The sequence below is a fragment of the Saccopteryx leptura genome, chromosome 4, assembly GCF_036850995.1.
Source record: "Saccopteryx leptura isolate mSacLep1 chromosome 4, mSacLep1_pri_phased_curated, whole genome shotgun sequence".
In the NCBI taxonomy this organism is placed as follows: domain Eukaryota; kingdom Metazoa; phylum Chordata; class Mammalia; order Chiroptera; family Emballonuridae; genus Saccopteryx; species Saccopteryx leptura.
The window spans coordinates 21,154,249-21,226,337 of NC_089506.1; the positions used below are offsets into that span (position 1 = coordinate 21,154,249).

The window sequence follows — 72,089 nt, forward strand, 5'->3', positions numbered from 1 at the left end:
CAGGACCTATTTCTTTCCTCGCATTGTACTTGGTGTTGATTGTCTGGCGTAGCCCCCTCCTCTAACTCCTCCCTAAAATACCCGGGCACATCTTGATCGCTGTTAAGAACCTTGGCTCTTGGTTTGAATTTAGGCTCCATCTCTTATTAGCTGCACAGCTTTGAATAAGTTGCTAAATGCATTTCCTCATTAGTAAAATGTAGATAATAGTACCTATCTCAAAAATGTATTAAGCCAATTAAAGGAGATTTATACTAGTGTGTGGAACATAGTAGCTAGTTGTGTGATAGAGTGCCCAACTGCAAGTGACAATGTTGTGCAGACAAGGGTGTATGGCCTTCGGAAGAGCCCTTGGGAAGTGCTGTCACACATGCCAGCAGAGGCAGCTGCCACCACATCACTGCCTTCAGCCGGTCAAAGGCCTCTTCCCTGTTACTTGCTGGCCTCACTTCTTAAATAATCCTTCACAGAACAGAATCTTTTTTTTTTTTTTTAGAGAGAGAGAGACAGACAGACAGACAGGGATAGACAAGAAGGGAAAAAGATGAGAAGCCTCAACTCATAGTTGTGGTACCTTAGTTGTTCATTGATTGCTTTCTCATATGTGCCTTGATGAGAGGTGGGGGTGGGGTGGGGGGCTCCAGCTGAGCCAGAGACTCCTTGCTCAAGACAGGGACCTTGGGCTCAAGCCAGCGATGTAGGGTATTCGATCCTGGGTCCTCTGTGTCCCAAGCTGACGCTCTATTACCATCTGGTCAGGCCACATAACATAGCATAATCTTTATGCAGCCTGCAGGGACTTCACTGCCTGCCACCCAACACTAGCAGGCAGAAATCATTCCTGGGGAGACATCGTATAGAGTTCTTTTGCCCCTGTCTGGCGTGCACAGTTGGGTCAGAACAGTGACTTGATGATACTCCCCCTCTCTTCCCTTCTTTTCCACTCATGTCTTTCTTCTGCAGCCATAATATCTGATGTCCTGCATGAACCTTGGGAGCTTAGCTCTTATTTTTGGTCAAGTAAACTACAGGTGTTGGTCACACTCTTAACCCACACATACATAAATTTGTGGAAGGCCTTGTTTCTGGTATTTAACTCATCTGCTTCCTGAGAACTGATGACTCACTTTCCTCCCAGTATTGACTAATTTCTGGACTTGCTGTGGCCGTTGCAGATACTGAGCAATCAGCCAACCACTTCTATTTTTATTGCCATTCTATCACAAGAACAGGCTATAATAAAAAGAAAATATCCAAGTAGGTCATGTTTTCTGACTGCCTTGGTATTGGTGAAAAATACTTGATTTTTCATGTGTTCTAAAATTACACAAGTTTGTTTTATTTCAACATATAGAAATATATTTTGTTTAACAACGATTCTATCTATTTTGGTGGGTAAAACACGTTTTAATCATTTCCATTTTCATCCCATTGGCGAGAGAAGGATCTTGTCCTAGAGTTATGGGAATGGCACACATGACATCTGACACTGGGCAGATGAGCTTCCCAGCAGCTCATCATACACACTCACAACCCAGGGGAGAACATGCGTGCCATGCAGGGCCACGTGGGAAGGGAGTGACGAGAGGCTGTGGGAGGCAGGCTCTGTACTATCAGGAGAGCGAAGGGACATCGGGCTTTCCCAGAGGACAGTGAACGGCTTTGTTGAATAATTCCACTGGCCAGCGGGGATCTGAAACTCACTGCTCCAGGATAAGTAGGACCTGCCTGTGGTTTCCTGGATACGGGGGCTTATTTGGCTCGGAACTTTATCCACAGGTGCAGATAGGGAGGGGAAATTGCCCTTAGGACATTCAGGGGCCTCCCGATTTCACCACGTGTCAAGGCAGCACTTAATATTGGGCCTCAATTTCTGGCCTTCCACCAGACATGCCAACATTGTGAACCTTTTCTTCTCTTGGTGTATGAAACCAGAGCAAATGAATTTTCCACAGGTGACTATCATTTGCTATAAGACTTTTTTGCCCTATAAAATATACAAGGCTGGGTCATGGTAATACAGGTTTGACAAAAGTAGGTTTACAGTTGTGAGTATGTGAAACACAGAGTTTCTTCTAGTATTAGTATTATTATTATTATATTATTTTCCATACAAACAACTGTAAACCAATTTTTGTCCCACCCTGTATTGTGAAGCAGCAGCAATTATTTAGTGTCTTAAGGCAATAAGACACCTTATTTCCTTTCTTGACATAGTCCTTAGAGCTAATTTTCAGTCATTAAGAGGGAAGATAAGTTTACCTATTTCCCAATTTAGATACTCTCTCAAAACAAAAGAAAGTTTGTAATTTTCTTAGGTGCTATGTGCCAATGTTTCACAACCTCTTTCCCACTAATTGTTAAAAAACAATTTTTTCTTACCTATTTCATGGCATATTTATATTATTTATATTTATGTTTTTGGAAACATTATAAAACCTTAGTTGCCCTATACTTTGCAAAAGTAATTATCTAAAAAATAAGAATAAAGAGGGCCATCTTCTCTCTTCTCCAACTTCTCCCTTCTCCCTTAGGAGAATGGTTACATAGCACTCACCCATACAATGGCGTACTAGGCAGCAGCTGGGAAAAAAAGGTAGATCTGTATGCAACATTATAAAAAACATCAAGAAAATCAAAAGGCTAAACTAGTATAGCAATTGCGACAGTGTTTAGGTAAGAGTACGCTCTTATTCCAATATTTGTTAGTGAGTGAATATCTGTAGTAGGTATGATTAAAATAAACTAGTACATAGTTCAAAAAGGTGAGGACGTTTACATGAAAACTTGCAGGGCCTACTTGCTGACACTCAAAGCCATTTCCAGCAGTGGGATTAAGCCGGTTCACACTGGTTCGGCAGAACCGATGCCTAATTTTTTGTTGAGCTTGGAGAACCGGTTGTTAAAATGGCACTTGTAATCAGGGTTCTCTCTAAGGTGGGCACCTGAGCAGCCACCCAATGCGGAAATCACAAATTTGTATTCCTTACTCTTTTTTAATGTTCATCTGTGCAACAATGTATTCTAAGTGCCCATAGTAATGTTCATTCCGTCCATAGGTAAAAAAAATTGCAAGTGGGGACGCCAATCAAGAAGCAATACGGAAATATCTTAAATAGTAGTTATATATTTTTTTATCTGGTATTAATATTTTTTCATTAATATTTTAAAACTCTTACGACATAATCTAGTTTTGTGTACCTCTTTCATTGTTCTTATTTAAGTATTAAATGCATGAAATAATAAACTACCTTTCGGTATATCGTTTCTTTATACTTCAAACGGTCATTAGGACAGAGAACTGGTTGTTAAATTATTTGACTCCCACCACTGGTCATTTCTTTTTTTTTATTTTTTATTTTTATAGAGACAGAGAGAGAGTCAGAGAGAGGGATACATAGGGACAGACAGACAGGAACGGTGAGAGATGAGAAGCATCAATCATTAGTTTTTCGTTGTGACACCTTAGTTGTTCACTGATTGCTTTCTCATATGTGCCTTGACCGTGGGCCTTCAGCAGACCGAGTGACCCCTTGCTCGAGCCAGCAACCTTGGGTCCAAGCTGGTGAGCTTTGCTCAAACCATATGAGCCCGCGCTCAAGCTGGCGACTTCGGGGTCTCGTACCTGGGTCCTCTGCATCCCCGTCCGACGCTCTATCCACTGCACCACCGCCTGGTCAGGCCACTGGTCATTTCTGAAATTGAACCATGTACCAGCGTTCTTCTGGGAGCAGATCTTGGATCATCATCATCAGAATCACTCACATTGGTCCAATCTAAGAGATCCAGGCTCAGTTAGGGCCAAGAATCAGTATTTCAGAAAGCAGCTCATTGATTCTCAAATCTGCTGCAGTTGGTGAATCACTAGGCTAAATAATGAAATACGTGCCTTTTGAAGAAAAGGAAGGTGCTATGGTTTGAATGTTTGTGTTTCCCTAAAATTCATATGCTGAAATCTCAACCCCCAAGGCGGTAGGCGGTAGTATTAGGTGGGGTCTCTGGGAGAGGTCATTAGGTCAGAAGGTGGGAGCCCTCATGAATTGGTTGGTGCCTTTATACAAGAGGCCCCGGAGAGCTTGCTTGCCCCTTGGCCGTGTGAGGTTATGATGAGCAGACAGCTATCAGCGAGGAAGCAGGCCTTTACCAGACACACAATCTTCCAGCAGCATATGAACTTGGACTTCCCAGACTCCAGAACTGTCGGGAATAACTGCTTGTTGTTCACAACCCACCTAGTTTATGGTATTTGTTGTACCAGCCCAAACAGATTATGACAGAAGGTAAAAGACTCCTCCTCTTGCCAGCATGGGCCATTGAATCACCATTTCATTCTAGGTGTGAGAGCAGATGTTTCCATTCTTCCTTCACCCATCACCCTCTTCTCACCAACACAAGTACAAGAATTTCATGATGAAAGGAGATGCGCCTTTGATTGTACTTTATGGATTTTTTACTGTTAAAAGGGATTTTATTCACTTATTTTTATTTACTTACTTAAATCTGAGGCATACTAAATGGAAACACCTAAGTCTCCGTGTTCTAACTCCATTTTCTGTGGACTTCCAACTTACTGTCTCCTTGGCCTCAGATACAGTCCCAACCTGCTGACTGCATGGGGGCCTCCGGATAGCATGACGCTCTCCTCCACCATCGTGGGTTTGATGTTCATCTCTCCACTATGTGCAGCGAGGCATGTTTTGAAGTTCATGAAGAGCCATTCTGCTTGAAGACTCTGAACTAGTTGTAGTTCAGCTCCTCCCAGTTTTTGAGAAAACCCAGACTCCTTGGTGGTGGGGCTGAGAGTGTGATTTCATGGGGGAGGAGTGGGGCCCTCAGTCCCCTGGGCTGCTGGAGCTTCCTCCTTTTTTCCACGCCTAGTGGAGCAGAAGGAGGCGGATCTGTCCTCCCCAGTCCTACAGCGTTGGAAATCATTTCTGGTGGAAATTCTGCTTTTTTTCCCCATCTCTTCCTTTCAACAGCAGCCTTGGGTTGGGACACTCTGCACCGTCTGTCCTGTTCACTGTGTAGCCCTCACTCTGCAAGGCTGGGCCGAGGGGTCCTGCTATAGGACCTGTAACTGTTTCCACCACAGGCTGGCTGGTCATTTCTGCTCCTGCAATCCACGCGTGTGCCATCCTCCTGCTGACGGGCTGCAAGCATGCTCTGGAAGCCAGCACCCGCCCCAACGTCATCAAGACCCCTCAGGACTCCGTGAAGACCCCTGAGGGCGCCGTAGAAGTCCCTGCCACAGACATGCTGGCTCCATTTCCTGCTGGATGCATGAGGGCTACTCCTGCCAGTGCTGTATTTATGTGCCAAGTCTGTAGTCTCGGTCGCCTCTGTGTCCGTGGCACCTGCTGCTGTGCCTGTCATTACCACTGCTGCCCTTTATCTGGCACTGCAGTGTTGTGATTGGGAGTGTGTGTTGCCACAAACACCTCAGGGACCATGACCCACGCCTGAATGCTGACTTGACGGCAATCCCCTTCTCCTTGGAGCCCATGGCCACTGGGTTGGGCCTCGCGCACAGGTATGTCTGTGTGTCCTGGTGCTCCTGGTGAGTAAACAAGATTTCCCATGAGCAAAAAGATTTCTTGCATCTGAAGGGGACACAGCTGAGGGAAAAGCTTCTCTAGTGGGAAGCTCCGGGCGGGGCTGCTGTTTCTCATGACTACAAATGGCTGTCTTTACACACTTCTAGGGAGGCTGCTTGGTTAGCTCCAACGTTTTTGCGGGCCTGTGGTTTATTCCTGGGTGTCCTAGCCACACATCTGGCGTACTTCTCACAGCATGCAGCTGTCTGGGCCAGCAGCAGAGTATCAGGTATTGTGAGGCTGGGGCTGGTGGATAGGAAGCTCAAGGTCACTATTCACACACGGTGTATGTACACCAATCACTTCTTTTGTGCTGTTGCTGCAGTTTCCCCTGCAGGTGGTAAACCTCCTCACTGCCCGCTGCTTTTCTCCGTGTGACAAGGTAACATAGAGTCACCGCTCATGGCTGCCCTTCTATCAAGACAGCTCTGTGTGGCTCCTCCACACCTTCCTCATCACGCCTGGCAGGCTGCCCCCTCCCCAGGCCTGGCTGGCAGGTGGCCGAGCTGCGGACTGCACAGGCCCCCCTGTGCTCTGGAGTATCCGGGCAGGGACAGCTAGGATGGGGCCAAGGGCTCATGGCCCACCACCCAAGCCCACTGCTGCCGTCTGGCGATGAGCCTGACGTGTGGGTCCATACCACGCCCCTCCGAGGGCACCAAGACCCGGCGATGCGCTCGATAGGGGCCTCCCTGGCCAGCCTCGCTGCTCACCACCGCCTCCTCGGGAGTCCCGGTCCTCAAGCGCCTGCCTTCCTCCTGAGCCGGCACCCAAACCACCCCGCGGCTCTACCGCCCTTTGTGACCTAGCGCGTCACTCCGCCCTTTGTCCTTGTCACCTGGCACCCGCCCCCTCAAGGTAAGGCCATCGTTCAGGCCCGACTCCCCTACAGGGCCACCCCGCCCAGACCCGGGAAAGGAAGGAGAGCATACATAGACCCTGCCACCTTGGGGAACGGCCCACCTCTGGGCAGGAGTGGCGGGCGGTGGGCCTGCCGCTGCGGTTAATTACAAAATTGAAGACTGCATATGTGGGCCCTAACTGCTTGGTTTTCCACTAGAAAATTATCAAAAGGCAGGGAAGTGTGTGTTCAGAAATTACAGCCTCCGTGAGCCGGAAGGTACAACCAAGCCCCTCATCATACACAGAGCTGGAGATCCTTCGCCCGGAGTTTGCAGAACCCAGGCGGCCACTGTTGGGTAAGATAGTTTTGGGACTCCTTGTAAGCTACCTACCTAGTGTCCTTCAACTCACACCGTCTCTGCAGTTACAAACTTTCTATGCATACAAGTGGCTCTGTGTTTTTTCAGATATACACAAAACAAGTTTGGTTTATCCTATAAACAATTCCAAAACATTCTTTGAAGCAAGTTGTTTATGTAAACTAATATAGATGAAAGTTTAGTAAACTCTGCTATTGCTGGTTACATTTGAGTGATTATTTGGTTATATTTATTAACCTAGCCCCTTCTCTGTTCTGTGTTTGCAATTTGGTTTCATAGGGAAGTTGATGAGATGAATTAAGTAGAGACATAAGAATATGGGAGCTATCTTCCTGGGTTAGATCCCTGACCCACCCAACTCCATGTTCTCTTATTGACAGAAATATCAAAGGCTGGATCATGAGAAATGGTCCCTGTTTTTCTTGACTAAGTTCAGTAGAGTCTGCCTTTCCTTACTAGTATTTTAAGGTAGCCATCATTTTTGAACTTGTTCAAAGTTTGTGATAATTAGCGTTCCATGCTAGATGAGTCCTTCATGTTGTTTACTTAATTTATTTCATTTAGGTTTGAGAAAATATCCCTTCATCTAGCTATTTCAGAATTGGAAAAGCGATCTTTCTCACTGGTCCCAGGCCCTAAACCATCCCAGTTGGAAGTGTGCTCTGGGTACCGAGTAAGATGGTCTGTGATACATGTCAGCCTGATGTGTTCCACACTTTCTTACTCCTATGTGTTATCTTAACTTTCTCAACCACGCATCTGATTGCTTATGCTACCATTATTTCCTTGTCCTGACTCTACAATCTATACAATTTTATCTCTTGGTTATGAACTCTTCCACCTCCCACAATCATTGTCTTTCCTTTTTGGCAATGAACATGAGGACCATCTTGGGACTCTTGGGACACATTATCTGGCGTAAGCTAGTCACAGGTGTCTTTCTACCTAACATGCTTGATGTGCTTTACCAGCTCAAAAGCCCTCACCACCAAACTAACTTACTTCAGGTTTTCAAGTGAAATGATACAAGTGGCCCTGGTCAGTTGACTCAATGGATAGAATGTTGGCCCAGTAGGTGGACGTCCAGGTTCGATTTCTGGTCAAGGCACACAGGAGAAGCAACCGTCTGCTTCTCTCCTCCTCCTCCTCCTCTCTGTTCTCTCCCTCTTCCCCTCCCACAGCCAGTGGCTCCATGGGTTCTAGCTTAGGCCCCAAGTGCTAAGGGGTAGCTTGATGGATTCAAACGTCAGCCCAAGACAGGGGTTGCTGGGTGGATCCCGGTCGGGGTGTATGCAGGAATCTGTCTATCTTCCCTCCTCTGGCTGAAAGAAAGAAAGAAAGAAAGAAAGAAAGAAAGAAAGAAAGAAAGAAAGAAAGGGAAAGAAAGAAAAAGAAAACAAAGAAAATCCGTTTGATTCTCCAAAACTTGACCCCAACTAAATTCTTGCCTGCCACCACCCTGGTCCAAGCCACCTGCGCTATTCAACAGCCTCCCAACTCACCTCTGCTTTTGTCATCACATCCCTTCATTCTGTTGTAAGCAAAACGACCAGAGTAATCACTTTAAAACATACACACAGTGTGTTCTGTGAAACACAGCATTTACTTCTGATTTTAACTCAGAAAAAAATCTGAAGTCTTGACCGTGCCCAGAAGTCAGTACTTGCTCTAGCTCGCCTTGCAGCCTTTCTGACCGAGTCTGCTGCTGCTCTCCCCGTTCTCACTCCTCTCCGGGCACAACGGCCCCACTGGGTCCTTGGTCCTTTCTGTTCTCCTGGCCTGGGATGCTCTCTGCTCTTCTTCAGATATCCTCAAGGCCACCTTCCTCTCTTTCTTTTGACTTTTGTGCAGAGGACATCCCCTCTGTGTTGACTTGTCTGTTCTCCCTATCTCTCTTTCCTGTTATTTATTTTTAGCACTTGTCCCAAATATACTGTATGTTTTATTTATCTTATTGTTTGCCTCTCCTAGAGAATTTTAGGTAATAAAGCACTTTATTCACTGTTGGATTTTTAGTGCCTAGAATACATAATAGGTCCTCAATTTAAAAAAAAATGTTGAATGAAAGTATAAGGGGCTTTGGTGATATACATAGAAACGTGTGTTTTGATGTTCAGTTTCTGCTTGTGACGGTCATGGTCACTTGGGCCACAGCTAGAGGGGAAGTCTGGAATTGTGGATGTGGAATAAAATTTCTAACGTGGCTTCCTTCAATAGGATCTAACAAAATGATGATTATATTTAAGAAAGATAAGTAGAAGTAAAGTTGTAATATCAGCTTACTTGAAAAGGAATCACTAGCCCCAGAGGACAGCACCGACTGAATTTATTTCCTTTGCGAAGTTCCTGTATGCACTGACAATCTGGTAACCTCCCCTTGTGCACCAAATACTGTATAGAGTAGGACCCACCACTGTGCCCTTTGCACATGGTTTTGTTTCCTTTGTACATTCCCAAGATTATACACTTGGTTGGGCTGTACCTGGTTTAAAGGATAAAGCAATGCAATTACTTGGCTCATTTGCAGCTCCTGAATTATTAGTTAAATTATAAAGAGTTAAGTTATAAGGATTCAAGATCGCAATTCATAAACTATTGAGTGACGTGGATAAAGTGAATACTTGTATAATTTTTTTTTAAGTGAGAGGAGGGGAGATAGTGAGATAGACTCCTGCATATGCCCTGACTGGGATCCACTTGGCAAGCCCTCTCTGGGGCTGATGCTCGGGCCAACCAAGCTATCCTCGGAATATGTAAAGTGTAAGAGAAAAAGAGGAGTCGAGGGTGACTCTAAGATTTTTTGACCCAAATCTCAAATCTTTAAAGATTTTCTGATTTAGCAAGCATTTCTAAAGAACAATAGTAATAAGAATGTAGATTCTATCCAAATTATTATTGCTTTATAATTTTAAAATTATTAAAGCTTCATTTGCTGTTAGACTGTTATATTTCTTTGTTTTCTTGATTTATATATGCTTATAAGTATATTTTACTGACTATAACTATCTTTCCATCTGTTGCCAATTGCAAAATGACTTCTCTTACCTAAAGCATGTCGAAACCTTATTTCATGAGGAGAGATGCAGATGGCTTGGGCCAGGGTGATGGTGGGGGCGACAGGAAGTAGGGGGGTGTGGAGAAAAGAGTGAGAAGGGGTCAGATATATTTTGAAGGCAGAATCTGAAGGATTTTCTGGTAGACCAGATGGGAAGTATGAGAAAGAGAGGGATGAAAAAAAATCACCCTAGAGTGTTAATGGTAATATATTTAGCCACTAATAAAAATGAAGAATATTAGGTGATATTGTTAATTTGTGTGTGACTCATTGAACAATGATTATCTGGTGTCTTCTCAGTGTCCTAGGTGCTAGAGACACATCAGTGAACAGGACAGGCTTACACTCTAGAGGGCAGAGAATGTATACACACACATAAATAAATAAATATATAATGTCAGACAACAATAAGTACTAAGGGTGGGGACACAAGGAGGATAGAGAATGTCAGAGGAATGCATATATAGTTAATTCTCAAAATTCTTTAGTCTAAGGGATTTGTTCCTAAGTCTATTTCTTTTTAACAACTTGACACTGAGAAATGCATTCGTTTTATCAATTTGATTACTAATAAAATACAAAATGAGTTATATACTTAGAGCTTCTAGATTCTTCAATGTTAGAAAAAGAAGAATTAAGAATGGTGCCCTTGGTCAGGGGAGTACCCTTTGATCATTTTGACAATGTTCGCCACAGGAATAAGAGAAAATGTTTTAATAATGAGGAGTAAACTGTACTTGGCTAGACAGCAGTCATTGCAGGCCATTGGGTTTAGACATCTACTCAGCATCACCTCTATTTAACCTACTCAGGTTGTCCTCATTAGGGCTTTTCACTTAGAACACCATTATAGCACTCATATACTGTATTTTTAGCATCTTATATAAACTTCCCCACAAATGCCCAGGTTATATAACCTGCCCTCAGCCCCCCACAGCTTTCCTCCAGCTTCTCACAGGTTTATAGTAGGGGTGAGGAGGTATATAGGAGGGGAGTCCCTGTCCAGTGACTGAAAACGATCACGTCCCAGAGACTGAACAGCCCTGGGTGCGCACAACAAAGTGTGCGTCCTGATGTCCTGCTCTGCCATTCCCAGCCTTCACCTTCTGCTGTTACACTCTCATCAGGTGTCATGTTGCTGTGTGCTGGAGTCTGGGAGACTCTCTGCCTCCTCTCTTTGTGTTCAAACAAACCCCCAGGGCTTGGCTCCAAGGGCAGAAGCAGCTGATAGTTCCAGTTCCCTCATTTTACAGATGACAAAGGTCGCTCAGCGAGGCCAAGTGGCTTCCTCGCAGGAAGAGGGGCACCGACCCAATCAGCCCCAGGTCTCTGCAGGAGAACTTCTATTACTAACCCAGCAGCTGCTCTGATCTCATTGTTCTCACGCAGATAACATAAAGGGGGTGAGAGGTGGTCTCCAAAGCCCCTTCCATCTGTGCATTATGTGTAGATATGCTACTCAGTATGCACTGATTGTATTATACTTTAGAGCTTACTGTTTTCAAAGCAGACTAGACTCTTACCAACTGAAATGAATCTGGAAGAGGACAGAATTTTGCTTGCTCTTTAAAGCTTCAATTCAGTCTTTTTTTTTTTAATTTTAATTTATTAATTTTAATGTGGTGACAGTGATAAATCAGGGTACATATGTTCAGAGAAAACATCTCCAGATTATTTTGACATTTGATTACGTTGCATACCCCTCACCCAAAGTCAAATTGTCTTCCGTCACCTTCTATCTGGTTTTCTTTGTGCCCCTCCCCTCCCCCCACCCCCCTCTCTCCTTCCTCCCCCCCTCCTCGTTACCATCACATTCTTGTCCGTGTCTCTGAGTCTCATTTTTAGGTCTTTTTAAATGATAGGGATGTGAAGAAACAAGCAGTAAATTCACCCACAGGGGAAAAAATAGTTCAAACACACATCTTCAGCTTGTTGGTGTTCAAGGAAAGCACTCTGCTACGTTGCTCTTCCGTAGAAGTTTACCTAACGCGGGAAAAGTCTCCTTGGGCTGAGGCTGGGGGAGGGGCGAAGGGGGGGACAGGACTACGCAGGCAACGATGGTGATAAGCATTTTCCAAATTAGGAAACAGATACGCTTTTCTCTTACTCTCTTACATAACTGATCTATTTTAGAAGACAACGCTAAAATTAACCGTGGAGTGAAATACAAACCTCATGATTTTACTACTTTGTTAGAAAAGACACAAGCAAGTAATGCTCAGAGGAAAACAGTGGAGAGTGCTTCACCCCATCCTCTTCCTCCCGCCTGGGGGCTGTTCCACCGGCTTCTGCCTTCTTCAGGGCAGCCTGCTAGGTGAGTCAGAGACCAAAGTCTGACTTTTAGAAAAGGATCCCAGAGATATACTCATTTTTCTCCCCTCTGACTTTAAAAAGCAGTTGCATCAGAGTGCATGCCCTCTTTTGGTGGCACATAATGACAGGAGAGTGAGCTGCCATCAAACCAGTGATTGTTTTGCCCCAGACTTCCGGATTCAGAGGGAAACCGTGCAGCTCACAAAGGCCACAGAGGCAGTACAGCCTCTTACATAAATAAGTTACATAAATGAGAACCAGTTATGTAAATGTATAAACCAGCAAACATGAATTATAACCATTCACAAACACCAACGAGAACAGGGCAAGATTCCTCCTACAGTCCCATTTTCCCCCCTGTCCCATTATCATAATTGTAGCATTTTATTTCACACCAGAATCAGATGGGGTTGTCACATTAGGAAAAGAAACTCCAAAGGACAATACTTCACATAATTTTTTGAACCCTACATTGGGAAATTCCACAGTAAACCCTGACTTAAACTATATTTGATAAGAAATATATACATGTTCATCAGTTTATACTTGTGGTACAATTTACCATTGAACACACTGAGTATTTACTATTGCACATTTAGCAAATTGCTATGAAGGACAGGAATGCATTGCAAAAGTCAGTGTCCTTGTGTAGACGGATACTTGCTGTACCACTTATGACTTCAAGTCTCAAATGAGTATGTAGGCTTCTGACTAAAGTCATTCTTCTGCTTATTGAAGGTCGTCATTTAGGGAGTTAGAATTAGATTCAAGGTTATGTTCATGAATTAATCCCAATATTCCCCACCTCAAATGATTAGGAGTTGCTCCTTGGGTCTTAGCTCTAATGCTTTGTGTTTGACGTGAATGATAAACTTGTTTGCCTCTGCATCCTGTTGGAAAAGAGTCTCAGCTTTTCCTCGTTTAGCTTTTCACTTGTTCCTTTTGGGGAAACATCTACATCTTCTCTGAAGTTACATGATTTCTCATTGTGTAGTAAAAACACATATAATTCAAAGCAATTTTGAGCCCAACTGCCTGTTCTGTATAAAGAGGAATGTTAAACATTAGCCAGTTTCAGACATAATATGCTCAGGTTAACATTCCATCTTAGCTTATTTTGAAAATCTCATGTAAAATATTTCTAAGATCTAACATAGTAACATAATAGTGGAATCAGAGTTAGGTGATCTTAACACTTCTTTATAATATTAACTGTGTGATTTTGAGCAAATAACTGTCCCTCTCTAGGCCATTGTTTCTTACCATTTGAAAAAGAAAAGTTCTAAGTCACTTCCAGCATTTACAATCTAGTACCCTATAATCAACTCTATAAATATTTCAGCCTAGATCAGGGGTCGGAAACCTTTTTGGCTGAGAGAGCCATCTACGCCACATATTTTAAAATGTAATTCCGTGACAGCCATACAACGACGCGTGTACTTTACGCATTATCCAATAAAAATTTGGTTTCTCCCGGAGGACAGCTGTGATTGGCTCCAGCCACCTGCAACCATGAACATAAGTGGTAGGAAATGAATGGATTGTAATACATGAGAATGTTTTATATTTTTGTTATTATTTTTTTTATTAAAGATTTGTCTGCGCGCCAGATGCAGCCATCAAAAGAGCCACATCTGGCTCCCGACCCCTGGCCTAGATCTTTAGATTTGCTGCCATATAAGTTTAAAAATATATATATAATCTATTATAAAATTTTTTTTTCTGTCAACAAAACTACCGACCCTGATGGGATTGTAGTGACATGGTGATAGCCATGTGAAAGGCATTCATCCTGGTGTTCTCTCTTTAAAAACCCCAAATATAGGCCTTAGCTGGCTGCAGAGCAGCGAATGAGACGGAGAGTACAGCCTTCGGGAACTTGTGGGTTTCCTCTCCGTAAGTGGTGGTGAGTTTTAAATAAGAAAGGCAGCAGTAACTCGGCACCAGGGAAAAGTGCCCTCCTCAAGGAGTCTCCTCAAGGAGTCACCTCAAGAACGTGGTGACTAAGTTACCTTATTTCTAGACTTTAGGAGTCACAAAGTCATCAGACTGCCCATGCGCATTCCTTGGCCCTCTGCCGCTACATGTTCATCTGTAACTTGGGCATAAACAAATCAAAACGCAGCCTTGCACCTGATCACCGGGACATCACACTGAGAGGCTCCACGGGCCAGGAAGAGGGCGCCGGTCCCCACTCGGATGCGCGTGTTTGTCAGGGGAGGGATGGCGATTTGGGGCTCAGTCCCACGAGGCCTACCGCCCGCCAGAAAAAGACCCAGGAAGCAGGCATTAGGAGGAGGCCAGCTTTGGCTGGTGGGGGCACCGGCGGGGAGGCGAAGGGTTCGGAGGTCCGGGGTTCCTGGAGCTTTGTTCAGTTACAAGCCAGGCCCTTTTTCAGGGAGAAACCAATTAGATCCCCGTTGGGGGGTCATCTGACCTCGCGTCCCTCGCCAGGAGGGGCTTCGGGAAGGGCGGGGCCAGCCAGCGCTCCTGGGGGACGCGGCCCCGGGCGGTGCGGGGGAGTCCCGGGAGCAAGAGCGAGGCCGGGCCCCGCCCCGCGCTCCCCAGGCCCCGCCCCCGGGGCTTCCCGGGCGCGCGCCGCCCCGCCGTGTCCGCGCGCCACGCCCCCCTGCTCGCGGGCCGCGTGCGGAGCCGCGCGCCCCGGAGGCTCCGGGACCGTGGCGGCGGTTGGCGGCGGCGGAGCAGCCCTCCGCGGGGCATGTCTTTTCCGGCCGTGGCGAGGAGCTCCTCGAGGGGGAACCGGGAGATGGCCCCCAGGCCGCGGAGCCGGGGCCGACTCTGGGAAGTGGGCGGCGGCAGCAGGGACCGGCTGGAGTGCGCTGCCGCCGAGTCGGAGCGCTGGGAGTTGCTGCTCCGCCGCGGCGAGCTGCTGGCGCTGGGCGGCCACCTGAAGGGAGCGCTGGAGGCGTACGCGACGGCACTGCGCCGCGGCGCCCCGGTCAGGCCCGAGTGCCTGGGCACCCTGGTGGACTGCCTGGTGCTCAACTACCGGCTCCGCCACGGGCTGGGCTGGGGCGCCGCCCGGGCAGCGGGCGCGGACCCCGGCGCCGGCGGGCTGCTCAGCTGCCTGGGCTGCCGGGGCTTCCTGAGCGAGCCGGTGACCGTCCCCTGTGGCCACAGCTACTGCCGCCGCTGCCTGCGGAGAGAACTCCGCGCCCGCTGCCGCCTCTGCCGGGACCGGCTGCCGCCCGCCGCCGCTGCCACTGATGCTGAGGGCACGCCGCCGCCTCTGGCCGCCGCCATCGCCGCCTCGGGATTCAGAACCAGCGTCGTCCTCAACCACCTGGCCGAGAAGTGGTTCCCGGGCCAGCTGGAGCGAGCCCGTGCGGCCGGCCGGCTCGGGGAGCTGCTGCACCAGGGGCGCTACGGGGAGGCCCTGGCCGCCGCCGGCGAGGCGCTGCGAGCAGGTGACGGCGCGGGATGCGGCGCGGCCCGGCCGACCCCACCCTCCCGGCCCCGACGGGCTGGCGACCCGGAGCGTGGCTGCGCCCCCGGGAGGCGCCCGTGCCTCCCCGGGGGCCCCCGACTCCCCGCGTGTAGGGTCTCGGGGTCCTGGAGGGTGTGGGAGGGGGCGGCGCCCTGGGGTGCTTCGGTCACAATGGGGATCGCCCTCGGAGCCGCTTGTGACGCGGCGTGGGGAGGGGCACGCGGGCGCGGGGTTCCCTCGGCTGCGGCCTGGCGGCCGGGCGTGCGCGTCCCGAGAGAAGCGGGGGCCCGGCCAGGCCGCCCGGGATCGGGGGCAGTTGGGCGAGCCGGAGCGGCGGCTCTTTTCCTGCCGCGCTCTTTCCGGGAATTGGCCGCTCGGCCCGGCCGGGTCCGCCGCGGGGAAGCGACCGCCGGGGCGGGGAAAGGATCCCCAGCTGAGGCTGGGCGGGCAGCGTTTACCGTGGTCTCCCACAAAAGTTACCGGGGCAATTGGAAGCCGCGGGAGGGCAGAATTGCATAAGCTGGGGGAGGGGGGCGTTGTGTAACGGGTGACGTCCGGTGGGCGTGGCGGGAGCTCGGCGCCCGCACCCTGCATCTGGGGGCCCCGCCGGCTGCCCTGAGTGTTCGAGTGTTACCTGAAAATGCCTGCGGGATTGGTTCCTCTGGAGGGTTTCAACCTGTCTGTTTCAAATCAGACTTATTTCACAAACATCTGTGCTTACTTTTGAATATACCTAGTTCACGGTCAAGATACAGAGGTAGTCTCATCGAGTCCTTTGCCACGCTTCAGTTTGCTTTTCCACTCTTGATCGAGCTGTGGGGAATGGCCTTTAGATCTTTTGTCTTTTTCTTCAAGAGCAGTTTAGGCTTCCTAACCTAGATTAGCACTTTTCTTAAGGTGGTTGTGGGCTGTGGAAAGAAAGGGATGTTGCCTGGTTTATCTATGTAAAATGTCGAGTTGTTTTGTAAATCGATGGTTCTATACTAGGGAGGTTTTACACGACCCCCACCTCACCCCAAGGGGACATTATATCTATCCGGAGCAATATCTGGAGACATTTTTGGTTGCCACCCCTTACGGGATTAGTGCTGGTACATCTAGCTAGGGGTGCTGCTGAAACACCCTATATTGCACAGGACAGCCTCCCACACAATTGTTGGGCCCAAAATGTCAAGAGTGTCACTGTTAAAACCTTGTGTTAAATTAGCCTATTTCAAGCTTGGCATCTACATTTGCATGAAATAATACTTGGGAGAATAATTCCCAAAGAAAATAGACATCTAAGATATAAACTGATGTTAGGTATTAGATAAGTTTATAAACTATGAAACTTAAAGTATTTTGTTACTTTTTTTTACCCTAAGTGCTTGTCATTTTGAACTACATAGTAACAATACATCAAGTTATTTAATACCTTTAGCGTTCAAAGCACAAATCTGCTACATTTTCATATACTTTCACTATATTTTTAAATTGGGAGTAGGCAGTTATAAAATAGAATAGAATGGCAGATCCAGAACAAAAGAGAACTATTAGGTATACAAAATTCTGATACAGCTAATGCCACCTCTGGATGAATGGAGAGTGAGCGAGGAAGTACAGACCACCTAGACGATCCTGATTTTAAAAACAAAGAAGCAGAAGCTAGGGTAGTGAAATGCCTTGTCCACAGTCAAACCGCTAGCTGATTGTGGAGACAGTAACACTGTATCCTGCAGTTCTAAATGCTGGACCACAGCTCATCCTGCCTTTTTAGCTCATCCAATGAAAACGTGTAACATAAATTCCAAGGAAGATTTTTTTTTTCTTTTTGTCACTAGCATAAAATAAAGGATATAACTTACTGACAGCAAGCAGTATTATGATTTTGTGATTTGACCTCTTAAAATCAGGTCCTAATCCATGGAAGAACAGTGATCACATTTACTAAGGTCTAGCTCAATTTTCTGTAACTAATACTCTTTTAATTAAGGAAGATCATGGACCTTAGATTGAAGGTATTTTTTAACAGAAAAGGAATGAAAGACCTACTTTTACTTGTTTTCAATTTACAGAGACTGTACATGGGAATTTTGTTCATTTAACTATTTAATCCCACTTTTGCATGACTAAAACCCAAGTCTCTTGATTCATCTCATTTCTAGATCTTTTTTTTAAGAGAGACTCAGAGAGAGAGAGAGACAGACAGACAGACAGACAGGAAAGGGGAGAGATGAGAAGCATGAGTTCATAGTGCAGCAACCTTGGGCTTCAAGTTAGCGACCTTTGGGCTCAAGCCAGTGACCATGGGGTCATGTCCATGATCCCACTCTCAAGCTTGTGACCCCGCACTCAAGCTGGTGAGCCCATGCTCAAGCCAGCAAGCTTGGGGTTTCAAACCTGAGTCCTCAGCGTCTCAGGCCAGTGCTCTACCACTGTGCCACCTCCTGGTGAGGCTTTAGATCTTTCAAAAATTAATAATTTTATACTTAAAAATATGTCTGAACGACACTAATGAGGATAACATTTTTTATCCTTTGAATTTTTAGTGGTAAAATACAGATTTGTGTTTACAGTTTATGGGCATAAATCAAAATAGTAGAGTTATAAATCTACTTGTATTGTTAGACTTCAACTTTTCTGGGAGTTGGCTGGTTAGCTAGATAGGCATTTGGAATGTATTTATGTAATTGTACTGTTGTAATTACTAATGATACTGTTGTTGCTGACAATGAAAAAAGAACTTCACTATAATTTCTTCATGTAACTCTTATAATGAAACAAGTAAATACTATTAACTAGAAAAATAATTAGTCCAGTTAGCCCACACACATTCAAATTTATGTCTACAGAAAGGAGAGTTTGAAAACCTTTGCCAGAATTAGAAGTTTCCCATTGATATTACATAAGTTTCTGTTGAATTGAAGTATATTTAGATAACAATCCATTGATCTTTTGATATTAACTCTCAGATGTTTCATAACTTTCTGTCTTTTTAGTATTCAAGGATATTATGTAAAAGTCCTGTCTGCAGTGAATCTTTACTTGAGTCTACTGAAATGATGCTACTTTGCTCTGCTGTTTCCCTTTTAGTTTTAATCAATTTTTACAGCCTTGCCTCTTCCCTTTGTATACCCCTCTTTTCCCAAAGAAGGAAACAGAACAATATCATTTATAGTTTGAACTTAAAAAATAAATAAAGGTCATAATGGGGAGAACATTTTATCTAAAATACTTGAAGAGGGAGATTTTTGTCTTTACAGAGTCCTTGACTATTACCAAGTATTTTTAAATTTCTTACAGCATTTGATCTTAAAGAATCCTGTGGAGTAGTAGTGTCCTCAGAAGGAAATTAAGGCATCTCAAGCTAGAGATACAGTATGGCCTAGTGGTTAAAGCTCCACATGGTGGGAGCTGCCTGCTTAGGTTTGAATCCACAGCGCAGCCCTCCACTTCCTGCCTGACCGTGGCCCGTGTTCCGACGCCCCGTTTGGTTTCCCTGTCAGTATGGCCTAGTGGTTAAGGCTCCACATGGTGGGAGCTGACTGCTTAGGTTTGAATCCACAGCGCAGCCCTCCACTTCCTGCCTGACCACGGCCAGTGTTCCGACGCCCCCGTTTGGTTTCCCTGTCGGAACAGTGAGAATAGTACCTGCCTGACCGCGGCCCGTGTTCCGACGCCCCTGTTTGGTTTCCCTGTCGGAACAGTGAGAATAGTACCTGCCTCACAGGCAGGAACCAGTAAGACTAGTCACTTAGGTCTGTTGTGAGAATTGAGTCAAAACCTGTAAAGTTCTTTGAATGGTGCCTGACAGAGTAAATACCCAGTAAATAGTAATTAAAATACAGTATTTTTTACAAATGTAAAAGTTGTGCTATCGCTCCAAGATAATTTAGCTAAAACTGAAATCTAAATCTTGTGATGTCAAGTCCTGTTTTGTTTGTTTGTTTGTTTGTTTTTCTCTACCACGTTAATAATAATACCAGAGTGAGAGTTAAATCCTGGTTCTGGCTTGTATGTTAGTGGAAATATTTTAGCCTACATCGATAAAATATAGATACTGCAAGACTTCAGTTATACAAAGACTAGTCAAATTATGGGTAAAGACTAAATACACTTAAAGAAAATGTCAAGGGCCCTGGCCAGGTAGGTCAGTTGGAATGCTGACCCGATACGCCAAGGTTGTGGGTTCCATCCCCAGTCAGGGCTCACACAAGAATCAACCAGTGAATGTATGGATAAGTGGAATAACAAACTGATTTATTCTCTCTCTCTCTCTAAAATAAACGTAAAAATTTAAAAATGTGTTTAAAAAATATGAAGGGTTTTTGATATTTTTAATCAGTGAGGTTAATGTGAAGAGATTTAAATTTAATTAGTAAACAGGCATGTTATAACTTACTTTACAAAGGACTTGAAACATTATATCAAGAGCTAATATCATTTTTCTATCAATTTTTGAAATATTTTGTAATGTTAACAACCATTCATTGAGCATTTGTGAATTACCCGGTGTCTTAACTGTTTACATGCATTCTCTAATTTAATCCTCACAACAGTCTTAAGTTGTGGGTATCACTAGCATTTTATAGGTGAGGAGACTGAGGATTAGTGTGAGGTAAATTTCCTAAGTGAATCTGAACCCAAATTTGCTGAATCCAGTAGTTATAATCTTAATTAGTATCCAAACTACTATTCTTAGGTCTTATTAATCAATAACTAATAACTTGTCAGTTGGCAGCTTTTAGTTTAACTGTGATAATTGTCCTTTATACTGAACTTAATAAAGTAAAAGAAGCAAAGAAATTTAGTATTTTGGTTAGCCATTGAAATTTGCAGAATAGCTCAACATATAAATTAAAGGACACTCAGGAGAATGAGAAAAGGGATATGAACAGAATTTGTGTACAATCTAAAGAGACAATAAATATATAGTAGTTTTAAAGGCCAAACTTACTGAAGAAATGCACATTAAAGTAATGGTGCTGTTTTTCATTTGTATTTTTCTAGGAAACAGAAAACACAGCCCAACTAAAATAAAGATTTTTTTTTTTATAAAAGGAGAGTTAAAATGTATTGAAAATTTATATATAAATATATACATATATATGTATATATATAAAACTTTCTACACAGCCACTCAGCTTTATAAAATAGTAATCAGATATGTAAAGGCATGTAGATAGATGTTCATTATACAAATATTAACAAAATTGGAAGTAAAACTTGCAGAGTAGGAAATTTTTAAGATTGTGTATATAATAGAATACTTGGCAACCATAAAAAACCATGTGGACTTAATTACATTGACAAAAAAGGTTATAAACTATATATTTCATAAAACTACATGAAATATCTATACACAAAGAAAGTACATGTTATTTCTTTGGGGTGGGAAAATATTTTTAATTCTTAATTTTCTATATTTTTCAAATTTTATAAGTAAACAATAACTTCTATAAATAACTGGAAAAAGAAGGTTTTTTAAAAATGGACTAAGGAAACAACCTATTACTAATCCCACATGTTCCTGAGGGTTAGAGAAGGGAGGAGTCACAACTGGAGGGGTCTCTAGCCTCAGCCCAGGAGAGAGATGCCTCGGGCGGCTTAGGAGTAGATCCTCATGTACAGCAGAAATTTATTTCAAATTTTTTATTTGCCTAATGACGCAGTATTACTGGATCCAAGAGAAGAGAACATGAGAGCATGAATTGAGCTTAAGATGACTAATTTTAATAAATTTCCCCTAGTTTAGTAAACACTTAGGAAAGCTGGATCTTGAGGATACAAAGACAGGAAATAATGGAGGAAGCACAAAAATAGATTTTAAAATTAAGGCTCTGTACACACAGTGAAGGGATGCAATCATAATAGCAAACACTGCTGTGCTACAGTGTCCCTGTTCTAAGCTATGCTTTGGCTATTCAAAGGGCCTCAATGTGTGCATTTGCCTCCTTTTTTTTTTTTTAGAGTTAAGAAGGGATGTCCCTAATTTTTAAAAAAAGCACTGAGAGTTTGAACTCACTAGATATATATTTTTTCCTAACAGGGTCCATCCAGTGTAGTTGTTCCACTAATATTTGAAGTTCTCAGTAAAAACTACCTATGAAGAATTGGGGAGCAAGAGCTGACTCTCTTGTCATCTCTTAGGGAGTCTAAACAGTCAGTGTTTTTGTGTTGAGGGGAGAGGGGACAGTCTTATTTTGTTCGGTCACAGTAGAGCAGTTTGATAGATTGGCTGGGTGTTCTCCAAGACAGGTCTTCTCAGTCACTTCCTTCAGTGCTGTCCTCAAGAAGCCGTATAAAGGTGACCACTGAGCAGTGAGGCATTGGTGAAAGGGTGTGATATTTAATAGCTCTGAATGTGCACTGCATCAAGTATGAGGCGATGGGGACTCGCTGTACCAGAAACAAATGGGAGGTTTTTAAAAAGCCCAGTAGGGATCCAGGAGTGGAGTGGGCTGCTTGCTGCAACAGAGAAATCCTGCGCTCTGGCTTGCTGGAGTGGAGGCTGGTCTCAAGGGTGCTATTGGAGGCACCCCAGCTGTGGGCGGAACACTGCCCGTCCTGGGCCGCAGCCCTGTCTTACAGCTCCTGGGTTTGGATGCTGATTCATTTACTACTAACTCTTGAACTATTTTGTCACATGCTGCTCTCCACTTTCTGAACTCCAGTTGTGCTCGTCAAATCAGGATTACATGATGCTGTTTCACAATAAAATGTTCTAATTAGATAATAAGCTCCTAAAAGACAAGGATAAAGTACAATCTTTTGACTACCTACCGGATCTAGCTTTGTGCTAGGACTTTTCATTCTTGATTGATTAGTTATATTGAGCTTTCAGTTTCTATGTGTTTTTGTTCAGAGATAATGATTTCCAATTATACTGCTTTAAGAAACTAAAGAAAATATTCTAGACATGTTTTTTACTTAGGAAGTAAGAAATATTTTTATGAAATAGTAATTTCATTCTTCCTTGAAGTTTTTCATTGGTTTAAATTTGAGGGAACAATATTATTCCAGTCTCAAGCACCAGCGATTGAAGAAGTCTTGTGTACTGTAATTGTTCAGTGGAGAGTTATCTGTAGAAAAACATTCCTTTAAAAACTAGAGTAAACCATGGAACTAGTGAGGAGTTTTATAATTTATTTTTATTGTAGCATTATAGATCTGTATGCCCTTCTTAAAACAAATGCTTTATTTTATATGCATACATTTTTGAAAGCTTCAAAGATTAATAGCCGTAAAAGAGTTAAGTTAGGCCCTGGCCGGTTGGCTCAGCGGTAGAGCGTCGGCCTAGTGTGCGGAGGACCCGGGTTCGATTCCCGGCCAGGGCACATAGGAGAAGCGCCCATTTGCTTCTCCACCCCTCCGCCGCGCTTTCCTCTCTGTCTCTCTCTTCCCCTCCCGCAGCCAAGGCTCCATTGGAGCAAAGATGGCCCGGGCGCTGGGGATGGCTCTGTGGCCTCTGCCTCAGGCGCTAGAGTGGCTCTGGTCGCAATATGGCGACGCCCAGGATGGGCAGAGCATCGCCCCCTGGTGGGCAGAGCGTCGCCCCATGGTGGGCGTGCTGGGTGGATCCCGGTCGGGCGCATGCGGGAGTCTGTCTGACTGTCTCTCCCTGTTTCCAGCTTCAGAAAAATGAAAAAAAAAAGAGTCAAGTTAGTGTAATCTGTGTGTACTGAAAATTATTATTTTGCTTAGATTTCCATTTTAAAATGTATGTACCTATAGTAATTGATTAATATATTGGGTGAATCAGCTAGCTGTCTGAAATTCTGATTGCCATTGGATGCTAATTTGGTTTCTCAGGTAGAGACATAGAGGATGGTGAAATTAGCAGGAGACATAGAGGATAGTGAAATTAATATCAAAGTTTTTTCCCTCAGGAATATTTGAAATTAACAGTATTGGCGTGGCGCAATACCATTTTTGCTAATGGCAGGGATTAAAATATTGACCTCTTTAGAAAGCTGAATCTTGTCAGATCATTTTCTCCCAAATCTGGATTATTATATACCTCATAAGATTGAGCCCTGGTCAGTCTTTGTTATTATAGAAATTCCGTATGCAGTCGGGATACAAATTGTTGTTTATAAATAAGGATTTAGAAACTAGGGTATAAAAAAATTAAGTTTTATAAAAATAAATCTTCTAAACATCTAAGACATGTCTTTTAAATCTGTATAGAACGCCATATTTTAAGAAAACATTATCTTAGAGGTGATTTTTTTTTTAAACTTTTTTTTTTAAATTTTTTTTATTTATTTATTCATTTTAGAGAGGAGAGGGAGAGACAAAGAGAGAGAGAGAGAGAGAGAGAGAGAAGGGGTGAGGAAGAGCTGGAAGCATCAACTCCCATATGTGCCTTGACCAGGCAAACCCAGAGTTTTGAACCGGCGACCTCAGCATTTCTAGGTCGATGCTTTATCCACTGTGCCACCACAGGTCAGGCTTAGAGGTGATTATTTATATTATAAAAATATTTCCAGTGTTCTTAAGAACCATAATTTCCTCCAATAAAATAGTCTCTACTTGTAATGATTTCATACAACTTCTAGATAAAATTTAACATGCGAGTAGATTGCACCATGCTGTGTTTGGTTTACAACCTTTGGTATGGTGGTTATTGACTGGCATTACTAGGTCAGTTGTTAAATCTAGTAGGATGTGTTTTGTGGATTGTACAATGATCTTTTACAAACAATCAACCTTTATATTTATTTCAGAGCCCAGCAACTTGACTCTAAAAATGTACAGAGCTGAATCGTATGCTGGTCTCCAGGAGTTTAAAGCAGCCATAGAGGATTTGAATGCAGTTCTCTTTCAACTGCCAAGTTGGCCTGAGGTAAAATTGCTGCTTTACATTCTGCATACATTTTAGAGTTTCAATGTAGGGAACATGCATTCAATTATGGTTATGAGTTTTAACAGGATGGTTTGGTTGACTCTTTAAGGAAAAATAAAGTTCTCAAAATCTAAGGTCAGTACTTTGGATAAATATCGTCTGACAGTTTTTTAAATTATAAGAAATCGTTGTTTCCTAACTAAAGAACAACCTGAATTCAAGGCAAAGGAAAAAAAATAGATATTTTAATATACAGTATTTCCTCAAAGAGATACAATTGGCCGTATTGTGAAGATGGATACAAACTGGTCATAGTGCACAGTCCCGGAGGCTGGAAAATGAGTGGGGCATTATGATGGGAAGCAAATGATTAGGGGTAATTTAATATAGCAGATGGGGCAAAGGAGGTTGCCTTGCCACATAGTTTAGAAAGGCTTGAGGCATGTATATAATAAGTTAACTAATTTTTCCTTTTGATCAAATTGCCACGGCAACAGTCCATATCCATATGTTCTTTAAGCTAGAAGTTTCTCTTTGTTGTGGCGTTTCCCTCCATTCAGAAAGACAGTATAATAAGGATGGTCCAAAAATTATAAATTAATAGAAAAAAATATGCAGAAGCCCATGCTGATATGACTGGTTAGTTCAGGGCACATATCTATTAAAAATAAGAGGAAAAATGATCTGTATGGACAACTTTAAAACTGTTAAAAAGAAAGAAAGAGAGAGAGAGAGAAAAGGAAGGGAGGAAGGGAGGGAGGGAGGGAGGGAGAGAAGGAGGGAGGGAGGAAGGGAGGGAAAGGGAAAGGAAGAAAGAAAGAGGGAAGGGAAGAAAGGAAGAAAAAAAGAAAGGAAGGAAGGAAGAAAAAGAAAGAAAGAAAGAAGAAAGGAAGAAAGAAAAGGAAGGAAGGGGAAGGGAGGAAGGAAAAAAGGGGAAGGGAGGAAAGAAGGGAGGAAGGAAAGAGAAAGGAAGGGAGGAAGGAAGGGGAAGGGAGGAAGGAAAGAGAAAGGAAGGGAGGAAGGAAGAAAGGAAGAAAGAAAGAAAGGAAGAAAGAAAGGGAAAAGAAAAGAAAGAAAGAACCCTCTGGATTTAGCACTGAAGTTCTATAATTAGAAAAGTGGTTTTGAAGTCATTTTCTCATCCTCAGTTCTTGTGTAAGTAAGTGCCTCTCCAGGGCAGTGTGTGAGCATTCTGTAAAATGCTCTGAGCTCCTCAGTCATTCAGAGTTTCAAAATGAGCACTTCTGAGCAAACCTTTTTTTTTCTCCTTCACTTGACATTGATTTTTTTTAAAAAAAAAAACAATCCTATCAGTCAAAGTTGTGTGTGTGTGTGTGTGTGTGTGTGTGTGTGTGTGTGTGCGCTTCCATTGCAGGTCTACTTCAGGAAAGGAAAAGTACTCCACGATGCCGGTTTTCTAGGCGATGCCTTACAGCTCTTCCTGCAGTGCTTAGCCCTGGATGAAGAGTTTGCACCCGCAAAGCTAGAAGTGGAAAAGGTAACCAGTTTACCCACTTGAATAGTTTAAAGCGGGGCTAAGACTCAGTTCTTTTGAAAAAATGCCAATTAGAAAACTGGAGTAAGAGCATAAGGAATCTGTAAAAATCAAATTTAGTAGCAATTTGACAAGTGGTTTTTAGGTTTATATGCTTAGTGTATTGAGTTCTTACTAAAATCAGAACATTTCATTCACAGATATTTAAATGCATTATTTTTTGCATTGTTAAATTTAGGTGTTCCCTAATAGTCTGCTTAATCCAAGCCAGACTAATTATCCTTAATTAAACATTGTTGTAATGATGTTTCTGCTCAGGAATTTTTATTGGCCTGCTAAAGTTGGCCTTTCATTTCAGGTCTAAACTTCGTGTACTTTCTGTGGGTGCCAGTAGTATTGCCCCAGTCAAATTTTTTTTCTGATTTTTCCCAGTAGTCTTTATAACACTTTTCAAAGTTTGTTCTGTAGTGTGTAGTAGGTGTTAATTAAAAGAAAAAGGGAGGGGGTTCTCTGATCAGATGACTTTGGGAAACATTGGGTTAAACCAAGTTAAGCAGATTTCTTCAAAACTTCTCAGAGTTTTGCTAAACTAGCATGACAGCATTCAGCTTTTGTCAAACTTATTCAGAAAACATCTGGAAAGACTAGTGTCTTTGAAAATTTGGGGGTAAAACCTACCCTAAACTCAGTTTTAATGCCCTGTCATGATTCTCTCCTTAGTGTCCTCAAAGTGCACCACATGATTGAATCCCCTTTGCCCTGTTTCTTAAAGTGTGGCTTTCTGTCAGGATCAGCTTGGGTGCATGGTCAACAAAAATTCTTGGGCCCTCCACAGACCTCTGGAATTAGAATCTCTGCAGTTAGGACCGAGTTTAAGAAGCACCCTGAAGTATGAGAATTTTTAAATTTTTCTCATGTCCCAGATACGTATGAATCAGGGTAACAATGGTATATCCTCTGTGAGGTTCGTTTGCATATACATTCTATATGCATATACAGTGAACAAAAATTCGTTTACTGGTGTGTGTTTTTTTGACTATTCTGTATTTGTTAGTGGTACCTCCTGGTAAGGTTGCAGAGTTTTTAAGGGCTTATAATTTTGCATTTTCCTTGCTGTTGGATATTTTTATATATCTGTAAATATTTGTTGGTTAAGAAGGTCATTCGAATGTAAAATAACTGATGCATTGAAATACTTCTTTTTCCCTAATATGCTTCTTGTAAACTGTGGTAATTTACATATAATGAAATGTATGGATTTTATAGTTCAGTGAGGTTTGAGAAATTATAAATTAATTTAACAGCACCCTAATCAAGATATAGACTATCTCCATAACCCTAGAAAATTCCCTCATCTCCTTTCCAGAAAATTCCCGATCTCTCTGCACCCAGAGGCGACTACTGTTCAGATTTCTATCACCACAGAGTAGTTTTGCCTGTTCTAGAACTTCATAAACATGGGTTCATACCATGTGTACTTCTGTGTGTCTGGCTTCTTTCCCTCAACATAATATTTTTGAGCGACATCCAGTGATTTAAAAACTTTATCATTCACTAAGTATTTCATTGTATGAACATACCACAGTTAGTGATATTCATGGTTAGTGATTTTTATCTGGATTGTTTCTAGTTGTTGCTATAACATTCTTGTAGAAGTCATTCTGTGGGGTTGTGTTTTTATATCTCTGGCAAACACTTGGGAGTGTAGTGGCTGGGTTCTAGGGTAGGTGTGTGTTTAATACATTTTTTCAGATCAAGGGAAATGTGAAAACATACACAGATTTTTAATGTTTGTTCATTAAGCGGGGTATTGCTTGAACAACTACCAGAGATACACACTTTTATTTACATTGTATATATTTTCTTTTATGTACACTGTAGTGATCATGAATAATTCTGATTTTTGTGTCTTTGATAGAACAGCTAAGAAACTGAACCTCCAAATTTAGACTATAAGAGATGTGCTGCTATACTTCCAAATAGAGCTTATTTGACAACCAACAGAATTTGAATCTCTCTCCTTTCCTTCTAGCCAGATTCTTCCCTTAACCTACCCTGTTTGAGAGTTTTAGATGTATTCCTAATAGAAGTCCCTAGGAATTCTGACAGGCAGCGGCCTCCCAGGTTACCTCCCAGCTGTTACGGGGCAGCTGGCATTTGGTGCTCCCAACCAGAGCTGGCATGGTGACTGCCCAGCAGTTAAGTTGTTCAGTGAGAAGCTGAGTACAGTGTAAAAAATAAAATTCAGTGTGAATACATGGAATTTTAGAGTTCCATAGTTAGGGGTCCAAGTTCTTTAGTTCACATAAACACCCTAAGTCCAGCCTTCGAATATATACATTGGGGGTGAATATGAACTATTTTGACAGGATAGGACTTGCCAATCTTCAGAGGTAAATATTTTCTAGTTCTCTGAAGATCTCCTCTTTTTACAGTTTTTTCATTAAAATATCAGCCTGGTAATTTACATATAATGAAATGTATGGATTTTATAGTTCAGTGAGATTTGAGAAATGATAAATTAATTTGACAGCACCCTAATCAAGATCTAGACTATCTCCGTAACCCTAGAAAATGCCTGCTCAGGCTGTCAGTTGAACCACTCCCATGCCTGCCTTTTGAATCATTTCTTTGAGATGCTTTGACCACATTGAGGCACATGTTGGTTTTATAAGACTTTTAAATCTGTTTGGCAGTTCTGCTTATTAATCTGTTCCTCCTCTGCTCATTTTACATAATGTCTGCTACCAGTTTTCTAAAAGTTTTTAAATATCAGGTACCTCTATATTAAATTATATTTATAGTTTTAATTATCTTTATCATACTTCTATTACAGATTTTATTTGATTTATTATCACCTGAAAACTTAAAAGAAGGCCTGAAGGATTCTTCCTGGAGTTCATTACCGTGTACTAAAAACAAACCTTTTGGTTTTCCGTCGGTACCGGCCGAGTCCCACTGTGCCAGTGAGCTCAGCCCGGAGCAGGTAAGGGCGGACAAAAGATTATCATGGGTTCAGTGTGTCTGTGTCTGTACAAGTTAAGATCTTCACTTCCCTAATTTCAACTACTAGAATCTCTTTAGGTACTTTTAAGCTATTATATTTAATAGGATTTTTGTCTTTAACCTTTTATTTTAGACTAAAAACTTTTATGTAAAAGACTTGTTCATTAATCACATTTTAGGTCACCCAAATGTTAGAGAACTTTTAGTCTCTTGGAAAATAGAGAACATTATGCTTATTTTTGTTTCTTTGGGGTAGAAACAACTATATTAATATAACTGCTTAAACCTCATTTTAATGTAAGTTGCTGGGTGTCTAGGACTATGTAAGTACTGGCAAAAATCATTTACTTGCCAAGGTTTTAGAATTAAAAGTTGATGCTGTTAAATGAACAGTAAAATAAACATTACAAGATGTTGAAATATCGTTTCGGTTTGATTTTTGGTGAGAGCGAGAAAAGATAGTAAAGAAATACAGATGCCCTGTTACTGTATTTTTATAGAACGCAGAAATACCAGAGGTCCCGTCAGAGCCTGTCAAAGGAAGCTTAAACCGTGCTCAGTCAGCACAGGCTATAAATTCCACAGAAATGCCTGCCCGAGAGGATTGCTTAAAAAGAGTGTCCTCGGAACCTTTACTCTCTGTTCAAGAAAAAGGTGCTCTTCTGAAGAGAAAGTTGTCTCTTTTAGAACAGGATGTGCTTGTCGATGAAGATGGAAGAAATAAGCTTAAAAAGCAAGGAGGTAAACATTTAATGACTCTCATATAAAATATTTATTTATTTAGAATAACTTGTAAACTTTTTTCCCAAAATAACACTCTTTGTTTAAATAGAAACTTCCAGTGAAGTCTGTACGTTTGCAGTAACTTATGGCGACATCCCAGAAGAATTAATAGATGTTTCGGATTTTGAGTGCTCTCTCTGCATGAGGTAAGTATGTAAAACTTTATAAAAGATGAATATTTTATACTAATGTAAATAAAATACGGGTAGATGAAGGTAATCTACTCTGTAATAATGGACAATGTAATGAACAGAGAGTACTGTACTGAAAATCAAAAGATAGGAATTTTACTCCTAGGTTAACTGTTGATACCTTGGACAAGTAACTTTAATGTATGAACCTCGTTTTCCTTATTTAGAAAGTGGGGTCATTATTTGCATAGCCTCTATCATAGTGACTTATATAAAAAGTACCTGGAAAATTGTAAAGTACTATAAAAACTGTACATATTATTATTAAAACTTAGATATATCCATGATTTTAGATCTGAGCAAGAATTCTAATTATGTATTGTATACATGTGACTCTCGTTTATATATCTTAACCATAAAATCCCATTAAAAGTATCATTGGATAAGGATTTTCATTATGTAATGCTTAGAATTCTAAAAGACTGACAGTTTGGAGGGAATGCTTTCTGCTCACACAAGTTGTGTGGAGTCGAAGGAGCGGTGCACGCAGAGTCCCGAGACCTGGCCCGGCCCCACGAGGCCGACAGTAACTAGCGGTGTTCCTCAGCGAGTCTCTAACTCGGAGCCTAGGTCTTCGTTTATGAGCTGAGGGGATTAGACTGGACCATTTCTGAAGTACCTGTACACTTACAATCCTTATAGGAAATTCAGAGGTCTTTCAGGAAATAGTTATAATGTAAGTAAAATTAATTTTTCCCATGTTATTTGAGTATTGCATTTGGTATTAAGCCTATATTTCTTTAGGACTTAACTGTAATATTTATTGGATTATTCCTTTTAATGAATTTCATATAGTGAGCCTTTTATAAGCTTATTAAGAAAACCAGCTTTAAAGAGATAAGAAAATAAGAAAGCTACTTTGAAATTATTAATGATCTATTTTACATTATTTATTTTGCATTTAGTCTTTGAACTCGGGCATGTATTTTATGTTTACTGCATGTCTCAGTTTGGAGCAGCCGCATTTCATGTGCATAGTGCCGCATGCGGCGAGTGGTGGCGATGTTAGTACAGCTCTGGGGACCTGGCAGGGCTCCTCCATTGATAGAGGACATTTAAGACGTTTCTCAGGAGAGTGTAATTGCATTGGTCACTGCCCCTTTCCTCTTCTGCCCACCAGGCCCTCCTTCCTCCTCCTCTAAATAGAGATCAGTGTTATGGTTCTATTATTAGTTTGCCACTTTTTCCAACGATAGTTTCATGTGAAGACTAACATGCACTTTGGTTGATTTCAGGTTGTTTTTCGAGCCAGTAACAACCCCTTGTGGACACTCATTCTGTAAGAACTGTCTTGAACGTTGTTTAGATCATACACCATATTGTCCCCTTTGCAAAGAAAGCTTAAAAGAGGTAAACATTTTATCTGTTTGTTGGTCCTAAGTTTGGCAGCATGGTTTTATTTCTGCTCAGCTATAGATACAGTGATTATCGGGTTCAGAATGAACTACATCATACATGCTGAGTGACTGAAAAAGATAATGTTTCATCTGCATGTTAGGGTTGAAGACAGTGAGGTGAGAGAGGGTAGGGGAGTGCAGAGAGCTCCTGGAGACCAAGCTCCCTGTACTTAATGCTTCAACAAAGGGGACAGGTCGAGTACCAGGTCAGGAGTAGGTTCAGTTTTAATGACAATTTGGGGAAACCCAACTGCCCTGCCTCCCACTCCCAATAATAGGTCAGATTTGTGACCTAGTTCAGTCCCCTTAACATCCAAACCAACTTTGTCCAGTAGACTTTCTGCATTGATAGAAATGCGCTATTTCTGTGCTGTCCGTCCTGGTAGTCACTAGCCACATGTGGCTGTGAAGCACTTGAAATATGGTTAAGGCAACCAAGAAGTTTGTTTAATTTTTATGAGTTTCCATGTAAGTAGGCACATATGACTGATTGTGACTACCACCCTACTGGACAGCTCTAGAGAGGAGAGGGAGACACGGCTGCCCACACCCCTTCTCACAGAGTAGTGGTCAGCGCTCATAGCCGTGTTAGGAGGACGGCTAGATCCCAGGTGGGTGTTCACTGCAGCGGATGGGAGGACAGCACCCCTCAGTGTGCACGGGCACTGGGCCTCTCTGCGGGGAGGCCACAGCCTTCACTCAGCTCCAGCTGTGCCGGTGGCATTGGTCAGGGACAGTGATCCTGTCCCGGGTGGTTGACAGGATTGTTGAAACATAAAGTGTCTTCCAAATATGAATAAAAAGTTGATAAAACCGTTTTACTATTGAACATAATAACTATTTTCTATGTACAAAACATGACTCTAGAAGTATAATATATATGTATTGTTATGTTTGATATGTGTCTATATAACAAACTGATATGAAAAACATACAATCATATGCAGAATGTTCACAAAATCAGGAAACAAGATAAACTTATTATTGAAGAGTTTGTTAATTACAGGTTCAACTAGTATACTCAGTGTTTTTAGGTGAAGTACTCTAAATATGCTATTTTTCCTGTGTTTCCAGAGTTTTTAGATACTCTCATCTATATTTATTATACTTTTTTTTTAGATTAACAATTAGATATATTGCTTTAAATTTAGAGGTACTGCACCTTAAAAAAATGTTTGGAGTTTGAAAGAAAATAAGCATATTATTTAAAAATACAACTAACATACTATTTAAAAATAACTTTATCCTGTGTCCTGGCTTTGAAAATACCCTGTATAATATAATTTGTCCAATCTAAATATATATTTTAAGAAGTAAAAATTGATATGGTCTACAGTGTAACATTTTTCCTACTGTGAGTTTATTTTGCTCATTTTTTCAACATATTTTAAAGATAGAATTTTCATGGCAGTATAATAATATAATGATTTAATATTTTCCTATTATTGGGTTTGTAAATTATTTTGTTTCTCTTTTTTTATATATACCATATTTTATGTCTTTGATCATTTCCTTAGGATAAGTTCCTGGGAAGTAAGTTACTAGCTTAAAGGTCTTATGTTTATAAGACTTAAAACCAATTGCCAAATTGGCTAGGTCCCTAGAAGTGTAAAAATTTAGATTTCTATCAGTAATGTAAGAGAGGCCATATTTCCTTAAGTTTAATACATGAGCATTACATTTTAAAACGTCTTTATTAATCTAATAGAAAAATACTAATAAAATTGCTTTTATAATGTCTATAATTTGATTAATTTTATAAAACAATTGTCAGTTAACTGTAGCTGCATGATCTGCTCAGGAGAACCACTTATCGGTGGTTCTCAGAGCGCGTTCCTGCGCAGTGGCACTTGTCACCAGGAGCCTGTGGGAGAGGTCAGACCCCGCCCTGGAGCCTCTACTGCAGAAACTCCGGGTGGGCACAGCAGTCCGCATTGCAATGAGCCCTGGCTCATGCTGCCCTCTGAAAACCTCTGCTGTTACCCATCTCCTAACCTCATCTTCCCCACTCTGTTTTTCACTGGATGGGGACAAAACCCTAGTTTCTGTGCATGTTCAGATAAAAGCATGGCTTCTCTTGTCTCATCGTCATCTCCCAAGAATTTCTCCTCACCGCCTTTATTAAATAAATTTGTACTGGGCAGTTTCTCTGTCCGGAGTTCGGAGTTCGGGGCACACACTCGGACTGGTCCCCGCCCCTGTGCAGCTGTTAGTCCGTTACAGAGAACTGATGTATTTGTCCCCATCTGTGTAACAGTGCAGAGCATGGTAACTGCCTTTCATGTGGTAAAAGCAGTAAAAGAGGGGGTTCTTGGGAGACAGAAAAACAACTAAGGAAGACTTTATGAAAAGGTGAAATTGGAGCCAGACCTGGAAAGGGGCATTTTGTCAGCAGGTGTGGAAGAGATGGCTTTTAGCAGTTGGAATAACCACACAAAAATGCATGAGAGCGGCAGTTTTTCAGGGTATGAAGGGAGTGTAAAATGTACCATTTTATAGAGTCCAGGGACTCTTACATGAAAAGCTACCTCTTGGTAAGGGTCTGAGTGGTAGTCAGATGGCAGGGGAAGGAGAATCTGAAAGAAAACAAAACTATCTGGAAACTGCCACTGAAATGGGGAACAAAAAGGGGGTGGGCTAATTTTGCTTTTTTAAAGTAAAGCACACATACCAATTTCTTAATTCCTTATTTTGGTTTCTCAGTGAAAAAGCTAGTTTCAGGTGCCCGTGAGCTGTCAGATGGAAATTGGCCTTTGGTGTGGGAGAAGGCGGGGCAGGGCTGGCAGCCCCTAATGAAGGGTTTGTGGCCAGAGCCAGGCACAGGCCTTACCGAAGGGCTTGGTTCGGGCTGCACTGTGTCTCTCTGCTCTTGAGCAAGCCTCAGACAGTGTGAAGTTCCCTCACAAATTCATTCAGGATTGACTGTGTGAATATGGAATAAAGGCTTTACTCTATCTGCTGAACTGTTTTGCCTGTTTTATACTATAGGAAAGAAGTATTGGAATGTAAAATAATATTGTCTTTTAGTATCTAGCAGATAGGAGGTACTGTGTCACACAGCTGTTGGAAGAATTAATAGTGAAGTATCTGCCTGATGAGCTGTCTGAGAGAAAAAAAATATATGATGAAGAAACTGCTGAACTCTCACAGTAAGTTTCTTCTCATAAAAACACAATCAAATTGCAAACTACTACCCTTTAAAATAGAAGGAGAAACCTTCTAAGTGCAAGCTGGATCCTGTCTTTATTTAGTTCAACCCATATAGTCAAAGGCTTATGTTAAACAAATATCATTCACCTTCCCCTGTCCTAAAACAGAATTATTTAAAAGTTCATTTGGTAACTTCCCTATGTTCTGCTGGGAATTATTGACTCAGCCCGTTGCTTTGAAGCAGTGTTTTAGGTGGGGGAGGGTCTCTTAGTGACAGGAGGCACTGGCACCCGGAATGAAGGCGGAGCTAGCAACCGAGGTTGCTGGGAACAGCAGCCCTCAGGTATCAAGGCCCGGCAGGAGGAGGGGGGGGGGGGGGGACGACAATTGTCGGGATTGGTGGAGGTTTAGCCAGTTAGAGGTTTGGAAGGTGGGAATTTGAGGCCTGAGACTGAAATGGAAAAGGGCAAAGGGTGGGGGAAGAATGATTTAAGGGCCAAATTCTCAGTTAATGAAACTACTGCCTTGAAGCAGAATAGAGTTAGTAACAGGAATGTGAGGAACCTGGAGGTGACGCTGGGATTGGTGGAACAGACTACTATTAAGAGCACGTCATGGCTGGTTGGGCTGGGTAGGTTGAACCTGGTTTTGTTCCTCTGGACACCTTTCCTTCTTGTACTATTTTTCTCCAATATCTTCCCCTCTTTGACCAATCACTTGAGTCTCTTTAAATATCTTCCATTGGTTTTTAATTTCTTAACTCTTTTTCTTTTATTTTCTTTTAACTAGCATGCTAAAGAACAAAATTGCAATTTTGGTATACTGTTTTTATCGAACCTTTGGTTTCCATTATTTTTTGTATTATAAATTGAAGATTTTATCCTCACTTTCTAAGAAAAATGTAATTGTGCTGGCAGACTGGTCTTTCACCCAGTGTCCACCCAGTGTCCCATTGGGCCAGTGGCCTTCACTGGAAGAAAGACATCTGATCTTTTCTCTATGGAAATCGATATTGAGCTGTCTTCTCGTGGAACTGATATTTTATTGTGTTGTGTTATGGTAGTAAATATTCTGATGAAGTTTTTTTGATCAACACTGCAAAAAGCTGGCAATAAAAAAGCTACAGATATACTTTTAAAATCTTAAACAGTGACACAACCAGACCACCCACAGAGGAGTGCACTGCAGAATGACAGGTGGAGCAGTGGGCGGGGGTGCTGAGTGGGGATCTGGCTGCGACCATGAGACTGGCCTTGTGAAGGGAGGTTCCTCCTCCACACGTAGGTCCTTACAGGTTTCGATACTAGGTCTGCAGGTCGCTTTTGCTGTTGTTCAGTTCTTATGTTAAGGAGAGTGCTCAGTGATGGTTGAATCCAGTTTTAAAAGTAAAGGAATTATCCGTTGTGTATTAAATATGTTTTTATTAAATATTTTTACATATGTAACTTGAGGTCTTTTTGAAGAAATATTAGAAGATATAAATGAGCAGGGGAAAAATTTCTTTTGGCATTTGGTGTATTTTTTTTTAGATTTTAATATGTATAAATACATTTTAAACACAGATGGGATCATTTTATTCATATTATTCCATAACCTCTTTTTCTCCTTAATATAGACATTTAAATGTATCTCTTTTTATGACTATGTCATAATTTATTTCACTAGTCCTCTCCTTTTGCTTCTAAGTTTTGGCTACTATACATAGTGTTACATTGAACATTCTTTTAGTACTGGGAGCGGGGGAGGGAGCCTGTTGGTTCAAAGGATACAAACATTTTAAAAAATTCTTGATGTATATAGCCAAATTCTTGTTCACCATGGTTGCACTGTTGCTATCTGCCCCTGCTCTGCCAGCTTCTCTACACTTTGCAAAGCTGGGTGTTGCCTGTGTCCTCCTTATTTTCTGTCAATCTGGCAATGGAGAACTTATCATTTTAATTATCTGGAAAAATATTATTGAATTATCTCTTTCCATTCTTTTATAAGTAAGAGGAGGGGAGATAGAGAGGCAGACTCCCACATGCACCCCAACCGTGATCCACCCAGCAGCCCCTGTTTGGGGCTGATGCTCTGCCAATCTGTGGCCATGCTCACAAAGGAACTATTTTTAGCACCTGAGGCAGAGGCTCCATGGAGCTATCCTCAGCACCTGGGGCCAAAGCACTCAAATCAATTGAGCCATGGCTGTGGAAAGGGAAGAGAGAGAGAGAGAGAGAGAGAGAGAGAGAGAGAGAGAAAGGGAGAGAAGGGGGAGGGGAGGAGTGGAGAAGTGAACGATTGCTTCTCCTGTGTGCCGTGACTGGGAATCAAACTGAGAATATCCATACACCAGGCCAGCACTCTACCATTGAGCCAACTAGCCAGGGCTGAAATACCTATTTTTGATAGTAACTTTGAAAATATTTTTAATGCCTAAGGATTTTTGATGATTTGATTTTTGTCTTTTGTGGGAGTTCATATTTTCTTATTGTTATCTAAGAGTAACTTAGTGTTTTACAGATAAAAGATACTGTCATGTTACAGATTTTTAATATAAAATAGTAATTATAATCAATTGCTTTTTGATTCATAAAGGTACTTAGCTCTATATGATAACCTGGCATCTCGAATTCTAATCAGCCTGTATACATATGAGGATCACAGACAGGTTTTTCAGTGTTAATATTGTATCTATGTGAGCGTAATAAAGGTGATGCTGAGTCTTGTTCTTGCCAAGAATAAAATCACTTTAGGGCTAATTTCCTTTTGTTTTATAGTAATTTATTTCTGTTGCAAGCTTGACTCATTTTGGTTGTATGTTCTGATATATAATAATAAAACTTCTCTCTTCTTCAGCCTGACCAAGAATGTTCCAATATTCGTTTGCACTATGGCCTACCCCACTGTGCCTTGCCCTCTTCACGTGTTTGAGCCAAGATACAGACTGATGATTCGAAGAAGTATACAAACTGGAACTAAACAGTTTGGGATGTGTGTCAGTGATACACAAAATAGGTATGCTTTTTGTGTGTTTAAATATTTTTATTTATATTGAAACTTTCCTTGAATATTGTTGAGAATTTGCATTCTTGTTGCTTGAACTTTGATATTAATTAATTTTTCTTTTAGTTTTGCAGATTATGGGTGTATGTTACAAATTAGAAATGTGCATTTCTTACCTGATGGAAGGTCTGTGGTGGATACAGTTGGAGGAAAGCGGTTTCGGGTTTTAAAAAGAGGAATGAAAGATGGATACTGCACTGCAGACATCGAGTATCTGGAGGATGTGAAGGTATTATGGGCACTGTTTTCCAGCACCCTGGTGCACTCGGTCTGAGGCACTGTGCAGGCATCGGGGCTGTTGTCTAGGCAGATGAAGCAGTTCTTTCTATCAGAGCCTCAGCAAGTCTGATGCAGATCAGTTCCGATTCACCTCTTTCTCACCTTGCTCCTCCTCATTGTGAGTTCCAGGAGAACTCGGAGGAACTACATCCTCTTCCTTTCTGCAGGCTCAGCCACCAGTACGGTGCCTGCGATGTAGTGTGTTTGCACCATAGGTTCTTCACTGGAGCAGTTGATTGAATTTGGACCATTTTTAAGTGTACAGTTTAGTGGCATTAAGTACATTCACATTATTGTGCAAAGGTACCTTTTAAAGTTACCTTTTAAAGTTTTGTGATTCGTTTACAATCTTTCAAAAATGAAAAGTATTTTTTTGGTCTCTTATGTGCTATAGACTCACCTTTTATATTTCAGAACGTTTTTAGAGTCCCTTGTGTTGTTTTCATAGTGAGTCATCCCCGAAGTGTAAAGGCCGAGGCAAGCCTGGTATTTCGCTAGGCTGTGCTAATGTATGTGGAGCAGAGCACCTGGCAGGCAGTGAGTGGGATATAAATGTGTGTTGAAGAAATCAATGTGCGATGGATGCGTTAGTGTTCCATCTTCCCACCGGCGTCCTGTGAGACTACTCTGTGCTCAGGCTGGAAGGCTGGTGCATTTCATTCTACGCTCAGTTTCCTGATCCCTAGTCAGAAGGGTGCGCGCAGGATGAGGGAGATGGCCACAGCCTTGGGCCTTGACCGCAGGAGAAGTTCATCATCGAATTGTTTATCCTCTATCTTTACATGCTAAGTTACCTGCTGCATTTTTTGTATTTTGTTTTTTAACCCAGTTCCCTGGTAAAAGATAATTCTGCTTGTCTTCCATTCTGTTAGCCTTTCTGCCGCCTCATGGGCACCTAACCCCCCTCCCCCAGGCTTTCCTGTAGCAGCTCTGTTCTTCCACTTTTAGTCCCACTGCTTTCCAAAGCCACTGATCCATAAAGACAAAAGGAATTGCAAATTGGAGTAGACCTTGGTCCAAGAACTCACTCTCAATCCTATGCCTCCTCCTACTGGGGCCGTTACAGTGCATTGTCAGTGGGGTTCTGTGACAGAACATTGCTACTCAGCAAGGCTGGGCGGCGGTCAGGCCTTCTGTTGCCCGTTAGTGTGGCCCACTGGCACTGTGTGACACAGAAACATCTGATATATATTGCATAAGAGTAGTCCTTTCTGATCCAGCACTGAAATAAGTATTCCCTGGTTTTCGACTTGTTCCTCCATTTCTGTAGCATTGGTGATATTAGACAGGGACGATTAGACACGGAAGTCTCACTAACTGCTGTATTTCTAGGTTGAGAATGAAGATGAGATAGAGAATCTCAGACAGCTTCATGACTTGGTGTACTCTCAAGCCTGCAGCTGGTTTCAGAATTTAAGAGACAGATTTCGAAGCCAAATTCTTCAGCACTTTGGATCAATGCCCAGGAGGGAGGAGAACCTTCAGGTAGGATGGCTTTGATGTTGTTTCTGAAAGTCTCACTTTTTAAATAAACCAAATGAGTAGATGTTTTTTTGTTATTGTCCTTTGCACACAGCATTTCCGATCTTTAGAATCCTGACCACATTCTCCAGTGCAGTGGTGTGCGTGGCATTCCACACCAGGACAGAGGGGAAGGTGTCCGCTGTGATGCCCGTGGGGGGGGGGCAAGGAAGGAGAACCCCTTAACTAAGGAAGCCGTTGTCCAGAGGAGAAGGAAGCAGTTAGAAATGGGACGTGGTATTATGTAGTAAATTGTGACGACGGGACAACTGTTTCTGAGCCGGTCAGCTGTTCCTCTCTGACAGTTGAGAGATGTGGCATTTCCTGTGCTTTCAAAAATTTTTTCTCACCTCTCCTTTTATTCCCAAATTTCACCCTGGCAATTACATTCATTTTTGTTTCTTTATGTTTAATGTTTTACTCCCGAGGAAACTGATATTCTTAGGGTCTAGCTCAGGTACTCAGGGTTCGCATTTAAGTTTAATTAATGTGTAGCACGCACTTCCTGGGCGAGGGGATGGATCTGTGTAGTAGGCACTGCAAGAGGCATAAAGGAAGGGCCCTTATCCTGGAAATCTGAGCGTAGACTCATCAGAGCATTAACTTAGGCATAAGCATTTTGAATTGAATAAAACCTTTGTGGTCAGAGGGTATAGATTTCATGTAGGAATGATTATAAATATATGAAGATAGATAGTACATCCCACCATGATGCACACTGCCTCTGATTTGTTTTCTAATGTTAGTCTAAGGCTGAATCCCAGCCGAATCTTAATCTGGACTTGAAATTTCAGTATCAGACCACTGAGTACTCATTTTGTGTATAGCATGTTTGTTTTATCCTGTCTACCTGAATCTGATTAAACTTGGTGGAAATAGCTTTTGATGAGCACAGAATTACATAAGGAAATTTTAAATGTTAACAAACCAACTTGTACCCTGGCCAGTTGGCTCAGCAGTAGAGCGTCAGCCCAGTGTGTGGAAGTCCCGGGTTTGATTCCTGGTCAGGGCACATAGGAGAAGTGTCCATCTGCTTCTCCACCCTTCCCCCTCTCCTTCCTCTCTATCTCTCTCTTCCCTTCCTGCAACCAAGGCTCCATTGGAGCAAAGTTGGCCTGGGCGCTGAGGATGGCTTCCGTGGCCTCCACCTCAGGTGCTGGAATGGCTCTGGTTGCAGCAGAGCAATGGCCGAGATGGGCAGAGGATCACCCCCTGGTGGGCGTGCCGGGTGGATACTGGTCCGGCTCATGAGGGAGTCTGTCTCTCTGCCTCCCTGCTTCTAACTTCAGGAAAAACAAAAAACAAACTTGTAGAAAAATTCAACATTATCTTTCCGTCGCCCTCACCACCCTCACCTTTACTATCCCGTCCTCCACCTCCTGTTAGTTTGGGTACGTCGGGATTCAGTCCGAAAAACGAGCAGCCACTCCGTGCATTCTGGGAATGCAGGGTTCATTGCAGGATGTAGCGCTGAGACCTGGGGGCAGTCAGTGGTCAGTGCGCCCGGCACCCCCTCCCCTGCCACGGAGAAGCTCGCTGTTGCATAGGACCCTGCGGTAGCTGCTTCACCTTTAGGAATCCCAGGGAAGCCCCTTCCAGTGTCTCCTCTGCAGCAGTGGAGCAGGTGGTTTTCAGGAGTTCTCTAGAAGCTTCTGTAAATCTCACCTGTCCCCACATGTGGCAACAGTCTCCAGAGAATAGTGGCTTCCTTTCTTCCAATTTTCACAGTCTCACAGGAGCGCCTCTCATTGGCTGAGTCTAACCTGGAACCGTATGAGGAAGGGTGTTCTGGGAAATGTAGTTTCCTGTTGTCTCTGATAGGCAGAAAGAGGTAGTCGTGGTGCTAAGTTGAGCACAGGCAGTACAAAAATATAGAAACCTAGTTTGATTCTAGGGGCATATTGAGATCAATACTGATGTCATAATTCCTTTTGTCATTCTGAAATTTTACGTTTGGGTTTAGTAGGAAGCAATTTAATGTGCTAGTAAAGGTGGATTAAAATTTCTTTTATATAAATTCTTATTTCTTGCAGTAGCTGGTAGTCAATCCTTGCAACCTCAGAGGGGCTTCTTTGGAGATATGTTTATGTCCCAAAAGAAACTAGAAGCTAAGATGTTTTTCTAATAGCTTTCCTAGGATTTCACAATTCTTTGAAGAAATTTTAAAATACCAACTAACTTTTAAAAAACGTTTTAAATACATATTTTAAGAAAGCAGTTCTGGGACCGTTTTGTCCCCATGGGACATTTGGCAATAGCTAGAGACCTTTTTGATTGTCACAGTGGGGAGGTGCTGCTAAGGAGGCCACAGTGCACAGGACAGTTCTCATCACGACGGTCACCTGGCCCCGAATGCCAGGAGCCGGACGCGGAGAGAAATCTCCTCCAGGCAGCTCAGTGCAGAGGAGAGAGCGTGGCTGGGAGGTGCAGTCAGGCCTGTATTTGACCCTCGGCTCTGCCGAGGAGAGCTGAGAGGTCTCAGACAATGTACAACCGTATTTCCCCATGTGTAAGACACTCCCATGTGTAAAACGTACCTTAATTTTGGGTCCTGAAATTTAAAAAAAAAATGTATCACATAAAGTTATTGAACTCAAGTTTTTTTTGTTTTGTTTTACAGAGACTGAGAGAGTTAGAGAGAGGGATAGATAGGGACAGACAGACAGGAACAGAGAGAGATGAGAAGCATTAATCATTAGTTTTTCATTGCAACACCTTAGTTGTTCATTGATTGCTTTCTCATATGTGCCTTGACCGTGGGGTAAGCAGACCGAGTAACCCCTTTTTCAAGCCAGCGACCTTGGGTCCAAGCTGGTGAGCTTTGCTCAAAGGAAATGAGCCCACGCTCAAGCTGGCGACCTTGGAGTCTCGAACCTGGGTCCTCTGCATCCCAGTCCGATACTCTGTCCACTGTGCCACTGCCTGGTCAGGCGAACTTAAGTTTTATTTATCATAAAATTCATACAACTCCTCATCACTGTCAAAACTCCTATCCATTAGCTTGTCCTCCTCTGTGTGTGATGACGAATCACTGTCTTCATATATTGCCTCTTCCTCAGTTCCATCTCTGGTGTTTGAAATGTTACAACCACTGTATAAGAAGCACCCCGTTTTTAGACCCCAGAGTTTTTGGAAAAGCGTGCATCTTAAACATGGGGAAATGCAGTACGTTTCTGAGCATCAGCTCCCCATTTTACATGATTATAACAATAGCCTTCCCTGCATGGTTGGTACAGGAATTTGAGATGGGACTTGATAAGGGACAGTGCTCAGCAAAGGCTAGCTTGGTGGTGGCTTGTTATTGTCATTGTAACGTAAATATTTGTTTCACTAATACTATAAAATGTCGATTACTTTCAGGCGACTCCTAATGGACCGGCCTGGTGTTGGTGGCTTCTTGCAGTTCTTCCTGTGGATCCCCGATACCAGCTGTCAGTCCTGTCAATGAAGTCTTTGAAAGAACGCTTGACAAAGATACAGCACATACTGACGTATTTTTCTAGAGACCAATCTAAGTAACTGACTGCTCCGATCTCCCTTTCAAGTTACCCTAACCCGGCTGTGTTGTCGGCCGGGTTGTCCGCGGCCTTTGCACATCCAGTGCTGGTTCGAGAATTGTAATGAAACTCGAGGGTTTTTTTTCCCTTAACCTCCAGAATCATGTGGTTCTGCAAATGAATACCCTCAACTAGGAGTTAGACCACTAAGAACTTGCACAGAAAAACACGCAGCGAATGTGTGTTAAACCTCTACATTGTGATGAAGTTGCACTATGTACCACATTCTAAAATGAAATGAGAACTGTGTGTGAATGTGGAGTGTGTGTGTGCGTGTGTGAGCGTGTGGGTAGTATGTGTGCATTTTCTCTGGCTTTAAGATCTTCAAAGAAAAAGCCATAGAGAGCAGAGCTCACCGAGGGTCAGTTAGTGCCCAAGTTTACAACAGTAGCGATACAAGTGTTTGCAGATTGAATTTGCCTCAGATCTCTCTGTCCTAATGCTTATATTTGCACAAATACGTAAACTATGGTATTGAGTATCACTCTGTTGGAAATCCTGCTCTTGCTGAACTGTCTTGACCATTGTCTATGATACTTTCTTATTTATGTAAATACCTGCATCCCAGTGGCCAGCAGGCATGGGGTGCAGAACCTAGAGCCAGTTTTCAGGAACAGTTGCAAACCTGATATGGTACTGTGCATCTATTCATAAAACACTTAAAACTGTGAAAATATGGTTTACATTTCATTGTACATAAAGGCAAGTGGAGAACTCAGTCCAGTACCAGTTAGTTTGTACATTTTAGGGGGCGCCCACATTAACTGCCCATCTATGTAATTTATAGTTTGACATGATGTGTTTGTTTAAAAAAATTACATAGTATAAACCCATTAATGATCTGAGAGAAGAGAAGAAGCTTAACGTAGACCTAAGCTTTTCAAGTATGTTTTATTTTTTAATTCTGGTCTTGGTGCAAATGTTAGTTATGCCTTATTCATATCACAGTTAGAGGGCCATGCTGTGACATGGTTATATTCATGCTGCCCTAGATACTTTTGTAATTATTTGTTGCAGACTTATGACTGTCCCTATTAACTTTCTTTTACGTAAGTAATTTGTAAAAGTTTTTGAAAAATTTGCTTTTGCTTATTTAATTTTGAATAAAAGCTAAATTCATAATAATTTTTTTTCTTAAATTTTAGGTCAACGTAAAAAAGTCAGTGGAGGAATCAAACTGCATAGTGACAGGACAGCGTTGCGTACTGTTTTATGCCAGGAGACATTAACACTATCTTTCAAACTACTTTTTTGGTCACATTTTTACCAAACAGTGCTGCAGTGTCTTAAGGAGGCCGGAGGCCCTACAACCATCCTCTAAGGCGGCCAAGAATTTTGTGCTTCTCCTGAAAGAGTGAACCACCCTAATGTTCTATGAAGATTATGGACCCAGTGATCTTAGTTGAATTTGCTTATGCTCAGGGTGAATTCTGTTTTAGCGGTCCACCAAAATAATCCTCCTGTGTTCGCCAGGCCTAGGTGTGAACAGGCTGGAAGCCGCTGCTCTACTGCTTTTCAGCCTTTAAAATCCATGTCCCTATAGGATTAGGATCAATACGTGTCATCCACTGGGGACTCCTCTTGTTTAAGCAGACTTGACCATTTCAGTCTCCAATTTCCCAGCTAGGATTTTCCAAATACATATAAATCATCTTTTAATGTTGAATATTTTTATAAAAAGGTATACGCAGAAATGACTGCCTAGAGAACCACCCTTTGCCCCCTCAATTATACTAATTGAGAATCTGTTCATTAGTTCTGCAGAAAATATTTTATAAAGAATGGGCCATTGCCCAAAAGTACTTTATCAATAGTTTCTGAAGTATTAGGTTAGACTTTCTTGTAATACAAAACTATTCAATACCTGTTAAATGGTGTTTGGGTAGTAGAAATGAAGAGTTTATTTGATAATTCTCAAATGTAGAAGGCATTAGGAGTTACCTAGTATTGGATTTATGTTCAGTATGTGTGCATGTGTTCACATGTGTGTGTGCACACGCACATATACACGTACTAAAAAGAATTCATGGATTTTATTTATCATTTAACCTTAATTTTGTGGTAGATGATCTCTGATAGTTGCTTTGTCTAGAGATTTTTTTTTTTTTTAATTTCTGGGAACTTTGCACTTTCCATAGAGTTTATTTTAAAAAGAAAAGCAAAACAAAACAACAAAAAAGACAGACTTGTTCCCCTTATCACTTTAAGTAGCTAAATTCTGGCATGAATTCAACACTTAAAGTCAAAGGAGCTAGTTGCCACTCTTGTCTGATACACCTGCCTCTACATGTCCAGTTCTTCCTGTTCTTCAAGGTCCAACCCGGACGCCTTCCCTCAGCTGGATGAACTCCAGAGCATTTTCCGTCTCCTTCTGGCACTCACGGGAGATAGCGATTAAATACAAACCCTTCTCCTGAGTATTATGGCCGGTATCTAGCAATTTAGACAGATTTAAGCTCCAAGACCTATACTGACCGCTGAACAGAATTGAAATAAATGCCAGTTAAGCGGGAAAATTGGATAAGATGGCTAGATTGCAAAGGTTAGCCTTCTTTTCCTCCCCAAATCTGAAAAAAGTGGCAGTCGTGAAAATGAAATGCCGTGGCATTGTGAAAGCGAAAGTCCATCAGCTGACCAGCGCTGTTGAGGAACATCTGAGGTACAGAAACATCTGCTAGATCCCAGGGAGAGCGAGGCTCTGCGGAAATGGAGGATGCAGGGAACCCCAGACTTGGAGAGTGGCTTGGAACCCTGGGAGATTCTGCGGGGAGGCACCCTTGACAGCTGGATCGCTCTGCCCATTCCTCCGCTTGGGCTGGGCAGCAGCAATTGTTCTCCGGCCAAGGCACCGAATGTGGGCGTTGCGCCAAGGAAGTCCCACGGAACCTTAGCTAGCTCCAGATCCCGGGCGGATGGAGAGCCTGCTGCACAGACAGTGCGCTCCGACCTTGCTCACGTGGCGTGGGTTTCTGTGTAGTCCCACCATCAGTGAGGGGTTGACCAAATGCACAGGGGTCCCAAATGACAACACGCGTCAAGGGTCAAATCCTAGGGATTTGAGGTAAAACACTAAACAAGACAACAAATGTGCAGCTCCAAAACCACTCTGGGAATCTAAGAAATACTCTTGAAATGGTTCCTGACACCACAGACGCATTCAAGAAAAGTTGGCGGAATCAAAGAATGAGTCATAAACAAGTAGATGAGCTAAACAGGAGGATGCATGAATGAGGTGGAGGGTTGAGTGGGGGCATGTCACAGACCACAGTCCAGGAATCAATGCTGCCAGAATAGGAGGAGGAAAATTGAGATGAAGAAGATAAATTTTTAATGTCCATGTCATAGAAGTTTGAGAGTAGAAGAGACAAAACAAATAGAAATAATACAGTTCTCCCAGAGCTCAAGACTAACAAAAGAATCTACTTTCTTTCTTGGGGAACTATTTTAAAGGGAAACAATGAGACAGACGTACGCAGATGGACCAACAACTAACAGAAAGTTGGTTGACTGGCACTGCTCTGCAATGAGGTGACTGGCTCAAACATAGGACTTCTCTTTCTAAACCAATGTTTAAATGCCAACATTAAAAATAAAGTTTAATATTTTTAATTAGAGAAGACATTTATGACCCAGCTTAGTATTAAATGAGCTCTCTTGCAGACCTGCCTCCAAATAACACTTGGTTGTTCACTAATATTAAATGTAGCCTTAAAGAATTTTTTGTCACAATTTGATCATTGAAAAAGACCGTGTTTAATTTCAATATCTAGTAAGCACCATATTTAATTCCCCTAAAAATTCTATAAACTAAGTATTTTTGTACAGATGAGGAAACTGAAACACTAAATAGTTAAGTAATTTGTGGGTTCAATTGTGTCCTCCCAAAACATGTCAAAGTCCTAAACTTCTGGAATCTCAGAATGTGACCGTATTTGGGAATAGGGCCGATTGTGCAGATGTCATTAGCTAAGATGAGGACATATTAGAATGAGCCCTTAATCCAATCTGACTTCATCTAATGTGATGCTATTTTTTTAAATTTTTGACTGGTATTTTTATAAGAATGGGAGGAGAGGGACACACAGAAAGGAGAATGCCATGTGAAACAGACACAAAGAAGACTCCATGTAGAGATGGAGGCGGATGTTACTGACATATCTATAAGCCAAGGAATGTCTGAGGGCACCAGAAGCAGGAAGAGATCAGAAAGAATCCTCCCTTAAAGGAGGCAGAGGGAGCATGACCTTTGTAACGTCCTGATTCTGGCTTCTAGTCTCTGGAACTGTGAAAGGATAAATTTACATTGTTTGAAGCTACCCAGCTGATGGTACGGCAGCCTTGGAAAATGAGGGTAGCACTCATTTTAGGTTGACATGAGGATCACGATGCAGAGGCCATGTGGAAGTGGGACTGAAATTGGCTCAAACTTTCTTTTTTAGATTAAAGTTGATTCTAGTAAATAATCTGTTATGATTCTAGAGCTGGAGAATTTGTAAGTAGAGATAAAGTTGGCAAAAATGAAGAAGGAAGGGACTTAGGAACAAATCAGCAGATCAGACTCAAAATAATCATGCCTTTGGCTCCAGGAACATCTATTTATAAATCCATTCGGACTAGCTGGTAAATGTAAGACATAAATAAAAAGCCATCCTCCCATCCCTAGTCAGAATGATTCTAGGACCTCGCCTCTATAATAAACACCTATAGAATGATTTCCTACCTGGAGATGAATATGAACAAATGACTTCATGTTACTGCTAACTTGGTTCACTTTTCAAAATTAAGAGCTCAATGGGTTCTGCAGAGAAACAAATTTCATTAAGTGGAAGGTATCCACATATTTACTGGGACAATGCAGTCCGTCCTTAAGCTATTTTTATTTTTAACTTAACAGATTTGTATGCTACTTCTGCACCATACTATTGATAATATATGATGAGTAAGAATGCTAAATGGAGAAACTTTAAATCTCTTTAAGTAAGACAGTACTATTTTCCACAGTTAGATCTTTGGTTCCAAAAATATTAACATTTACCTTGAAGCCAACCCTGGGACAGGTATTTGAAATACTCATATCAGCTCTCTCAAAACTTCCAGTTTTTGATCTGTTCATAAAAATGTGTCCATAAACACCTACATTTAATATCTCCATGAGTTCATCTGATGATTTGTCAAATGTCCCAAATTTCTAAAAATTTCTTTCTAGATAATTGTTACTCAATTCTTTCCCAGTAAAGGTACACAAGCATCACTTGGTGGCCAGGAAGGTCAACTGCAGGCTGAAATGTCAAGCTTTTAGATTGTTTCATTCTAGCTAACCTATTTTCCTGCACAGCCCGAGGGGGGGGGGGGGGAATGGAGGAAACAGGAGGACTGCCTTGTAAGTATCTAGGCTCAGATTTCCTTCTGGTAGGTAACCAGTAAGGCTTGAAAATGCCGTGAAGAATACTGCCCAAAGGCTAAAATGTGAGGTTACCACACACTGATTTAGATGATTGATTTGGTGGGTTTTTAAAAAACATAAAATTATAATTACACATTTTAAAATAAAATTAAATAACACAGACATATAAAAAGCAAAATATGAAATTTTCTCACTATTCCTATAATCTAGCCACGTAAGCCGTCTATTCACAGTTTGCACATGTTTTTAGACAGAAGAGGCTTGCGGAAAGTTTCTTCATACTAAATTGGTAGAAAATTGGAAAAACCAATACTGTAGGAAGCACCATCTGCCACATTTCCTTAGTTGCAGAAATAAGTCTCAATAAATCTAAAAACTCCCTCGGTGAGCTTTCAAGGATTTAAAATTTGTAACATTGACACATGAATAAATATCACATTTCAAACTTCATTCTAGTAAAGCAGTACCATTTAAAGGCTCTATGTAACACATTTTCACCCTCACAACAATTGTTTTCTAGTTCATCCCCCATTTGGTTGAGACTGTCTAAGCCCCAAATTAATGTCACTCTAATAAATGGGGTTGGTTAGTTGTCTAATGAAGAAAATCATTCAAAAGGTCTAAGTCTTTTTTTGCCAATAGATGGCGCTGCCACATCTGAAGATAAGTTAATGTTCAAGTAGAAAAAGAGCAAGTGGGTTGTCACATAGAGCTTTGTAGCAGTTCTCTGGTCCTAAAGACGTATGCATCTCTGTAAGTCAGGCTACACAATTCTTTGGTTACACTGATACTGTTGGTTTTGGCTGAGGAAGATAACCAGAGGATACTCCCTCAGCAACTCATCACCATGTTATTTTCCTTTATGTCTCTTAACAACTGTGAGCGTAGGTCACCCACATTCCTGTGCTCCACCCTGGCTGTTACATCTTAAATTCAACCCTGTCCTCGGCCCTGCAGCCTGAGAAATCGCAGAGGATGGAGCGCTCCCGCTATAGGTGCGAGTGTAAGTGTTCCTTCTAGGCCTATTGTGAAGCCGCCCACAGTTATTTCTCAGTGTTCATTCACGAAATATACATCTACTATGCCCACCAGATGCTTGGCAACAAAAATAAATAACACCAAGTCCCTGCCCTCCAGGAATTCTCATTATAGTGAAGAAGATGAATGCAGCAACAGATAATTAAAAACCAGGGCCATGTGCAGTGATTGGATAAGTAGTGATGGAGAGTTATACTAGGTTCCTGAAGGGAGAGACTCTAAGCTATATTAAAGATATGTAGTGTTGATGGCCGGGGCGGGTTGGCTCAGAGGTAGAGCATCAGCCCGGAGTTTGGAAGTCCCAGGTTTGATTCCTGGTCAGGGCACACAGGAGAAGCACCCATCTGCTTCTCCACCCTTCCCCCTCTCCTTTCTCTCTCTCTCTTTCCCTCCCGCAGCCAAGGCTCCATTGGAGCAAAGTTGGCCTGGGCACTGAGGATGGCTCTGTGGCCTGCGCCTCAGGTGCTAGAATGGCTCTGGCCGCAACAGAGCAACGCCCCAGATGGGCAGAGCATCGCCCCCTGGTGGGCGTGCCAGGTGGATCCCAGTCAGGCGCATGCGGGAGTCTGTCTGACTGCCTCCCTGCTTCTAACTTCCGAAAAGTAAAAAAAAAAAAAAAAAATGTAGTGTTTAATCAGGTGAAAAGGAGAAGATATAAGCTTCAGATAGAGGGAACAGCATGAACAAAAAGCCCAGAGTTCTTCTGTATAAACTATAATAACTACCAAGGAAGACAGGTACCCTTCTTCATTTTGGGTAGCAACGAGCCTGTGGTGGTGCTACCGACTCCTATCAGCAATGATTCAAACACTGTCTGAAATTTCATCAATGTCACCACATTGGTAAGCAAACAGTGTTTGCTTTATCTCATACAGGCAAAGAAGTGCATAAGTCCATCTCTGCTTCAAACTTCATTGTTGGGGAATGAATATTAGTCTGCTTATTGATGAATGTTAGTGAACATGTTGAGAATAAAACCATGAACTTCCTCTGTCCTAAGTCACTACCATCTGTCTTCTGTCTTCTAAATATTTGCAGAAGTCTTTTGTCCCCTATGGATTCGTCTCCATTTCTCAGCCTCTGTGATTAATGACATTTTCCTTTCATTTCCTCTGTTTTAGTACAATTTTTCCATGGAAAGAAATTATCTATATTTAAACATTTTATTTTTAATTGGAAGTCCCAAATTAATCTCTGTCACCCTTAAAAATAGGGTTAGTTGTCCGATGAGTGCAATAGGGCCTTTTTCGCCACTAGATGGTGCTGCCACATCTGAAGATAAAACAGGACCAGTCTCCAGCTTCAGAGGCCATAGTGCTTTTAAACCAGCTTTTAAAAAATAGGAAAATATCCTCCATATTAAAAGTGGAATATTTTTTTTAAACCATAGTCTTTGAAGCCCGAGAGATAAGTGAATATTTTTACTAATGTTTCCCGTACATGAAATCTTAGATGAGTTATTTAACCTTTCCAGGCCTTAGTTTGTCATCTATAAAATATAAAGATAATAACGATACTTTGTATTTTGTAGAAGTTAAATATTTGTTACATATCTCACAGGGGCATATCATGGATGTCCAAAAAATAAGAATGACAACATTAGAATAAATAGGCTTTTAAGATGATCACTTCAAAGGTCAACATAATTTCTGGCATCATTAATTTAAAAATGAATTTTAATGAGTTCTCATTCCCATCCATATCTCACTTGAATAGTAACAGAGTAGAAGCGTGTTTGGTTTTGTAAGTGAAGCAATGACTTTTTTTTTTTTTAGTTTGAAAATAGTTATATGTGAAGTGTTCTATGAGTAGTCCACGACCCACTTGAACTGTTATCTCTTTGAGGAAATGGCCCTGATCGTGTGCACTCAGCAGGTCACATCATAGACATTTCTGGGAGTGTCTGGCCAGCTCCTGTGGGCTGGCCCTCCTGTGGAAACCGTCTGCGACCCTCAGAGGTGACGTGCTTTCACTGTGAGACGCTGCCCCGAGGCCCGGTTATTCAGTTTTCCGTGAGTTCCATCAGAAACCAACAGCGTCCCTGTAATACATCCCTTAACCTGCTTCCCTCAGCTTCCCTTGGAGTCTATTACTCATAACTGAAAGGTCCGGACCCGCAGCAGTCGCATCAACTAGGCAGAGGCCCATGTGTGGAAAAGAGGGTTTACTGCAAACACCTGGGTGCAGATGGGCTGAGACCCATCAGAGAGTCAGCCCCGAGCAGGGGTGAGAGGGTTAGTGTTCTACTCTGCTGCCTCCTTCTGGAACTTTCTGTTGATGCTGGTTACCAGACTTCTAGCCTGGGCTTGCGGTATTCTCCTGTTTCGGTTCTGGCTTTCTGTTTGGTAACAGGCTTCTTCCGCAGTTTCGCCTCGTCTCCATTGGTAACGGGCTCCTGTGGTAACGGGCTCCTGTTTGGTCAACTTAAAGGTTAAGTACAGTTCACCGCTACTGACTGAGGAAGGGTTGGGAGGGGGCAGTTTTGAGCCCTGAGGATACATTTTGCTCTAACAATAACCAAGTGAGTGCTAATAAATGCAACAAGGTGAAATAATGCACTGTTTTCACAGCACCAGAATCTCTCTTAGGGGTAGAACTGTTTTTCTCTGAGAAAAAAATACCTCGAAAAATAGGTTAGAATTTATGATAAAATTCCTAGGCCATAACTTGGTGGTGGGGTGGGGGGAGGACGAGCAAGCACATGCAGACACCCATAACAGTGACAATTCGGAGCACGCATGCGCCCGGACTGGACTTAAATCAGTTCTTTAATTTCAAAGGCTACTTCTGCCCTAGGAATGACAAAACTGTTAATAAATGAATTTTCTGGCTTAAAACCATTGAGTTGTTATTGTCACACCTTAATTTCATCTTGTTACATCCCCCCCCCCCCAATTTTTCACTCAAATTGAACTCCTTAGTAGTGATCTTAGTTATCCACCTAATTGGCCAAGCCAAATGTGTTCATTCAGCACTGTGCGCACACGTATTCAGCACACTGAGCACATGCTGGGCACTGATTTCCAGAGTCGATCGTTGTATAGATTCATGGATCCTAACGTCCAGCTGGAGAGAGAGAATACTTACTGCGCAACCAAAAAGTAATTTAAAATTGTGACTGGTGCAGTCAGAGAATCAAATAGAATGTGGACAGAAAGCACTGGCCTGGTGATCTATCTTAGAGACAGTGGTCAAGGGAGCGTGACAGGTGAGAAGATCAATATGCAAAGGCTCCGAGGTGGGGAAGACCTGCCGTGTTTGAGAGCCAGGAGGAGCCTTTGGGAACTGTGTTTCCCTGAGCCAGGAGGAGAGGGTGGTCTGGGGTGGAGCTGGGAGAGGAACTTTTCCAGAAACGTTTCTCCTCCGATGAGCAATGTGCTCACTCCTGAAGGCACGGTGATAGATGTACTTCCCATCTTTCCATCACTTCCTCCTCGGGTTTCCCATAACTCAGGCCCAGGCTTGGAGAGCTGGCGCCACACAGAATGTGGTGTTGTGTCTTTGCACCAAGCAGGCTCTTCTTTGGCTGTGTTGTGAAGTGTGCAAGACAACCGCGGCCACTAACACACCCTCCCCTACCCGACCGGGCCAGCTGAGGAGAAATGTGCTGCACCCACCCGCGCTCCTCTGCCCCCAGGAGCTGCCGTGAAAGCTGACCCCGTTGTGTGTCAGCCGCACCTCCTGGCTCCTGGCCCCGCTGAACCTGCGGAAGGTCACAGGGGGCGGGACAGCTGCTGAGGAAAGCTCTATTTCCCATGAGAAAGGGGGAAATTACCAGGAGACGAAGCCAAAGAAGCCTAAGTCGGCTACAAGGAAGAAATTAAGGGAGACCCCTGGCTATGACAATAACTCACTGATGCAGAGGATATTATTTAACTTTTATCACAATGCCACCACAGTTGACTTGCAGAGAAAAGTAATGATATGAAAGTTCTCAAATGACCAAAAAGAAATCTTATTCTTCATGTCGGGAATGTTATCCCCTTGTCCTCAGGGCTTTACTGGAATTTCTGTTATCTGATGAATGGCAGTAGCAAAAGGATTTCAGATGGTAATCAGGAAATATGGGTCTTCTCCAAAGTGGTACACAGTCTCAGGGAGATGTTCTTCTGTGGGGGCCTTGTTTTCCCACCCATACAAGTAAGGACTCAGACTGACTTCTCTGTGATCTGCACCAGTTTTGAATGTGGTGACGCTCTAGAGCCGGGGTCCCCAAACTTTTTACACAGGGGGCCAGTTCACTATCTCTCAGACCATTGAAGGGCTGAACTATATAAAAAAAACAACTATGAACAAATCCCTATGTACACTGCACATATCTTATTTTAAAGAAAAAACAAAACAAAACGGGAACAAATACAATATTTAAAATAAAGAACAAGTAAATTTAAATCAACAAACTGACCAGTATTTCAATGGGAACTATGCTCCTCTCACTGACCACCAATGAAAGAGGTGCCCCTTCTGGAAGTGCGGCAGGGGCCAGATAAATGGCCTCAGGGGGCCACATGCGGCCCATGGGCCGTAGTTTGGGGACCCCTGCTCTAGAGGACTGTTGGTCAAATAAGTTTGTAAATATGATATATATGTTTGCTCGCTTGTGACTTATATTGGGTGTGGGGGACAGGCTATAAGCAGGCCAGGTCGTTGTAGCCTAAGGTTTGGTTTTGGGACTAAGCTTTTCCCCACACCCTTGACTGATTGTATGATCTGGGTGGTGCACTCTCATGAGGAATCCAATTATGCCTTGGATAAGTGACTTTGTATCAGAGACTTCCTTGTTTGTATATTGGATTAAGGGATTTTGGTTTTCTACACTATAAAGTGGGACAGACCAGGAGCTTGGACACCCAGTTCCTGCTATCACAATTGCAGGGGCTTCCCTGATCCCTTGCCCTTCATGGGAAGAGCTGGTTTTCTGCTTTTCCCTTGTCTTCTTTTGTGGTTTGCCTGTCTTGGTGAGACACCAATAAATAGGATGGCCCCCCATCCTCTGACTCCGCCATTTCTTTATCGTCTGCCTGAATCCAATGGGAACCTGCATGTGAATGGCCACGATGGCGGCTCCTGGCCTTACAACTGGCGTAGTTTCCGGCAGGATTCAGAGATTGGTATGGAGCCACCACCCTTGATGGGTGGGATAGAGTACTGGTTGCTGCTCTGGCTCCCCATGGCTGTCCTTTTAGGGGCCATGGGCTACATGTTTTTTACTCAAGAGGAAACTGCCCGAGGTCAAAAGCTTCAGTATGAATTGCAAATAGAACGGCAGAAAAGGCTGGAATTGGAGCGAGCACTGGAGAAGGAATTACAGGTTCGCGAGTTGCAGTTTACCCTGGAAGCTGAATGTTTTCACCGGCAGTTGTTGGAGAAACAACTGCGGATTCAAGAGCTCGAGTCTCAGCTTCTGGCCAAAAGCCAACAGCCACAGGAGTCTAAACGGTCACCAAAGGAGCAGCAGCATCCGTGCTGGTGGATTGGCTTTGAGTCAGCGGGAGCAGGCGCTTGCGACTCCTCTTCTGAGGATGAGAAGGCTCAGGCTGAAGCTGCCATACGCACACTGAGAGCCCGACCAGTTGTCGCCAAGAAGGTAAAAACCCAGCAACAAAGAGTCCCTCAGGGGCAGTCACAGCCTCCTGCCTAGGTAATGGAACACTCTGTGGTCCGGCCCTATACCCAGGCAGAGCTGATGGAGTTGGGGGCACAATTTAGGCAGAAACCTACTGAATCCCTGGTAGCCTGGTTACTACGATTATGGGATATAGGGGTGGATGGCATCATGCTCTCCGGAACAGAGATGGAGAAATTGGCCGCCACTACCACACACTCTTCCTTGAGGCAGCGTCTTCAGAACTGCCATGGCAACCCAGGAGACCATACCCTATTAGAATGGGTGATGGCTGCCATTCGTATGGTCTGGCAGAATGCTGGAGAACTGCCGGGGGCAATGAGTCGGTGGCAGTGCTACAGTGAGTTAGTAAAGGTCCTTCGAGAACTAGGTATGAAGAATGCTGTTTTCAACCCTGGGTCTCGTGGGCCAGATGAGGAAGTGTTTACGGCCAAAATGAGGGAATTTGTCCTTGTTAGCGCCCCGTCAGCCCTTTTTGGGTCACTTGTGGCTATCTTGGGCCCCTATGTGGGGCAGCCTATCAATGCAGTTACACAGATGGTAGCAGATTTGGGAGAGCTGGAAGCCGCTCGGGATCATAAAGCAGTGAGGGCTGCTGCCTATGTTTCCCCCCCAACTAACAAGGGAAACGGGCCTGTAAAGGTTACCCAAACGCAGATGTGGGTAGACTTGATTGCGGCTGGAGCAGATAAGGGGAAATTGGATGGCCAGTCTAATAAAATTCTTTTGGAGCTTTGGCGGCAGCTTAAACCAGAACAGAAGTTCCAGCCACTGAGACGAAAGGCCCCAGCAGCTACCAATAAAACGTTTGGTGCGCACACAGCTCGGTTACAAGATTATATGATAGAGATGGCCGAGGGAGAGGGGAACTCCCAAGACCCATTGTACCAGTTTGAATAGGAAAAAGGCCGAGGGACCCGTCTAACGGGGATGGGCGGGGACCGGAGGCCACATGTGGAACTGGCTGTCCACTGGTCCCCTTCCAATGTACAACAGGTGTTGGCCTTGGTGGATACAGGTGCAGAATGTTCCCTTCTCTATGGAAACCCAGAGCGGTTTGCTGGGACCCCAGTGGCCATTGACGGTTATGGGGGCCAAACTGTTCAAGTGAAGCCAATAACTATTCCATTGGGGATAGGGAGACTGCCTCCTAAGCCATATAAGGTGTATGTATCTCCTATTCCTGAATATATTTTGGGGGTAGATGTCTTGCAAGGACTGTGGTTGGAAACTACAGCTGGGGAGTTCCGGCTGCGGATCAGGGTTGTGAAGGCAGTATTGCGGGGACATGCATCACATTCCCCTTTGCAATTACCCGTCCCTCGGCGTGTGACTAACACCAAGCAGTACCACCTGCCAGGTGGTTATGAAGAAGTCACAGGGACAATCCTTGAACTAGAAAAGGTGGGGATCATCCGGCCAGCACACAGTCCTTACAACTCCCCAGTATGGCCTGTGTGCAAAGCAGATGGAACCTGGAGAATGACAGTAGATTACAGGGAACTTAATAAAGTTGTTTCCCCTTTGCACGCTGCTGTTCCCTCGATGGCTAACATGATGGATCGGCTAAGCCATGAGTTGGGGACATACCACTTTGTGGCAGACTTGGCCAATGCTTTTTCCTCTATTGATATAGCTGCAGAGAGTCAAGACCAATTTGCCTTCAGTTGGGAAGGGAGACAATGGACCTTTACAGTGTTACCCCAGGGCTATTTGCATAGCCCCACCTTGTGCCATGGGCTGGTGGCTGCTGACCTGGCTAAATGGAAACAGCCAGAGGTAGTCCGCATGTACCATTATATTGATGATATTATGCTAACTAGTGATTCTCTTTCAGAATTGGAGCAAGCAGTCCCTACCCTGCTATCCCATTTGAAAGCATGTGGCTGGGCAGTTAACGAGAACAAATTACAAGGACCTGGGTTATCTGTTAAATTCTTGGGAGTTGTCTGGTCGGGTAAGACAAAAGTTATCCCTGACGCAGTTATAGATAAGATTCAAGCATACCCCGTGCCCACTACGGTAAAACAGTTACAGGAATTCTTAGGTTTGTTGGGGTATTGGCGAGCATTTATATTGCATTTGGCCCAGTTACTACGCCCCTTGTACAACCTTATTCGAAAGGGGGTTCGCTGGGATTGGACTGAGCAGGCGCAAGGTTCATTTGCAGCTGCTAAGAGAGCTGTCAAGGTGGCACAGGCCTTGAATGTGTTTGATTCTGCCAGGCCCTGTGAGCTGGATGTTCATGTAACCTTGGCGGGGTTTGGATGGGGCTTGTGGCAGCGGACAGAGCGCCTACGGCAACCTATTGGATTTTGGTCCCAATTGTGGAAAGGTGCTGAAATTCGTTACTCATTAGTAGAGAAGCAGCTGGCAGCTGTGTATGCTGCCCTCCTGGCAACTGAGAGTATTACAACCACAACACCAGTTACAGTCAAAACAACATACCCTATAGCTGGATGGGTGAGAGATTGGGCAACTAAACCACGTAGTGGTATGGCCCAAATGTCTACCCTGGCCAAGTGGGGTGCCTATCTGCAACAATGCTGTGCTCTTAGCACCAGCCCATTGAGGGCAGAACTGCAGGAAGTCTTGGGTCCAGTCACCTATGCGACCTTAGAGTCAGGTGCAACTGGGGCTCAGGAGGCAGAACCTGAGGTCAGTCCCTACCAGGAGGGGCGGGTGCCCATCCCCGAAGATGCCTGGTATACTGATGGTTCCAGCAGGGGCCAACCTGCCAAATGGACGGCTATCGCCTTCCATCCGGCCACTGAGACTATTTGGATGGACACGGGTACAGGCCAAAGCAGCCAATGGGCAGAATTAAGAGCTGTTTGGCTAGTTGCCCATAATGAACCTTCACCTCTGGTGATCTGTACTGACAGTTGGGCTGTCTATCGTGGATTGACCCTTTGGATTGCTACTTGGCACATTAACCAGTGGATGGTAATGCACCGTCCATTATGGGGTCAGGCCATGTGGCAGGACTTATGGGAAATAGGACACCAGAAGCAGGTGACAGTATATCATGTCACAGGGCATGCCCCACTAGCCCATCCTGGGAATGATGAGGCAGATACGTTGGCAAGGGTGCGATGGTTGGAGACTGCACCTGCAGGTGATGTGGCACAGTGGCTCCACCGGCGCCTGCTCCATGCAGGACAGAAAACTATGTGGGCTACGGTTAAGGCTTGGAACTTGCCTGTGTCCTATGCAGAGGTACTTGCAGCCTGTGAGCAATGTGCAGTATGTTCCAAGGAACACCCTCGGAGACCACTGGTGTCACCTGGACAGATCCAGAGGGGTCATGTCCCACTGACACGATGGCAGATAGACATCATTGGACCCTTACCAAAGTCAGAAGGGTACCAGTATGCAGTCACTTGTGTAGATACTGCCACCGGGCTGCTTGCTGCTTACCCCGCTCGTAACCCTGACAGAGGGCAGTCATACAGGCTCTGGACCGCCTGAGTGCTGCATACGGGCGACCGCTGGTCCTTGAAAGTGACAATGGTACCCACTTCACTGGTTCAACAGTGAGGCAATGGGCTCAAAACCTGGGGGTGGACTGGAAGTACCATGTTCCCTACCACCCCCAGGTTGCTGGTATCACTGAGCGTTATAATGGACTCTTAAAGCAGGGACTGCGACAGGAGGGGGACAGTGGCTCTCTTACTGGATGGACACGCCGCTTATGGACAGTACTTCGGATTTTGAATGAGCGACCTCGATGGGGAAGCCCAGCTCCAGTAGAGGCCCTCCTGCATTGGACAGCTGCCCCTATTCAGTTGCAGATACGCACCAAGGACATTTTACTCAAGCCAGGTTTCGGACAGCAGGGCAACGTGCTCTTGCCTGCTCCCACAGCCCTTCTTAAAGGACAACGGCTTCAATGGACTTGGCCCTGGACTGTACAGGCCCCCCATCTGAGATAGATGGCCTTGTTGGCACCATGGGGAAAGGGGTTAGAAGTGGACCTCCAGTTAACTCCTTGGGCAACCAGCACCTGGCCACCTAAGGTAGAAGTGTATTATCCCTTGAGTGCTCAAGGGGACAGCATTTTGAAGGGCACCTTTGTAATTTCTTTATGGCCAATAATGAGTTCCCCTATTTTACTACACATAGAACCAGCAGATGCTGGTGTATTGGCCAATAAGGTTTGGTATGCCCGCTCAGGGCGGCCTCTGGTGCCAGCTACGGTGCTGTCTGCAGACAAAACTCTGGCCTGTATTCTGCCAGAGGGAAAAGATTTGCCTCTCTTGGTGCCACTGACAGCTCTCTCATTTCGCCCATAGTTTTGATCTGTTAATCCTACTGCTGTAGTTGGTACTATTTCTGTTTATGCAATGTATCCTACTCCTTGCACAGTGACCATCATGGAAGATGCCTGTGGTTTAGATTGTAAAGCGAGCAAAAGGGGTGGAATGTTGGTCAAATAAGTTTGTAAATATGATATATATGTTTGCTCGCTTGTGACTTATATTGGGTGTGGGGGACAGGCTATAAGCAGGCCAGGTCGTTGTAGCCTAAGGTTTGGTTTTGGGACTAAGCTTTTCCCCACACCCTTGACTGATTGTATGATCTGGGTGGTGCACTCTCATGAGGAATCCAATTATGCCTTGGATAAGTGACTTTGTATCAGAGACTTCCTTGTTTGTATATTGGATTAAGGGATTTTGGTTTTCTACACTATAAAGTGGGACAGACCAGGAGCTTGGACACCCAGTTCCTGCTATCACAATTGCAGGGGCTTCCCTGATCCCTTGCCCTTCATGGGAAGAGCTGGTTTTCTGCTTTTCCCTTGTCTTCTTTTGTGGTTTGCCTGTCTTGGTGAGACACCAATAAATAGGATGGCCCCCCATCCTCTGACTCCGCCATTTCTTTATCGTCTGCCTGAATCCAATGGGAACCTGCATGTGAATGGCCATGATGGCGGCTCCTGGCCTTACAAGGACACAGTGTGAACAGTAAGTAAACAGGGAAGATTGGATTCAGCGGGAACTTGGTTTGAGTTTCAGCTTGATCACTTCACCGTTGTTTAATTTGGAGAATGTAAAGCCAAAAGCCAAGGCCAGGGCCACTATCACAGCAGCCTGGCCCATGCAGGTTCGCATTGGATTCAGATAGTCGGTAAAGAAACAAAGGAGCCAAAAACTGGTGGGCCATAGTCTTTAATTCTAGCTTGCACCCGGTGGGCAAGTAAAACATACACACACTAGGCTCCAAAACCCAGTTACATTCAGTGCTCACAAAGCTACTGACTTATCCGAGTTTCCTAGAATCAAAGGTTTCTAGCTCACCAGACTTATTCACCTCTGTTCCCCATCTCCTTCCTTATCCCAGATACAAACTACACAAACTGGCATCTCACTCAGCACTCCGCCATCTTGGCTGCTTCTCCTGGCCTCCTCCATGTGGCCTCCTTCTGCTCTCTGCTCTGCTCTCTCCTCTAATGATAATCTCAGGAACCAAGAGCGCAAGCTCCTATTCTGCCCCTATAGTGTAGAAATCCAAACCTTTAATCCAATATACACAATAGGGAAGTCTCTAATACAAAGTCACCTATGAGTCAAGATGGGATTGTACCACCTCCACATCAAAAAGGGTGGGAAAGGCTTAATCCCAAACCAAGCCCCAGGCTACAAGGATCCTGCCTGCCGTTAGCCCACCCCCAACATACATTAATATCACCTGGGCGACGGCCTCCTCATGGGCAATGCCATCTTTAACAAAGTGAGCATAATACATTTTATCTGCCTAACAGAGAAAAATTCTTAACCTTTCTAATTTCAGATTTCTCGTCTCTAAAATGGATTTATAAAAGCAATGTACGACTTCATTATGTCCAGTTAGGGTCAAATGAGATGACCGACGTGAAAAGTTTGTATACTCCAAACTCAGCCTACATGTCTCATCACTAGAATTATGATAACGGAAGTAAAAATAAACAGTACCAAGCAATTCTTATTATTTTAAAGCCTGTGACTATGTGGTCTCTTCATCATCACAACAACCCTGTGGGAGAAACTGAGGCAGAGAACATGAAATGGCACAACTGACGAAGAGGAAGGTTGGACGGAAGGCGGGAAGCTCCAGGCCACAGCTTGCCTTCTGGGTCAGCTCTAATTTTAAAAAAGGGATGTGAAGGGACATTATAGATTTAATGTGGCCTCCACTGATGGGTAGTTCTACTCTTCAAGCTTCTTCGGCCATTTTCTGAACTCTAAAACCTATTTAGAAAATCCCAAATGATTCATGTATTCACAATCATGCATGAAAACATATGGTTTTAGAATTTTCCCTAAAATCAATGTAGATATATAAAAGAAATCAGAATCCCTGCTCCATAGCCTTCTTGTTCAGAGAGAGATTCTGGAAGGTAAATGTAGCAAGTTTAAACATACAGATCCAATATCTCAGAAATCCAAATGTGCATACAACCTTAACCTCTGTCCCATTTCCCCGCCCTCAGCCCCCGCAAGCCCTTGGAGGGGAAATCTGTGTCTCAATCCAGCTTGGATCTCTGGCACAAAAGCTGCCCCAGAGACAGGCGCGTTTCTGTGGTGGAATTTTAAACGCAGCAGGCAACAATTTAATTGGCTCTAAGTCAATAAATCTCCACGAACCCCAGCAAGCCGGTAAACCAGAAGCTTCACTAGCAATTATCAGCAGATTATTCATGTAGAACCATGATGCCTAACATTTGGCAATACGCAACATGAAAATTTTCTGAGAACAACTAACAATAAAGAATGACATTAAAATACATCCGACTTAATTCTAGAATTCTTAATTTAGAATTTAGAATTAATCACTACAGGATATAAACCAGGTAAGCCCCAAATGATAAATGAACAAAGGAGAGACAAATCGCAAAATAACTTCACAGGAGCTTTGTCAAGTTTTTCTTTAAAGAAGTGGCTGCATGAATATTTTATTTATTTATTTATTTTGTATTTTTCTGAAGCTGGAAATGGGGAGAGACAGTCAGACAGACTCCCGCACACGCCCGACCGGGATCCACCGGCATGCCCACCAGGGGTGATGCTCTGCCCACCAGGGGGCGATGCTCTGCCCCTCCAGGGCATCGCTCTGCCGCGACCAGAGCCACTCTAGCGCCTGGAGCAGAGGCCAAGGAGCCATCCCCAGCGCCCGGGCCATCTTTGCTCCAATGGAGCCTTGGCTGCGGGAGGGGAAGAGAGAGACAGAGAGGAAGGAGTGGGGGTGGGGGTGGAGAAGCAGATGGGCGCTTCTCCTGTGTGCCCTGGCTGAGAATCGAACCCGGGACCCCCGCACGCCGGGCCGACGCTCTACCACTGAGCCAACCGGCCAGGGCTGCATGAATATTTTATGTAGGAAAGTGTCAGTCCTGGCGGGAGTGGGCCACACTGTGTTACTTCTATAGGTGTGATATGTAACCTCTTACCATAGAATTCTCTCACTTGAATAATTCTTTACATTAAAGCAGTCCCTCTAGAATCTGCCTCAAATCTCATTTATGATGCTCAACACTGCTATGGGTTAAGAGGTGATTTGGGGCTTTGATGGGAGAGTTCTGATTTGAGCATTTGTGAGAGTTTTGATCAAAGAATCTGATGAAATAAGACAGATAAGCATGTTTAGCAGGTACCTAGGTTCCCTTCTGCAATGTACATGCACTAGACACAGTACAATTCAAATCCAGCAGATGTACCCACGGTCTTCAGGGCTGACTCCCTGGCTGTCTATAGAAAGTAGAATATAGGATTTCTTCCTACTACATCATAAAAATAACTACATTTTCAAGACTGGCAGTCTAGTGGGATGTTATTTTTCCTGCATTCTGATAGAATCACTCTCACTGTCTGGTCCTTTAGGGTTTTCATTGCCTACTCTTGCTGACCTTGCTGATTGGTATGGATTAGGTTTGGCGGCGAGTAACGGAAAACTTATAAAATAAGATTCTCTTAAGAGAGAAGAGTCCACGTAGGTGGTACAGGTCTGGTGGGTGGCCCACAGTGACGCAGAACCCTTCTGTCCGGTTGCTCCAGCACGTGGCCTGGACCTCAGGGCCCAGGGTGGTCAAAGCCATCGTCCATCCAGGCAGCGGGATGGAGGGAAGATGAGGAAGAGAAAAGGAGCTCGTGCACACATGCTGCTCTTAGAGGAAGGGGCTTTGTGATGGTTCTAAACGTCCCCACAAACCCCTTGTCACTCACATCGAGGGGCTGCCTATAGCCCCTCCCCTTGAACCTGCAAGGACCTTTAAAAATGGCCAACGTGATTCTGTGTGATTTCCAGGCGGGGAGAAATGGATATGGGATGTCTGTCGGTTTCTCTGGGGCTCTGCACCCTGAGAGCCGTCAGCCAGCATGTGAGAAGTCGGGGACTCTGAGGTCTCCGCGGGGGAGGAGGAGAGACGGGGCGCTCCTCGGTCTTGAGAACATAAGGAGGCACATGTTCCCTTAACTAATTCCAGAACTAAGCAAATGAATGAAGAAAACCAGACTGGGACCTGGCCAGGGGGGAGGTGTCCTCATCACTGGGAGCCCCGCCTGGGCCAGTGGGCGGCGGCGTTCACTGGCTGGCGGGCGGCACTGCCTCAGTTCTCCCCCCACGGCCGTTCCGGGCCCTCACTTGGCGCTTCGCCGCGTGTGCCTCTCGGTGTAGCTGGACTTGTTACGTGGCTTCCAAGGGGGAGAAAGAAGAGCTTGCGGGCCTCTTAAATCCCAGGCTCAGAAGTCCCAGAATGTCATTCCTGCTGAATTCTGACAGGGACACAAGTTAAAGCAAAAGCAAGTTACAATGCCAGACCAGATTCAGGGGCAGGGGAAACAGACTCAGCTATTTTACTTTATTTTATTTTATTTCTTTAGAGAGGAGAGAGGGAGAGAGGACTAGGAAGCATCAACTCCCATGTGTGCCTTGACCAGGCAAGCCCTGGGTTTCGATCTGGCGACCTCAGCATTCCAGGTCGACGCTTTATCCACTGCGCCACCACAGGTCAGGCCCAGACTCAGCTTTCATACTGGGAGAAGCAGCAAAGAGGGAATTCTGAGAGGTCATTTTTGCATACAACCAACCGTACCCTGACAAGCTGTAATAATGTCCATGGCCTCTGACCTTCAAACCAAGAGTCAGATTAACCATGCCAACCAGGGGCTCTGAGTTGTGTGTTAGGAAAACGGGCTTAAAAGTTGGGCCACACTGGGTTCAAATCCTGACCCTATCTAAGGAACTGACTCACCTTGAAAACATTGCTTAATGTTAACCCTCAATTTCCTCATTTGTAGAAGAGGGAGGAAAATAAAATATCTGCCTTATATTGTTGTATCCATAGGATGATTTGACGGCAATCAGTGGAAAGGCCTGATAAACCGGTTTGAACAATGAGATTCATTATCTCATGGTAAAAGCAGCCTGCTCCAAGGGCATTCTGTCAGAACTCTGGCTGCATTTCTCTGTGACGATCACAATCTACCCACTGCCCTCCCTGTGTGAAGGCTCCAACCTCAGGCAAATAGCAGGATTCCAGGATGCAGTTCACAGTAGAAGAGAGAAGGGACAGAAACTCCTCCCACCCCCTGGCTCTCTCGGGAGTGAGAGGACAGTTTCCAGAAGCTTTTACACAAGTCTAGTTGGCCAAAATGTGGTCATATGTTCACTCCTAAAGCAGAAACTGGCGACAGGATTGGGAGCACCCTTACAAATCAGGGCCACCCAAGTGCTGAGAGCAAGAGGTGACTACTCCTGGGGCTCATGGCTGGAGGAGGCGGATTGGATAGCGTAACAGACTTAGGACTCTGGGGAAGAGAAGGAGGGCTCAGGAATGTTGGGGAGGGTCTGTGAGCACAACATGTGAAGCACTTATTACTGTGCTTGGAATAGAAATAATTGATCAGCCCTGGCCAGTGGCTCAGTGGATAGAGCATTGACTGGGTGTATGGAAGTCGTGGGTTTGATTCCCGGTCAGGGCACACAGGAGAAGTGACCATCTGCTTCTCTCCTCCTTCTCTCCCTTTTCCCCTCCTGTAGCCGGTAGCTCAATTGGTTTGAGCATGGCCCTGGGCACTGAGAATATCTCGCTTGGTCTGAGTGCATTAGCCTCAGGCACTAAAAATAGCTTGGTACTCGAGCATTGGCCCTCGATGGGGTTGCCTGTAGATCCCAGGCAGGTGCATGTGGGAGTCTGTCTCACTATCTCCTCTCCTCTCACTTAAAAAAATAAGAAAGAAAGAAAGAAAGAAAGAAAGAAAGAAAGAAAGAAAGAAAGAAAGAAAGAATCAACATTATTTGGTAAAAGGGCAATACATGAAGTGTCTGTAGTTCTACTGAAACCAAATAACTAGTGCACCCATTGCAACTCAAGGGCATTTGCTATAACAATCCACTGTACCCCTCCCCCAAGAATATCCCATTCTATCACAAAAGGTTCCTGGGATGGGAGGGGCTGTGACACCTAGAAAAGCCTCTAGGAAACCCTATACTATGCACAGGGTCAAAATAGGCCATAAAATGATAGCTGTCCATCCCTGAAGGAGGGCAGCTCAGTGGAAGCTGCCTGGGTGTCCTCCGGAATCTTGCAGACCTGACACTTCAGAAACTGGCGGTCCACTTGGGGCCTTCAAGCTGTCAGAGGCCACCATGCCCATGACTTTCTGTCTCTAGTTTTTGTCTTCTGCAGGCATCCCCACCGTGCTCCATATATTCCTGCTACGCCCAACCCACCTCCAGAAACTGGCCCTGAACATTAGATCCCAACAAGAGCTCCAGTAAGTTATCCACCCTGACAATGGGAAGCTCCCTCAGCTCGAAAATGCGAGCTCCAGACTTCTTTGGAGCCTTCGACCAGGCAAATCTAGGGAAAGCCTGTGGGAGGAAGCCAGGTGGTGGTGGCGGCGGAGAGGGTGTTAAATCAGCCTGACCTCAGAGAGCTGCCTCTGTGGGTCCTGCCTGCTCCTTCCTCTTCTCAGCTCTCCTCTTTGTTTTGTTTTTTTAACCCATTTGGCATCTTATCTTAGTTGCCACTCATGATTTGGCCTCTGGGGTTGCTGACCCAGTTTAGAATGTTTGCTTTGGCTCCGGCTTTGCATTCCTTTGGGGACTTGACTTTCAGAATTACCTGTCTGAACCTTGCACAACTTTCAGCAACAGAGGCTTCATTCCTCTGACCTATCCCAACCCATAGACTGAGGGGCCCCCTTGAGGCCCCCAACCCAGGAGGGTAAGTGCAGAAGGAAACTCTGTAATTAAAAATCATCTTTCTTTCTTCTGTCCTCTGGACATGGCTATTCTGAAGAGGCAGGAAGAAAGCCATCTGATTGAATTGATTCCATCTCATGTGTGAATTAATTATGCCCATTTAACACTGAATGTATATCTTAAATGCATTTCTAGTTTCTAGAAGTATATACACATCACAATACAAAGTGAAATGGTCAGTATTTGGGATCCAAGAAGTCTTAAGATGGTGTAAGTTGCTCCCTCCTGGAATGTGGAGTCCCCAAGTGTCCCCTGAGCTGCTTATTATTTTTTTTCCTTTTTTCTTTTCTTTTCTTTTATTCAGTGAGATGGGGGGGCAGAGAGACAGACTCCCCCCATCTGGACCAGGATCTGCTCGGCAAGCCCACTAGGGGGTGATGCTCTGCCCATCTGGAGTGTTATTCTGTTACTCAGCAACTGAGCTCTTCTTAGCACCTGAGGTGGAGGTCACGGACCCATCCTCAGTCCCTGGGGCCAACTCTCTCCAATCGAGTCATGGTTGCAGGAGGAGAAGAGAGAGAGAGAAGAGCAAGATGGAGATAGTGGAGAAGCAGATGGGCACTTCTCCTGTGTGCTCTAACTGGGAATTGAACCCGGGACATCCACACGCCGGGCCAACGCTTTACCACTGAGCCAACCAGCCAGGACCAGTTATTATTTTTTATCTCCACTCTTTCCCTACTTCTGAAATCACAGAGCCCTTTAACCAGTGTGAATTCTTTCACTTTTCCTTCTGGATGCTGCCGAGGGCTGATACGCAGATGATGTTTCCCATTCGAGCTTGAATGGGTGCTCCAATGATTACCTTCGTGTTTTCTGCCTCACTCCTTAGAAAACAGCTCCACAGTTTGAAAGACAAGAAGGAGAACAAATTAAGCTTAAGAAAGGAATAAATCACGTTTTAAAATGCAAAACAATCAGTGCCTTGAATTTAGTAGATATCAGTTGAGATTCTTTTTCTTCCTTATACCTTATTATAATGAAGTTCTGTAAACTGCAGATGAACAAAACCTGCTGGTTAACATTCACTGGCTTAACCTCTACGGCAGCTATTTTAAAATGTAATGGAACTACTAAGGTTAGTGTGATATTGTGTCACACTAGCCAATACATAATATGTATTTTCCTCTTTTTCCTCAGCTCCTGGCCAGAGCTTGCAGAATCTTTGTAAGTGGTAAAGTTGCCAGGAGCATCTTTTGTTCTACTGTTTGTCCTTTGACCCCAGAGTCTGGCAGAGAGCTCCTCAATCCTTAGGTGATAGGAGGGTCTTTCCTCGGCGGTGACTCTTGGTGTGCTCCTGGATAGCTTCAGGATGGGGGGTGCTCACCAGAAAGACGTGGAACTTTCATTTCCACTCTCCATCCGCCAAGCAGGGGAGTGGGGCCAGAAATTGAGTTAATAATTAATCCTGTCTATGTGATGAAACCTCCTTAAAATTCCCTCTTTGACAGTGTTCAAAAGCTTTCAAGTTTGTAAACACACCTGCGTCCTAGGAGAGTGGCACACCCCGATTCCACGGAGACACACTCTGTGCTTGGAACCCTCTGGACCTTGCTCTATGCGTCTCTTCTAATGATGACTAATGGTCATCTGGCTGCTCATTTGTATACATATCTTCATCACAGTCCTTATTATATGATAAAGTGGTAAATGTGTTTCCTTGCGTTCTGTGACACGTCATAGCAAGTTAATGAACCTGGGAAAGGGTCATTGGAACCCCCAATTTGTAGCCATGTCAACGGAAGCTTGGGTAACCTGGGGAGTTGGCCACTGTGGTGAGGCAGCCCTGGGGGAACTGAGTCTTCTGCCCGTGGGATCCGACGTTAACTCCAGAAAGATAGTCTCAGGACGGATTGGAATCGTTGGTCACCCAGCTGGTGTCAGAGAATTGGTCAATGTGGAGGAAACCCCACACATCTGCTGTCAAAGTGTTGTGCATAGAGAGCAGAAGAATCGTGTTTTTCCTTCGGTAAACTAATGGTTATTGGGGCTGTCGCCAGGTGATGTGTGGTTATACAGATGAAACACGTCAATCCCTCAGTCAGAGATGCCTGTGAAATTCTGTGTAGGTTTGGAGACTCTAAGAATACAGAAATATCTGCAATTAACCAGTTACCTGCACTGCGCCCCAAACCTTTACTGAGAAAGCATCCCCTACCCTTGAACCCTAGAACAGGGGCCTTTTCAACGATCTACACAGATAGTTGTGTCAGTAGCGGTCAAGTCCAAATCATTAGTATTAATAACGCCTGACGTTTTTATAAAGCTTATTCATGAAAGGGTTGAGTAAACATATCTAACTTCCTACAATGTGAAAGATTTGTATAACTTTTATAAATAAGTGAATATGATGATACCATGGAAACCAACAAGGAAAACAGACAAACGCATGGAAATTTTCATTAAAGAATCATTTTCAGTAATGGCTCAGGGCTAGTGACAGTGAGTGGTTCATGAGGCTGCAGTTGATATAAATACCAACTTCATGTTGATATCAATTTGCAAGTTTGTTTCAATCAAATTGGCTTCAAGTTTGAAAATAACCGCATTTTTGTATAGGATGTTTATCTTCCTAGAGTGTTACTAATTTTTTTTTCATCTCAAAAATTTAAAAAAGGATGATTTTTGGAACACATATTTGTTTACCATAGCAAAGCCAGGAAATATGCTTACTGACATTCAAAATAAGAAACATACTTGTAGCTAGAGAAATAACAATAGAAAAAAAAAGAGCTTCCCAAACTGTCTTCCCAAGGTTCATAGCTTCTTTGTTTAATCTGAGCCACCAACAACAGTTGTCCGTCAGCCCAGCGCTCAGCATTTTCTGTGGAGAAACACAGACAGAGAGGAGCCGGAAGACAGAGAAACTTAAAGCTACTATGACTCTGCCGTCCTTCTCCCTAATTACAGAGTAGGCTTGTCTGATTCAGGAAAGGGCCTGAGTCAGAGGCCACTTTATAAGAAACACAATTTATGGCAGCCCTTAAAGGGGACAGGGAATCAAATAAAAAGCCTTAGAAAAGAAAACAAAATTTAAACTAAATAGAGACTAATTCATCTATAACTTATTATTTGAATATAAAGGCCACTACTAAGTTGGTTTTCAATTTTTTTTTTTTAAGTGCATTTGCCTTAGCACTTAATAGGCTAAGCACACTCCCTCTATCACTGGCAGTGTGGTCTGTCTGGAAGGGTGCCAAATCCCACATTGATAGAATTCAAATTAATAAACTATGTTGGTTTTGCCTATATTGTGTCAGTAAGAGATGTATCAGTTGCTGGCTTTGAGGATATGTTTTTTTTTTTTTTTAACATTCTCAGAAAAAGAATGTATAGCTTTAACGCAAAATGATTGTACATTTCTGCTCTGGCCGCCAGAGGTCTACTCACCACTACAAATACTCCAAGCCTCGCTACTGAACTGGGAGCCACAGGCAAGCAGCGTGGGCATCCTCTCTGGAGGAAAATGGGGAATCTTCAGCACTCTCGCCCAGACCTGTTGCATCTGAACCTGCATTGTAACATCTCTGGGTGATTTGTATGTACAGTAAGTTTGAGAGCCACTGTTCTAAGTTCTGAGAACAAATACTGCATGCTTTATAAGTGATCAGGATTAAGAAATTAGAAAACTCAGAGGATTTTGTCATTCTGTTTCAAGCTTAATTTCCTGACTCCAGATTAGTTGGTTTTTCATAAAGGCATTGCAATGCGAAAACTAGTCTCTTCTCTCAAATCCGTGTCCTAAGGTGCTCCTTTTGTAGCAGCACTCTTTAATCCCATAAATGATCATAATCATAAAGCCTTTTTTTTTTTTTTAATTTTTTATTTATTCATTTTAGAGAGGAGAGAGAAAGGGGGAGAGAGAGACAGAGAGGGGGAGAGAGACAGAGAGAGAAGGTGGGGAGGAGCTGGAAGCATCAACTCCCATATGTGCCTTGACCAGGCAAGCCCAGGGTTTCGAACCGGCGACCTCAGCATTTCCAGGTTGACACTTTATCCACTGTGCCACCACAGGTCAGGCCATAAAGCCTTTTTTATTTAGTATCTGATTTACAAATATTATATTGGAGTTGAAAAAGCCCTTAAGTATTATCTAACACTTGTATAAATTATTTCCTTCTACACAAGAGATCCCTGGTCAGGGAATTTTCAGAACAGGGGGATCTGAATGAGAGTCCTTTCCCCTTCAGTCCCAAATCCAAGAGAGGGTCCTACAGTGAGTGTGAACAAGGCCATGGGTTCTCAGTAAAGATTCTCCCATCTCACCCTTTTCTTTCTTTCTTTCTTTCTTTCTTTCTTTCTTTCTTTCTTTCTTTCTTTCTTTCTTTCTTTCTTTCTTTCTTTCTTTCTTTCTTCTCCTTCTTCCTTTTCTTCTTCTTCTTTTTCTTCTTCTTTCTCTTCTTCTCCTCCTCCTCCTCCTCCTCCTCCTCCTCCTTCTCCTTCTCCTCCTCTTCCTTCTCCTTCTCCTCCTCTTCCTTCTCCTTCTCCTCCTCCTCCTCCTCTTTCTCCTTCTCCTTTCTTTCTCTTTCTCCTCCCTCTTTTTTTTTCCTCTTCTTCTTCTTCTTCTCCTTCTTTTTTCTTTTTGCAGAAGAAGTGGTACTTAGCTAGGTGAGCTCTGGGAAAGGGACAAGGTTTGTCAGTCAAGATATGCAGATCCCTGGGGGTAGCACTCTGTCCTGTTTGAGTGCTTTAGGATTCCTTAAGAGACATAAGGGTTTGAACAAATCTTTTCTGCCATGGGTGCTGAGAGAGCCCAGAGTGACCCGAGAGCAAGGTTGTTTCCTGTAGGTGGCCCAGAGGGGACAGTCAGCCTCTATAATAGGCTCACAGAGAGGCGACCCCTTGGCCTGAGAGTTTCCTGATTTTTAGAGTACTATCAAAAAAGAAGACAAAGAAAAAGGCCTCAAGTGTAATTGGTCAACAGAGAAAAAGAATCATCTATTCAAAGGTGTCCAGAAGCCAAAGAGAGGACAAATAAATACAGGAATCAGATCACATGCCCCACGTAACAGACCTGCTGGAGCAGACCAATGGGTTCTTAAATAAAAAATTATGAAGAGCACTTAAGGACAAAACTACAAAACCACAAATAAAAGAAAAAGAATTTTAAAAAACTTGACTAATTCAATAGGTGAATCAAGAGGGTGGGTGGTGACAGATGAGAACCATGTTAGTGGCTGGAAGATGAGCAACTGTCAGTATCACAAGTCACAGGGCAAAACATGCAGAGATGGACACCACGAGGGAAGAGGGGAGAGATTTGGAAGTGGGTGTAAGGGGCCAATTGTGTAGACAAATGCATTCTAAAAGAAGAGGAAGGGACACATGAAGTGGAACTGATTTTAAACAACTTAGGAGAAAATTTTCTAAGCCAAAGAAAGGAGTGAGCTTTCAGAGTAAAAAAAAAAAAAAGGCGTGTGGTGGTGCAGTGGATAAAGCAACGACCTGCAATGCTTGAGGTCGCCAGTTCGAAACGCTGAGCTTGCCTGGTCAAGGCACATATGGGAGTTGATGCTTCCTGCTCCTTCCCCCTTCTCTCTCTCTCTCTCTCTCTCTCTCTCTCTCTATCCCTCTCTCAAAAACAAAAAATAAAATCTTAAAAAAAAAACTTTTAGGCCCTGGATGGTTGGCTCAGTGGTAGAGCATTGGCCTGGTGTGCAGGAGTCCCGGGTTCGATTCCCGGCCAGGGCACACAGGAGAAGCGTCCATCTGCTTCTCCACTCTCCCCCCTCTCCTTTCTCTCTATCTCTCTCTTCCCCTCCCACAGCCAAGACTCCATTGGAGCAAAGTTGGCCCAGACGCTGAAGATGGCTCCATGGCCACTGCCTCAGGCACTAGAATGGTACCAATTGCAACAGAGCAACAGCCCAGATGGGCCGAGCTTTGCCCCTTAGTGGGC

At 43.6% G+C, this 72,089-nt stretch overlaps 1 protein-coding gene across 1 annotated transcript; it reads left to right on the top strand.

Annotated features, from left to right (window-relative positions):
* Positions 1-14,813: 14,813 nt before the first annotated feature.
* Positions 14,814-43,555, top strand: LONRF1 (LON peptidase N-terminal domain and ring finger 1). Its single transcript, XM_066380259.1, has 12 exons — positions 14,814-15,613; positions 24,342-24,460; positions 25,836-25,958; positions 28,792-28,941; positions 29,462-29,702; positions 29,794-29,890; positions 31,171-31,285; positions 34,360-34,481; positions 37,318-37,476; positions 37,591-37,753; positions 39,136-39,288; positions 42,685-43,555. The coding sequence occupies exons 1-12, from the start codon at positions 14,905-14,907 to the stop codon at positions 42,841-42,843; spliced, it is 2,310 nt and encodes a 769-aa protein (XP_066236356.1). The 5' UTR covers positions 14,814-14,904; the 3' UTR covers positions 42,844-43,555.
* Positions 43,556-72,089: the final 28,534 nt, after the last annotated feature.

Excerpts from the sequence above, each read along its gene's own strand:
- LONRF1 (XM_066380259.1), top strand. The coding sequence starts at position 14,905 with ATGTCTTTTCCGGCCGTGGCGAGGAGCTCCTCGAGGGGGAACCGGGAG. Across the intron at positions 29,891-31,170 it reads GAGTGCTCTCTCTGCATGAG|GTTGTTTTTCGAGCCAGTAA; the intron begins GTAAGTATGTAA and ends GGTTGATTTCAG. Across the intron at positions 37,754-39,135 it reads AGTATCTGGAGGATGTGAAG|GTTGAGAATGAAGATGAGAT; the intron begins GTATTATGGGCA and ends CTGTATTTCTAG.